The sequence below is a fragment of the Perca flavescens genome, chromosome 21 (genome assembly GCF_004354835.1).
Source record: "Perca flavescens isolate YP-PL-M2 chromosome 21, PFLA_1.0, whole genome shotgun sequence".
Classification (NCBI taxonomy): Eukaryota; Metazoa; Chordata; class Actinopteri; order Perciformes; family Percidae; genus Perca; species Perca flavescens.
The window spans coordinates 12,891,547-12,963,202 of NC_041351.1; the positions used below are offsets into that span (position 1 = coordinate 12,891,547).

The following is a 71,656-nucleotide window of genomic DNA, read 5'->3' on the forward strand; positions in this document are numbered from 1 at the left end:
ACAGAACATGCAGGTGAATGGTTCCAGTAATCCTACTGCTCCGAATAAGTGACAAAATAACGCCAACATGTTCCTATTTACATGTTGTGATTTGTGGAGTGACAGCATGTACAAAAAACAACGTAATATGAGACACGTTGTTTTTTGTACACGTTGAACATGTTGGCGTTTTTTTGTCACTTTTGTCACAATTCGGAGCAGTAGGCTAGTTGGAACCAGTTACCTGCAGGATCTGTGCTAGGCTAAGCTAATGCTGGAACCGTCAGGCAGTGTTACAGCATGCACGGAGATGAGAAGGATATGTATGGACTTGTCTAACTCTGGGGGTTACGGTGAATAAGCTAAAGTCCCAATAAGTCGGCGTGTTCCTTTAACTTTGACTCATTGTCAGTGGCCTGTGTACAGTAAGCACCTTTGACGACTGCCAAGGCACGGTAAAACATTTCACAGGAGCAAAGTTTTTTTTCCCCCATATTGTGCACCTGTCATGCAGTTACTGTAATTGTGGGACACGAATACATCAACAACAAACATCCATGATCAACACACACAGCAAGCTGTGTTGGCCGAAACAGCCTTTGGATTCAGGGACTTTAACCCTTTGAGGATGAAATATGTACCAGCGATGTTTGACAACACTCCTACTCAAAAAGGAATATTCCATAATTTCATTTTAGATGTATTTACTATTTTATTCATAGAATACGCCACTTTTGTGAACCCAAGACTTTTGTAAACTCATTTCAAGCACCAAAACAATTGTGTTTTCACAAGAGATTTGAGAAATATTTCTTAAGTTATATCTTTACACGTTGCTCTGGAATAATTTTTGGCATCACTATACAGAAAGCTGAGTTTGTTCTGAACATTTTGATATGAAACGTATGGAGATCAGTTATATGCAAATACCTTTAAAAGGAGAATTCAAGCAGAAATGTAAAAATGCCCGTAGACCTCAGAGGGTTAAAGTCCCAAAGGTTAAAGAAAACAGTGTAGTGTACACTTCCTGTTTACTGCCTTTAAGTTGGCCTCCCAACACAGTCTCATGGCAGTTCGTGAAATGGTCACTTAATTTTTAATCTATTGATTTGTGTACACGGACACGTTTATTTCGTTTTTTTCATGATGGTCAGCACGTTTTTTAAACTAATGTATTTCAATGGGAAGCATCTTTCGTGATCACAGCACAATTCTAATTCCGTGACGGGACACGGGACAACAACGGGACGGTTGGGTTTAGGAAAAGAACTACTGAATATCCCTACGCAGACATTCAGCCTTTCATACTACTTGCTACCGTAGTTACTCTTAACACATTAGTTTAAAAAATGTGCTGACCATCACGAAAAAAACAAGATAAACATATCCGTGTACACAAATCAATAGATTAAATTACGTGACCATTTCACAAACTGCCGTGATATTCGGTTACTACTTCCTGATGAAATTTTCATTTTGGTCTGCAGGTTCAAAATATTTAACAAAGGAGACGCTAAAGAATTAGTAATTGGGCTTGTTATTAAAGATTTTGTATTGTTTGTATGTTGTGACTTCCATTCGTTCCATCTGTTTTCTGTCACTTATCCAGTGTCGCGGTGGCAGTTGGACGTGGTTGGACGTGGCCGGAGCTCTTCCAAAGGAAGGAATCTAGGAGACATCCTGATCACATGTCCAAAACACCTCAACTGCATTCTTTCAATGCAAAGGAGCAGCGGCTCTACTCCGAGCACCTTCCGTATGTGTGAGCTCCTTACCCTAGCTCTGAGGGTGTGGTAACGAGTTGTTGGGACTTATGGGTCATGAATGTTAGCCTTGACTTTATTTTCTGCTACAGTTTTGCTTCTCTACCAAGGCAATTGATTTTCAGTTGATCAAACTGAGACTAGAGACCATTTTAAGGATTTTAACTGCACTACTCCACATTCAACTTCAATCTCAGACTTTGTCTTGTGATTTCAGCAGAGCTTTTTATTAGTCAATCAAATCTGTGCTTTTCTGCTAAGAAATTTTAATTGTATGCTTCCAAACTGAGAAAAGAGCAGTTTCCTTTTTTTCTAAAACTCGGTAAAGTTCAAATCTTTGGTTTTTCTCCAGTGATTTCAGTCCAGCCGTTCATCTATCGAGTAATTTATTCATACATTTATTTGAAGCATCGCTCAATAGCATCTGACCCTGGTGCCCCATGATCCGATTCTCCCTTCCGAGACAGAGCGCAAGCGGTCCCTCAAGAGTGAGGCGATGCAGGTCAGAGGCAGAGTTTACTTGGGGAGGGGGCGGAGGCAATTTTCACAACGCGGTAGTGTTAAGCGGGTAATCATAATGTGATAGTGCTCTAGCTGCTGGGGTCATATGCTCATGAATGTTAAGGAGGACTGTTTTAAAGGCCTTCAAAATTACCCCTGATATCAAACACTGATCTTTTGGAAAAACTGCAACATGCTACGGCGATTAGAATTACAATGTCTGCAGCTTTTGCCAAATTTCACATCCGTAAACATGCTAACCCCCTCAAATGTCCTTTACACAGGTGCGGGTAAAAGAAATATATATTCTCGCCGTTAAAGGAGGCTGACTTGTCCAAGCGCAAAAACATAAAGAGAGCTTTTATATATATCTATATATATATATATATATATATATATATATATATATATATATATATTGTGTGGGATTTGAAACAATAAGATGTACCAAATTAAATCTACCACTTGTGGTGATAAATATATGCCCTATAAAACACCATCAGACCTAGATATTCACTTTCAACATGGGTGTGTACCAGAAATCACTAAATCATCCATCACTTGACATGGAGAATCAATACTGTAGTGAGGTTACCAATTAAGCTCCATGTCTCTTTAAGTCTGCTCCACAGATCAAAATCATATGCACCTAGGTTGCACTTTAAATTAAAATACAAAAGGTTCATAGATCTATTTATAATGTTCAGCATCAGCTAGTTTTTTTTTTTCCTTCACAATAACCCAACCTTCAATTGCTATGGAACTGGGGCTTGGAAGTTAGAATACACAAGACTTTGTCACCAATGAAAACTTTCAGTTAACTCGACGAAGCACACATCCAAGGAGTTCAGCTGTTATCAGAGAGCAGGATAATTGTTGAAACAGGTGTAACTGTCGAAGTGTCAGCGTGTGTCTCTCTCTGTGTTCTGGTCCCCGAACCAACCTCCGCCTATGACTCCATCTCATGAGTCTTTCAGACAACCTTGGTGTGATTTCTTGACAAAAGCACACACGCTCTCAAGGTGCACTCGAGCGCGATATAAAAAGGGACAAAGACAGAGCCTGAGAGAAGATAGGAGAAGAAATGGATTTTGTCTCTAATTATGCAAGAAACAGAGACTTTGTGAAGATAAAGTTGGGTGACACAAGGGCATATTGAGGGACACATTCACTTTAGGAAGATTTTTCAAAGTGGGAGGCACAAATGGATGTTTGTGCTATGAGCTATGGCTGCTAATTGGTGCAAACTTAATGAATGCAGGGTGCTGTGCGGAGACAGATGCTTTGTGCAATGTGGCAGATTTCAGTGGCTGCGCGTCTCTCTCCATCGCTGGAACATCAAGAAGAGGAGAACATTTGGCAGGTCACAAAATTATGCGAGGAAAAGGGGAAGCCCAAGAAGAAGAAAAAAAATGTAAACAGTTGTTTGTTTATTTTTTCGTTAATTTATGGGTGACTGTGTGTGTATGTGTCCGTTTGTGTGTGTGTTGAGTGTGAGAGTTAGCAGTTCTCAAGCGCTTGTCTATTTGTTTGAGCCATCGCTTTTGTGTTGGCTTTCTTGCCTCGCCAGCTCTGTGGCTCTCAATTAGCGTGCAAGCCTCAGGGACCTAATTAACCAGTTCAATTAATAAATAATTTTCTTAAAAATCCCATACAAGCCATTCTGACATTTGTCAGCCACTCAGGAGCTGTTGTGTGTGCGCTTGTGTGTGTGAGAAAAAGAGAGAGAAAAGCGGAGAGAATGATTAGCTTGTTTGCAAGCTCTGCTTATCCCCCAGGTGGCTGATGCAGGGGACAGAGCTGTGTGTGTGTTGTGTGTGTGTGTGTGTGTGTGTGTGTGTGTGTGTGTGTGTGTGTGTGTGTGAGTGTGTGTGTGGCTGGATGGAGAGGGGCTTACTTGCAGCGCGGGACCCCACAGCAGAGGAGGGCCCCCATGACCTTTTATCGAGTGTCCAATCAATAATGTGCGAGCGTCCATCTCTTTGAGTTGCAGCCCTAGCCGGGGCTTCTGAAGGCCTGTGGCCAGCAGCAAAGCTGGATGGGAACAGGCTACACAGTGGGGCAAAAGAGTCCTTGGGGGGCCCCGGAGTGGAACAGAACCAACAGCCTCATGTCATTTACTCATAATGATGTCTTCCTTTAGTTGAATAGGGAGGGGTGCAGGGGTGATGGTGGTGGTGGGGTGGGCGGGGGGGGATCCACTAGCCACCACAGATTCAGCCTCTGTCTTCCTTTGTCTGACGGTGAAAGCATCTTCTTTGGTCTGTCACCAGGCTCTGTGATTAAGGAGGAGAAACAGACACTGGCTTTTTTCACATTAGAATCCCATTTAGTGTTTCTTATCATAGCTATCTATCTGGTCACATGTTGGGATGGAGCTGTATTTCATTGTTTCGTAAACTGTAACGTATATTCCCTTGTGGGCACAATGGGACAGATGTGCTTGTTTAATTTGTAGCATTATCTCCAAACACCGACATTACAGGATCTGGTTGTCACCGCCAAAGAGCAAGCGCTGATGGATCTGACTGTGTACCAGTGTTCATTAAACACACTCCAAACAGCCTTCAAACTGACTCTATTAGTGGCTGCTTCTAGAACAAGAGGCGCCTGAACGCAATTTTTGACCATGAAATGCTCTTTAAGCAGATGAACGGGACTTGAAAGATGAACGGGACTTGAAGTTTCCTTCCTTTTTTTTTTTTTTTTAAATGCCAGTGAGGAGTTAGTCACTGGATATCAAAGCAGCAGGGACACATAGGAACATCCAGTGATAATACATGGGCTGCCCACACTTACTGAAGACTGTTGGCCATCACAAGTATCAGCGTCGACACAGAGAGCAGACACCGGCCTTTCGGCGAACAGCTGGCTGTCGCTCCATGTTAGCTGCAGGCATACGACAACACTTTGCGTTGAATTGCAGTGCAAAAGGAGGCCAGAGACTTGTCTAAGACACTTGGCTGACCCACACTGCCTACAGAAGTCAACATATGGCTCCCTGGTCTGGCTTCATTGTATACCTATGCTGCAATTTATTTCTACACCGTTCTACTGAGAATACCCACACAAAATGAAGCTGCTTGACTAAAGGAAGAAATATATTCTGGCAGCCAGATGAGAAGAAAAGCGAGTTAAATATACCAGCAGACAAATAACTATTAAAGTCAGCATGTTCATATTAAGCATCATCTGCGGTAGTCATTCCTCATCACAACTGGGCTGGAGAAATTTTAGCACATCGATCGGCAAAGTAAGTGTTTGAAAGAGAGTATGAGTCAAAAGGGGATCTGAAGGTGGGCTGATAGATGGAAGACACATGGAGAACCTAAAGATGGAGAGATCACTTTTGTTCTTTGTCAGGTTTGACCGAGGCCTTCTCTGCTCAGAGGTGACTGTTACACTCTCTGGCGCCCTCTAACTCCCCCCTGAGATCACTCCACTCAACTCTGCTGCCTCCGCTTTGATGCAAAAGTGGGGTTATTGTGTAAATATTTTGCTTGAGCATTTTAGTGTCTTAATCTTCCATAAGGTGATCTTTGGAGTGGAGCAACACGGGGTGCTCATGTTCAGAGGAGCTCCCAGTGGTAGAAAGAAAGAGGGAGCGAAAGAGACAGAGCAGTGAGAGAGGAAAAAGAAGAAGGTCTGTGTACTAGCTAGAGTGCTGGGAGCTAGAGTTCACTACGGGGGCGTAAGTGTGTCAAGAAGAGCGCTTTTCCCCCATCCGCAAGCCCCGGGCCCTCTCCACAACATTAAAAAGCATAAACAGTCAATACTGAATGTAACTCAGAGAAAGAGCAAGAGAGATACCGCGGAGAAAAAAAAAGAAACAAGTACGAGAAAGCAAGGGTTTTTCAAGCGTTACACAACATAGTGAGATCAGAGAAATGGAGGCTGGGCTGTAGTGTATAGTTGCAAAGCTTTCTGATGGAGGAACGGAGCCTCTCCAAGTGAATCATTCATTGCGGGCGGCAGGGGTGTAAATATGAAGGGGAGGGTTGAAGGAGAGCGGGATCAAGGAAATGCACACCTGGTGCAAGACATGGGTCAGATTGGCCCTACTCAAAAGGAAACGAAATGGAAAAAGAGAATGAGTTGTTTGGCATACCTCTGTTTAGACAGCAGCAGCGCTTCTATCAGTATGCTTGTGTGAAGCAGGACAGAATGGAGTAGGTAGAAGGTGCATATGGTGGTAGGCTGTCTGTGCCGATACACATGCGGAAAACACATGCTTTCCACGCCGATGAGAGGGAGGCTCGTCTTAAAAAAAAAAAAAAAAGTTCAAACGTTCAACATTTTAGACTTCCAGTTTGAGATGTGAGGGCTTGTTTATCTGTGGCACATTGTTCTTGCTCATAATCGCTCAAGAGTCTCAATCAGTCACTCCCTCTCTCCGTCTCTTACAAGTTTTTTCAAACGATATCTCCCAAACACTCGACACCTGGCTGGCTGACTTCAGAGCTGAAATCAGTGGTGAAGTCTGTGTGTCTCTCAGTCTTTTTTAATCATCCATTCAGTCACTCCTCACATGTTCAAGCCTATGCATTCGGGGAGATCTTCCTCTATAGACAGATTCTAACGAAGCAGAGCTTACTTTACTGGAGAGCAGGTGTGGGATGGCTGGTAGTGGTTTTGAGGACATGTGCGAGTCATTGTTTATGTATGTGATTAAATACATCACAATGTTCCTTTAATGTATATGACCATAATTGCTTATAATATATAATAATAATAACAATAAGACATTATTGTTTTAAAAAGAAATCTGAACTCTACCTTAGGTAAAAGTTTGTAGTGAAAGCATTGTTTTATATCTATGATAATGATAGAGTCACACTTAAATATAATTTATATTATGGTTAATTACTTTTGCTGTTACTTAATTACATATTTTTCAATCTAATTTCACGTCAATTACTTACTTACATTACAGTATTTTTTTTGCACTATGGCCACCTCACTTTACTTTACTTAAATACTTTTTATATAATGCCACTTTACATTCATTCAGTACTTTTTGCACATTGTCTGTTGTTTGCCTGTTGTTTGTTTGTTGGGTTGTTTGTTAGTTTGTTTTTATTGTGGAAAAACTGCTGCTGTAATAAGTGAATTTCCCCATTTTGGGATGAATAAAGTATTATCTAATCTGAGTGAAAGATTCTGTTTAAAACGTCTACAGTATCCTTGAAATGACAACAAAGAGAAATGTCCAGAAAGGATAAATGCAAAGAAAAATATAAACAAGCATATGGCGCTACCTGTATTTTCAAGGTTCCCCAGTTTATTCATAAGTCATAACCTTGTGTTATTCTCCATTAACAATTCCATCTTAAACCAAGGACATTCTGACCACATACTGTTTTTCTCCTTGAGAGAATGTTCTCCTGTTTTAAGGCCAAACAAAAGTTACTTCAGTGCAAAGTGCTGTTTGAGCCACTTTCCTGCCGGAGCAAGACTCCATATTTTAAACATTTGGAGGAGGGAACAATAGCTATGAAAAGTGTGAAATTTGATTTCTACCCCACGGAATAGGCCGTTTCCTTCTGTTGTCAAACAGAATGACTAAACATGCTCATTCACATGCTCCCATGGTAGGACGTTATTAATTTATCACTTCAGTTATCAGTGCTCTTGCGCACACACACACACACACACACACACATGTTTGCTCCTCCATGATTGACAATGTGATAAATTTTATTTGAATATGGCTGACATGAATTATGTAACCAGAGAGACTGGTGGCTTTGTTGCTTCCCTCTAGCTCTTCGCTTTTCCTCCAAGATAACATACAGTTGATAATTTACAGTAGAACACATTCTGAAACTATAAAGAAAGATATAGCGACAATGCCCCAAAGGAAAAAAACTGAGTGCTTCAGTGCATCCAGCAGAGCTGATTCTGAGAACTGCAGAGAAGTGGAGAGGAGAAGGTTCATGATGTGGCAACGCTGCAGTAAGGTTAGGTGGTTGACACTTTTGACACTGGAAAGTGATTTTTCTTGAGTTCAGCTCTGATGGTAGCAATGAGGTCTCAGCAGACTGGGTTTGGCCAAAAAAAAAAAAGAACAAATAAACACAAATGAAAGAAAAAAATGAGCACAGCACACTGGTATCTGATGTTGATAGCTGTGGCAAAAGACTGGCTTTGAAAGGCTTGAGGAAAGTGACAAAACTGTATGTTTTTTCCTTGTTGCTGCACCTCCAGACGGCCAACATAAAAAATAAAAAAACAACTCATCTGATTGGTCTGAAAAGACTGTCAAATGTCAAGCAGTTATCAAACAGCAGACATGTTTTCCTTTAAAAAGATACCAGCAGAAGGAAAAGCCTAACCTTTCAGCGGGTGAGTAGAAGTCACTCATCCCATCATGTGCGGTACTCCACACAAGAAAAACCCTCACTCTTTACAAGGCTTACACTTTCCCCTCTGATTCAAATCTATAGTTGTTGACACAAGTTGTCTACGGCTGAAATAGATGGATCTTTAAAAATACCTAATTCCAGGGAAATGTTTACTTGGCGGGTTGCAACACAGAGCCAAGAGAACGAACTCCAACACTCACACATTACCTAAAAAAAAACAAAGTCTTCCTGTATACGAACAAGAAAATGCGGGAACTCAAAATTAGGACATTTCATTGAAAGAAACCCTTGCAGAGCTCAGCACAAACAGGACTTTCCTTCAATTCCTGGTCACTTTTTTGATCTAAACTTGCTCCAAGGTCTTTTTTCAGCACCCTTTGCATCGTGTTTACATCTCAATGTGGCCTGCGCAGATTTCATGTCATAATCATCGGCCCGGGCCGGACTGACAGGAACAGCTTGCTCAACACTGGGTGTACAGTTGTGTTTTGGTGTTCCAGTTCCTGTGGTTGATGTTGTTCAACTCCCTTTATACTGAGCGGTACTTGTACGTAAAGGGAGATGGGATGACAATGTCCTTGATTTTCAAAGCGGTGAGACTTGTTAATGCCCTCATTTTCATGTACACCACTGAATCAATCATTACTGCTCTATTGCACGGTTCAAACTAACTTCTGCACAACTTTCACATCAACCGGCATTTCTATTCTCATTATTTTAAAATTGTATTTGAATGTCTTTTGGTGCTCCGTTCTCGCTGCACGGGGAGGTCAGAGATCAGGCTGGAGCTGGCAAGGATTCAGTGTCTTGCTTAAAGACACTTTAGCAGACTGTGTGCTAGCTGCTGTGGGCCTCGAGCCCAGCGATACTGCCCTGCAACCCCATGCTGACAGTTGATAGGAATCTCAAAGACTTTGTGTTACACTGAATATTTTTATCTTGCACTTTTGTTCTTGGATTGTCTAAAGAGGCTGAGAGTAATCAATTACTTTTATCTCCAAATAGGAAAATACAACATCTCTGGCCATTCTTAAGGTGACCTGTAACTGAGGGAAAATAATAGCCACATAAAGTATTCAGGATTGAGTGAATAAGCTACTAAAGAAGTCCAATAGTTAGTATATGTCACAGAAATATATCACAACAAACATTAATACTGCTTTTTCTTTTGTCATGATTTGTTTTTAGCAACAGTACAAGATGGAAGAGAGGTAGAGGATGGAGTTTTTTTGTTGTCACATTCCTCCATCTACGAGTAGCTGAATCCCACCAGGGGGGGCTGGAAGGAGAGTTTCCACAGCCAGATATCTCTGAACCTGGCATTGTCAACTCTTCAGTATTGATCAAAAACACACTATCTAATTTCTCGCATATAGATTTTAATTTTCAGGCACAAAAATTCTTCCAAATCTACCTTTAAGTGGAGTCGTCTCTTAGAGGTAGATGGATTTTTGTGTGTGTCCTGTTTCAAAGTGGTCACCAGTTTTTATTTAAAACACAGCAGCTGACAAGGCCACAAACATCACATCTCCATTTTCAAACGAAGGTGAGGCCAGGACAAATTCTGTACTTTGGAATTTCTCTGCATTGAAGGGAGGTGATAATGAACATTAATATGTACAGCTGGCTCTTTATACACCTCTTGCTGTGCTGCCTTTGGTGTCCTGTTGAGAGGGTGTCGAAGCAGTGCACCATCAATGACAGGGAACAAAGCCAGAGAAAATATCAAGTCTTTTTCCACAACTGCCTGCCTGCCTTGCTCTGCCTTAAGATTAATCTAATTTGGTCTTTATTGAGAAATGGGTAAGAGCAGTTTTGTTTTATTTATGTGTGTTTTTTCCTCCTCTGCTCCTTTCCTTTGTTGCTTCTCCTCGGCTGCCTCTGACAAAAGACAGCCAGCCTGCCAAGCCCGGTGTTGCTCTGGGACGGACCTGTCAATCACTCCTGACGGCACCCTGACAACATGTACGTTAAAATTTCAAACAGGACTCAAAGGCGGCGCGTGACAGCAGCGCCTTTGAAAGTGGCTGTAGCGCTCGGCGACAGCCAGAGGAGTACGGGTGGAAAACAAACTAGAAAACAACAGTGCAGAGGGAAAAGAGAGAGGGAGTCAGAGACAGAGGGGGAAAGAAAAAGAAAAAAAGTTAAAAGCAAAACAGTGAAGAATGTGGGTCTTGATGAAGGGAATTGGCATTAGATTATCCCTTGGTATATCATTGTTTTTTAATTTGGTTGAAACTCCCTTGAGTGGAGCTTTCAGTCTTCCAGGGACTAAGCTGAGGGCCCGCTCTCGCCGCAGTCCAGGGACAGCAGCGCCTCTCTCCTGCATCTCTGAGGCCTCGCTCAGATCAAGTCAAGCCTCTTGTGCATCTCACTACCCTATCTTTCAACACAAAACAACTGTGCACAAATGTTAACATTCTTGATTCCATCTCGCATACCTTCGCCTCATGCCTGCGCAATTGATTCCCAGTAGAAATGGAAACCAGCGCTTGCCACTGGGATAAGCCTTTTCTGTAGAATTCATAAATCTAAGATCTATAGCTTCCAATACCAACAAGAAAATGGACAACTCAATTAAGATTCTGCTGTCCTGAATGCGCCAGGACAAAATCTTTTTTAAACACTGCGTATCCACACACCTTTGCCTACAAGCAAACAAGTGTCATATGACGTACAATGTGCACACACAGACTCGAGGATGTACTTTCAAATGATCACCCGGCGCAACACACAGACACAGACCACCACCACCACCTCTTTAACATGGCTAACTGAACAGTATAAATGGGGTATAACAAAAAGGCCTGGGCTGTGCCAGACCCTATGGGAGAAGTGCCATCTCTGCAGTCCAGCAGTTTGTGCACTGATCCTTCAGTCAACATCCACATCTGCAGTTCAAAAACACACACTGGCTTGAAACTGCTGCAAAGCTAACTGTTCATTGTCTGTCTGAGACTTTGTTTGACCATGCTGTGTTTCTGTGTGTACATAAATGTGTGTCTAGTCTAAGTTTGTTTGAAACGAGATTTCTAAAATTAACTCTTACCCTGTAGTGTGTGTGTGTGTGTGTGTGTGTGTGTGTGTGTGTGTGTGTGTAGCAAAGATGTGCGTCGCTACAAACAAGTGGACAAGCAGCATGTGTGCTGGGACACAGGACATGCCAGCCTGTTAGTAATTTCTCTTAATTTTTTTACTTCTCCCTCGGTAAAATTATGTGTGAGCACTGATAGGCTTCAGTACAGACAGGAGCTGTGGCACTGACACACACACACGCAGAGATGCACCACATGAATTTGTGCCATTGTCTAACTCATGTCTATATGCATGTGTGTCCAAGCTTACTTACAAATGTATACATGTAAGGAAACAAACACACATACAAGCTGCTCAGGGAAATGGATGTGGTATAAAGAACTTAAAACAGCCATCCAGCAAAGAGCCAAAGCTTTAGCTTCTAGTGCCCTCTAGTGCTTGAACTACCTGGCAAATAAGTTGAGATATCTACTAAAACTACTCAACTGTGTGTGATTGCAATGTACTAAAACTATTGAAAAAGATCAATATATATTGACCAATTTATGTCAAAAACATTTTGGAAATTAGTTTTATTTTAACATAAAGGTGGCTATTTCCTTACAAATCCTGAATGATATTAATAAGTGTATAAAAGGAAGCAAATCATTCCAGAGAACAGTAAATAAATCTCATAAAAGATTTAAGGCATTTTAAATAATTAAAAACATTAAAATAGCCATATCTACTCTATGATTGCAAATTCTGCTGTGTGCATTACTGCAGTTCAAAAGCGGCAAAAGTACAATTCCACTGATCTTAATTTTAATACATAACATAGTTGTTATTTTTCATGGCTTTAACTAAATTTATATTAAGATATATGTTACCCTACATATTTTGGATTTGTATAACAACTAACATTTGTTACTAAAATAATGATCCCATATGTAAAAACTGTGAGGGTGAATTCACTTTGTATTTTTAAAATGCAAAAAGTTGCTATTTTAAACAAAATGTTATTTTCACAAAGCTGGCTGGAAAGCAAAATCATATTTTAAATAATATTACAAGCCTATCTTATCTGGGTCCCATCAAATTACTTTATAATAAGATCAGTTAAACAAATTTACATGAATACATAGCTTTTATTTCATATGCAGTCCCCTGAAAAAGGGATATGGTTGCAGGACTAAGTCTAGATCATCACAACATATTCTAAATCATGTTTCTTTATTCTTAAAAACTGAACAAATTCAACACAAAAAAACCCAATTAAAATACATATTCACTTTCTTTGTATAGTTAAGTTTATTAGGCTGACAATAATATATCTTAATCTGATGAAACTTAATCTCTTATGGATTTTAAAAACTTAATTTGGATTTAACTGGTTAATAATTACAATAGTTTATTTTAACTGGGTCTTATGGGAAAGTGATGTAAGACTTACATTGTGTGTATGAGCACTGTGCGCTGATAGGCAAACAAGAGCGTCTGGACAAAAACAAAAAATGCATGCACAGGAAAGGCCTTTGAAAAACTGGAAATCCAAATAAGGTGCCATGCACTACAAACAAAATCTCTGGCATAAAATGTGACTTCTTCTTCTTCTTCTCACACTTTTGTCCACGTCGGTTTCCCCTCAGATGATTAATTCCTTGATCGATCATGTTTATTGTAGATCATTTTGTGCAGAAAACTTTTTTATTTCATGTCACATCGTGGAACATTCATTTTCTACTGTGAGAATACTTTAGATTGTTAGATAAAATGCTTGAACTTTGTTTAATATCTGAGGATATTTATTTATTGGAGAATATATTGTAAGATATAACATACTATTAAAATCAAATAGCAATTCATTCTGAAGTAAAACATTACTCCAATCCAACACATCTTGACATATTTAGCCAAACCTGACATAACTTAAAATTTTAGGGCGGCTAAGGTCCCTTTATTTGAGCAACTGGATATTCCATGTGAGGACATTAATGTCTTATCTACTGCTTAAATTAATATAATAAGGAAGGGTGTTTGTAAATCATATGCGTGTATTTTTTGCGCATGCATGATAAAGCCAGCAGAGGTGGGATTTGAAAGGTACCTCAAAGCTATGATTATCCTGAGTGTCTCTGCCCAATAATGTTACCTGCTGGGACAGCAGCACTGCTCCTCTAAATAAATTGCAAGTGGCCTTGGGCAATAAGAGGAACCCTCCTTTGATCTGCCTGACTGCCAACGAGGAAAATGTGCAGCCAGTCAATCAAGCTCTTAAGGCTTTGCAACAATGGAGCCGACCCCGGTTTATTATTTATTTTTTAAATTGATGTATTTCATTATGACAACGTGTCTACTTGCTGGGGTAGCAGGGGCGGGGAGGGAGGAGAGGGGGGGGCAACATGATCAATAATTGATATGGGGTGTGAAAAAGCAGATTTGCTGCCTCTCCTCTGGTGCACTTGTCACTAGCTGTTGTCAGAACACATTTGCTTTGATGACAAATTTGGAGAAGTGAACAACAGCATCACATCTGATTACAAATTTAGTGAGGAGTGGTGAAAGGCAGGGGCCCCTTCTCGCTGAGGCTCTGTTTGTTCAAGTCGCTCAGGAGGAATGACTACGAGGCTCCGAGGTGAGTTACAGTCTTGTAAGCAGAGAGATGACAAGGGGTTGAACTTTTTTTGTCATGTGTCAGTAAACAGCGTGACTTGTTTGAAAGGCACCTGGATTACAGGGTGAAAAGTTGCTCTTTAAACCTTTAAAGCTTTGGGGGCATCGGAGACATGACATGTCAAAACAGAGTGTGGAGATGAGGAGTGAGAGCAACTAAGAGACATCACTCCCCCTGGTGTATCGGCTAAGAGACGAAGGAGCTGTCCTGCTTTTCACAAAGTTTGGGTCATGCTGTATGGTGGAACATCTCAAACTGATTTAGTCAAATAAAGCAAGATGCTCGAGTGATTTGAACAGTCCAGGTCTCCAGTTGTACCGAAATTTTAAGATGATTTCATTGCTATGAGTAGTTCTTAATTAGCCTAAATGTTGTTGTTTTTTAATTACATGTACGGAGTGGAGATTTACCACAAACTTTAAAACTAAATCCTGATGGGAAAACAGTGCAACACAAAATCTCAAAGAAGGGAAAACAAACAACTAAATATCAACAACTCAACATAATTGACAGCTGCATCCATTTGCCCAGTCCAAGCCCCCTCCTCTTGCTTTTCCAGTCTGTTCTTCCAGCACCATTTCCTCTTTTAATTATCCCCCAGCAAAAAGATGGAGCACATCAGATGCATCGCGGTAAATCCTGGCCCTGGCACAGGCTCATAGTGGCTCCTGCGTCTGGCAATCCCGATAGAGCCTGTGCGCTGGCAGTGACAAGACAGGGAGGATGCCTGGAGATTTTCTGACAGAAAGAATGGAGAGGATGATCTCTCAGCAAAAGAGAGGTCCTCATTCTACTCCCGACGTGGGAGGCTTTTTGGCGAGCGCTTTCCGATCATACCACATTTTCAGCACCAGATTAGCCAGTTCTCAGGAGCAAAACTCACATAGACGCCTTGTTTACACCTCAGTACCAGTGTTTTTGTAATGACTGTTCAGTAAAAGAGCACATTGGAGGCAAGGCTGTTTTCCTATCTCTGCCTACAACATTTTAGGGGTGAGACTTATTCTATATAGCAGGGTCTGAGAGACCATGGTTTGGATTAAGGGAATATGATTTGGTTTATATTGAAAAAAGTCTCCTCTGACCTGAAATGTGTTTTACTGAGAGAATTGTACATTCACATTCTTATTAGGTATCAGCTACACGAATGGGTTTTTCTTTTGGAAGCCGGATAGATGAAAAAGGCTGCAAGTTAACTAGTGCTGGGGCTGCTATCTGTCAAAATTTCTCCCATCTCTGTGGGGTGCACATCAATCATAGAGGTCCCCAACCGACAGTCATTCTGCGGGCTAATAGTGTCGTCATCTCCCACGCGATTACACGGATTGCACAATGAGATCCTCGGACACAATGGAGCTGCAAATCTAGCCCCCCACTCTGTTCCCTTCTCCTTTCCTTTTCTTCCATCATTCTGAGATGAAGAGTGGAATGCTCCACAGCGGGTAGCTTTCTTCTCCTCCGAGGGGAACTGAGAAAGCAGGCAAGGGCCTCTGTGATGTTACTTTCCCTTCAGGGTGGGGAGGAGATGTCTTGTAGCGCAGCTAAAGATGATCATTTAAGAGCCTGTGAAACAATGTTCCCCTCTGGAAGCCACAGAGATGTGGAGAGCGCCAAGGTCCAAACTAATGAGTTAAGGTTAGGTGATCTTTCTCAGTGATGAAAATGAGAACAATGTTGTCATTGTTCTCATTTGGCAGTGGCAGTGGCAGTTTCTTTTCCTGGTTTAGACATTGTATTGCACCTCTGTTACATGCGTCTCTGAATACAAAGGTCAGAGGTCAAGCTGAGCAGCAGCCTTGGAGGTGGTAGAGTTCAGCTCAAAGACTCAGAAAAGTGAGCGCTTGCTACTGTACCACGCAGAGCTATCCAGACAGAGTATGATTTCAGTGTGATTCTGCTGCCCTCCTGCATCAAAACCGAGTACAAAGATTTTACATTTAATAGGCATGATGAAAGAAATCATTAATCTATGAATGAACATATGAGGAAAATCTAAACATTTGTTTCTTATATGTTCTGATAAAACCTTTCCTCCCGGAGTAAATACAGTATTTGCTCAAGAAACTCACAAAACAAAACAACATCCCATCTGATAATCTTCCACAATTACGCTGCACACTGTGATGAAAGGATATCAATGATCTACTTATGTCATAGAAAAAAGTGCAGCTTCAAACATGAAAGCTATTGAAGCCTGAGAGTTTCAAGTCAATGAATGATCAAAGGGGCAAAAGCTTATCAACGCTGTTCCTTAACACTGAAATAATGTCATATGGCTCTGGATTTGCTACCACAGTAGAAGTGTTTTTGCCCAGGAACATAATGACTATTGTGCTTTATTTGCCTTTTTACACAGTTGAAGCTGCAAAAAGCACACAAAGTGGAGAGGGGGCACGAGCCCTTTATCCTGATGAAAGGCTAAAGGATGAGACTGACCTTTCTGGCATCAGCTGGGCTTTGGAAGCACAATACATGGCGGCAACTCTTTCTGGCCTTTTCCCCTTCAGCTCTGGGCTATGCTTACAAGCCAAAGACTCAAGTCCAAACATCTATCATTTTATACAAAGACTCAACACACAGATGCCCCAAACCCCTCCTTTTATATCACACAAACACACAAACACACAAACACAAACACACACACACACACACACACACACACACACACACACACACACACACACACACACACACACACACACACACACACACACACACACACACACACACACACACACACACACACACAGAGCAGTTCTGTCTGTACATCTGCAAACAGACCAGTCTCGTCTGGCATCATAGTACAACTGCAGGCTATGGAAGCAAAAAGAGACAACATATCACTGTAGATTACATCAACACAAAAGCTTGACTCAGTCCACAGTATCAACACCGCTTTCCTTTAACAGGAATTGAATAACAATTACATTGTGACCTGTACCCACTTAGGAAACGCACCAATCCAAACTTGCTTAAACTGGGACTGGATGGAATGTAACTATGTTACAATTTTCCATACAAGCAAGACATGAAATGAAAATCCTGACATGGTTAAGTGCTAGTTTAGAGAGTGCCCCCCATAAATGACCACTTTACACTTTAAAAGCTTTGTTGTAGGGGGGCCACATACGTAAAGGGCCTTTGTGTGATATTTCAAAAGGCTGCATCACAACGTCATGGCAGAACAAGGGTCATACAAACACAGAATAGCACTTTTTTTTTTCTTTAGGGGGGGGTGGGTTGTTAATTCTATAGGTAAACTCTAGCAGACAGTAGATAAGGTACCCGTGGGCTATCAGACAAAGGGGACTGTAGTTGGCATCTAAAAAGGTAAAGAGTAGTAGTCCCTGACGTGTCAGAGGCCTCATCATCAGTGGGAGAGTATAAAAGGACTTGCAAGTGTGTCAAGGGCTATGGTGCGCTAAACATCCACAGCCCTACAACCATGGGAAAGGTATGAGCTCACATGCAATATGGCAATAGCTTTGACAGAGAGGTGAAACATGGCAGGATTGAGGAACATGTGTCAAATATTGTAACAGGGAAAGACAATGCAGCAGAGGGTGAAGAGAGGTACTAATTCCTGAGAACTTATTTTTGAGGGGAAAACCCTATTTATAGGTATTTACAAGGGAAGCGTCTGCGGAGATCAACAATGATACGGTATCCTAATATGACAGAGATTCTTAGTAACTGTATGACAGTAACAACAGTGTTCAGATAGGATGAGCGTACAAAGAGTTCTTTAAATAAAAGTCAGCTGAAACAATAGTTTCAATTGCATGATTTTCACCTGTCAAGCTCTGAAAACAATGTGTACAGCAGACTGCAAAGGCTTGTATATTTGAAGGACTTGTGAAAAAGTAATTGAGTTTGTTCAAGGGAGAGCAGTGTCCCCTACAGTCCATTCATGAGTATTGCAACTAGTGCATTCATATACCTAACATTAACTTGAGTGCTGTATGCTTCTCTCTCCTTTTCAAGATTATCTTTTACGAAGGCCGCAACTTCCAGGGCCGCCACTGGGAGTGCAGCAGTGACTGCATGGACACCTTCAGGCACTTTAACTGCTGCAACTCCATGCGTGTCAGCGGTGGTCACTGGGTGGCCTATGAGAAGCCTCACTACATGGGTTACCAGTACATCATTGGCCCCGGCGAGTACCCTGACTACCACTGCTGGATGGGCTTCAACAACTGCATTCGCTCCTGCCAGATGTACCCCCCTGTAAGTCAATCAAACAGACAGATGGGATTGGTAGTCCCCCCACCCTCCACCATTCACCTTGTACATCAAATGCCGCTTTAGAAATTGATGTCAATCTCTGGCCTTTTGATGTCATTAACAGATACTAAGGCAGGTCATAGCATAAAAGTATCTGTTGCAAGGCCCACAAGGAGACCCAGTCAGCCTTTAAAAGGAATATGATACACACCCCTTAAGACTTGGTGCCTTCATTCTAATTCTGTTAGTCACATTGAGTGTTTCTGGCAGTTTAGGGAGGGGGGAAAGTCAAATTCTGTCATGCTCCAAAAGAGTTGTTGCTCATTCTCATCTGTAGTAAGTAAGCAAGTATGTACTCACTTAAATTCAACGTTAAAGATATCAGCTTAGGGCTGAGAGCACTACCAAAGTGCTCTCTGGAGTTCATGGCTACTGAAATAGCGTAATAATCATGTTGTGATTTCATTCACATACAGTATAGAGGATCCTACAAGATGAGGATCTACAACAGGCCTGACATGATGGGACACACAATGGAGTTCATGGACGACTGCCCCAACCTGTACGAGCGCTTCCGCTACCGTGACATTTACTCCTGCAACATCATGGAGGGTTTCTGGATCTTCTATGAGCACCCTAACTACAGGGGACGCCAGTATTTCCTGCGCCCCGGAGAGTACAAGGCCTGTGGTGACTGGGGCTGCCACAACCCCATGGTGGGCTCATTCAGGAGGATGAGGGCTGTCATGTAAACTGCGCAACTCAAATTAAAAACTTGATTTTCAAATAACTGTGCTTTGTGAGCTTATTTCAACAAAACCATGCAACCACAAGTCTGAAGTACAATACCTCTCTTTGGCCAAGCAGGCCCTTTGCTTCCTGCATAGTGTACATCTTCAAAATAAAGCCTGCTGCTTAATGATTTATATCCCTGTCAAATACCATTTAAAACAAGCCAATCCTTTTCTTTTTGCTGCCCTGTCTATTCTCGCAGTCTGCACATAGGTTTTTGGCATATATGCCAATAAAGGCAGATGTTGCAACTCTTATTGAAGCCCTTTGAGAAAGTGCAGTTGTACAGTATTTTCCATAGACAGACAGAGCTTTGACAGAGACAAAGCGGCTGCTGCAGCTCACCAGTCCTATAGTGTTCTGCAGTCTATACAGCCCACTGTGCTGACACGACAAAGCTTTGTCTCACATTTGCAAAGCCCTGATCCCAGCAGGTTCTATAAAGAGGTCTGGTACAGGCCGACATCTGGTCTGGACTGAACTAAACACAGTTACAATGGGCAAGGTAAGCGTGCAATTTCAAATCTACATAGTAAAAGCAACTAAAATGTTAGATGTATAGTATATTGATAATTTGTATCTAAGGGGTAAAAAATGCTGCAAGGACACACACTCAAAAATAAATTCTTTTTGTCACATAAAATGCTAAAGACCTTCACTGAGTGATAACTCAACCTTGTGTTGTTAGGTGTAATGGTCAGTAGTTCTAAAGGATTTTTTATCCCATTCATATTTGCATAACATGCAGGGATATAATAAAATGCAATAAATTGCAAATAATCACAGTAAAATAAGTAATAAATGAAACTGAATAACATTGAAAATAGAAAATGGAAGACTTTAGACTAAGATGTTAGTTAGTGATACTTTGTCCTTTGTCTTCTGTTGAGGATAGTACAAAATTGCAATTATTCAACTGGGTTTGGAGTCTAAATTGCTGTAATTTAGGCCAGTACTTTATTAAACTTCATGGGGCATTTGATCATACATTCATAAGCTCATTTATTCCAAAATTCTTTACTTAGTTATTCTATACAAGAACTTTGTTGGATAAAGCTTACTTTCAAACCTGGCTCAGAATACATAATGGTATGGTTATGAAACTAAATGAGACTAAAAGTTCAAGTTATTATTGTTTACAAGTCTGAAGAGCTGGAGGACAGCTAACTTATCATGCATATAAGGTGTGTAATAGTTTGTTTTTGGCATAGCCCTGTGGTGATAATGTCCACCCATCCATCACTTGCAGGTTATCTTTTACGAAGACAGGAATTTCCAGGGTCGTCACTATGAGTGCAATAGTGACTGTCCTGAGATGCAAAACCACTTCAGCCGCTGTAACTCAATAAGAGTGGACAGCGGTTGTTGGGTGGCCTATGAGAAGCCCAATTATGGCGGCTACCAGTACATGCTGCACAAGGGAGAATACCCCGACTATCAACGCTGGGCAGGCTTCAATGACTGCATCCGCTCCTGCCGTATGGTGCCACCTGTGAGTTTTTACTGATGCCCTACCCTGTTTGCAGCAATGTTCTCACTAAAGCTTTTCTGTGGAAGTGCCAGTTTAGGATCATGCAGTTCTCAAGCCTAGTCTTAATGTTTTCAACACTCTGTGCCAGTACTTTTGGCTATTTTAAAGCTTCTTTGTTTAGCTTGACCTATAAAAGCAGTAAAAAGTTTGCCTATCAATTTACGTCAAATTGCCAAGTTATACTACTGTACTATTAAGTTGAACAAACATTTTACATGACAGTATCATCTTAGTCTCTCATCGTTTCTTCCCGTAGTATAATGGGAACTACAGGATGAAGATCTTCGAGCGGTCTGACTTTGGAGGCCAGAATATGGAGCTAATGGATGACTGCCCAGATCTGAATGAGCGTTTCCACACCCGTGACATCTCCTCTGTCAATGTCATGGAGGGCTATTGGATGCTGCATGAACACCCCAATTACAGGGGACGCCAGTACTTCTTGCGCCCCGGAGAGTACAGGAGGCACCATGAGTGGGGAAGCAACAGCCCCACCATCGGCTCTCTGAGACGTGTCACTGAGCTCAACTAATTCCCAGCTTTTTTACCCTTATTGAGCCCCACTGTTAAACATCCCACCGTTTTGCTCCCCTAATGCCAGTACTGTTTCAGTGTGGTTTCAACACTGTGGTGTCCAAACCTGAAATCTTACATTTTAACGATGGATGGTTTTCTGGCGTCTGATGTTGGGTTCTGGTTTTGCTGGGTTGCTTTGAATTGTTGGGTAAAGTTCCTCCCCAACTCAGTGCAAGCAATGCTCAATAAATAGTGATGATCTTTTTTGCTTTGGTCGTCCCAGAGCAAAATGGTTTGCCTCGCCGGTCCCCAACCTCCTGTCCTACTGGAATCACAATAAAAGAAAACTTGATGGAAGTCAACTAAAGGGATCCTTTGTTAATTTTCTATTGACTACTACAGCTGTCACTATTAAAAGATCAGGGGGATATGGCTTTTCATAAATCTGAGGAATATTTTTCTCTTTAGTATGGTGATTGAACTTTTCATCAGGCCACAGAGTTAGATAGAAGTGTAACCACCGAGGTCCTAGACCAAGACCAAGAGTTTCCACAGTTTTCCATGATATTGTCATTCCACATACACAAAGAAAAATTATAAAGGAAACAGAAGCTTATTCTTTGAAGTTCAATATTAAAGACCAAAAAAAAGGGTATCTGAGGATGAGCTTGTAGGAGTCTTTATGAGATCACATGGTACAGAGCAAGTGCGTTGGGTCCATGAAAGATGCCCATATTAGATCCACATCACAGGGCCAGTGCCAACTCAAAGAGTTGAAGTCAAAGTGGCCTGGTATTAGCCCCGAGCATCAAGCTCTCTCAGAACAAAAAACAAAACCCAGTCCACATCCCCGCTCATGCATTTTTCATCAGCCCAAGATACTGAACCCTTTCAGAAATAAATATCAATTATTGAAATTGTTAATTAGACGCTGCGTAATTGGCAAAGATACACATGAATAAATAACTTTGACCATTAATTATTGACTCAAAAAAATTTGAAGTCCAGTGGGGAGTGCATTTGAGAGTCTCTTAAGATCAAGCACAACAAGAAATATGAGTTTTGGCCTTGAGTAATGTCCAATTAAAGGATTGTCGGCTTTGCTGTACAAGTCCAGTGATTTACCCTCATCATCCTTTTTATATCTGTGGACAACAATACCCAGCAGACAACATAACATCAACAGGGTGCAACATGGGATCTGATCAACTGGGCTCTGGGGGCAATGGTAGATAAGAGATGAGAGGAAATGTACAGGCTGCCAGACCTCAACCATAAATGGAAGTTAATCTAAGGTCATGAAGGGGCATTGTCTTCAAATATTAAATTCAATTCAGGCAGTAAACCCTTTAGAGTTACATAGAACTACTGAAAACAAGTCTATGGTCATTTGTGTTTAAAGTTTATGGGTATAACCCTGAAAACTTCACATAAAATGAACAGTAAAGGCAAATAGCCTGATAATTCTGCAAACAGCCTTTCTTAAATATTCAGTACAGTCATGTTGCAAAATCTACTAGTTCTACTGCATTTTCTACTTGTAACATCATTGAAATCTGCTCTTAGTTCAGTTAGTTTTTGGGAGCCATAAGGTTGGTACATCAGCAGAGGACAGAACTGGAGTGCCCAAAAACTTGACAATATGGCATAGCAATATAAAATAAATCGTTGACTTGGATTCAAATACTGAGCATGAGGAACTTTGACAATGATTTAGCTAGGAATTTTGAGAATCTGACTTACTGTACAGGGTCACAGTTTTTTGCCAATATATGATTATTTCAATGCAAAATGCACTACTCAACTTTACTAAAAAATAAAACTGCGAAATTTCAGTCAGTAACCTAAGAATGGAAGCCTTCCATATCACAACAAAACACTCTGTGTCCTGTTATTAAGTAGAAAACTGGTTTTAATGCAGAAACTGGGTATACACACTTACTGCACACCTGAATAGGTACCGTTACGGTAGCAAACAACTTTGATGCACGTGCTATTGTAAAATACACTTCTATAAAACACTATGCATCAAACAGGCGATACTTAATGTCCCTCGATTGTTCCTCCTCTACCTCAAGTCATTTAGATGATATTTTCAATCGCTTCGCACATGAAAAGGACAAAAGAGTGAAATCCGAGTTTTGTCTCCCTCTTCATCTTTGAACCCTTTGGACTTGGTGATGGGAAGCTGATTGAAGGGTAAGTAGTGCGTTCTAGAGAATGAATTCTTTAGATGCTGGAAAAGAAAACGAAAGAAACAGAGAAACCGAGAACACAAGCCTGTGATTCCATTATTAGTCTCAGTTCTCCTTCTCCCTCTTTTCATTTCTGATGGCTGGATAATTAAACCTCTACAGTATTGTCTTCCATCTTCCTTGCCCCACTTCCAGCAATGCGAATTCCCCTATGGGCAACTTATAAAAAGGCCCTTTTTAGACATCTGTTTTTCAGATCGGCACCATTTTTTCCCCCTATTAATTTGTGTTCTTTGTGAAAGTAGAAAGACTAGTGCCAGGACAGAAATGAACACACGTGCTAATTCTCAGTCCTCTACACTTTAACTGCAAAAATCAAAGAAAGTAAGAAAAAATATCCAAATATTCTTTTTCAACATTTTTTTTATTCTACAGTTACTGCTATTATACAACCCAAACCAATCCTTAAGTGTGCATTGCAAGACATCAGATAGGAGCTCAGAGGCTGGAATGGTACAAAGCTTAATTTAAAAGCAGTCGTGTTCTCCCCTCCAGCTTGAAGGAGGCAGCTCGTCAATTACGGTTCCGGCTCTGACAGAGGCTTTGGGCGCCGCAATGAACAAGCAGGAAAGCAGCAAAGCATGGAAAAATGAGCACAAGTTGTAACAATGATCAAATAAAAAAAAAAAAAAAGTAAATAAAATGCATACATGGCAATAAAACAAAACTGGTAAAATTCTGATACTTTGGTAAAATAATAAATTCTTATTTAAGTTTTAATACAGGAAATCTTAATCTGTAACTCACGCGGTTTATTTCAACAGAGAAAGAAAAATGCTCTACTACCATCAAATGCCAACTTGTGTTATTAGTTCCATTACAGAAATGACCTAGACCCTCACCTAATCAAAATACCTGTACATTCAGAAACATACAGAAAATTCAACCTGGAATTACAGCAAGAAAAGAAAACACCATAACATGAATAAAGAAATCACTTAATCAGTCTGAACCTTGTGAGTAATTATGAGCAAATGCAACCAGCTAAAATAAAAAGATTATGGACAGTTATAGCAGGAACTTGATGTTTCTGTGAGAATAGACTATGATATACAACATCAAATAAATTAAATATGTTTTAGATAAAGATACAACATGTCCATTGTCATAATACTGGGTTTTTATTGGCTAGTGAGTTACCATCTGGGCTGACCCTTGACCACAGACACACTAACGTTTGCGAGGCTTTACACATGTTGGTACTAATGATTAAGAATATTTTGACATTCTTCTTCCTTTTTCGTACACATTTTATCTGTAAATTAAATAATGTCTCTGTGAATAAGTCACTTTCAAAATCATCTCCTGAGATTGTATTATTAAAAAAATAATTTCAAGCACTTCAGTTTTCTTTGACATTGTGTATTTTCTTTGTCTAAATAAAACTCATCTTAGTTTACTCCCTTCTTATTCACATAGTGTTGTGATTGCCATATAATACCTCTTGCAGGAGCCTATTAGTGTAACTAGAGTTGGGTACTGATATGCGATGCCAATAGGGCACCGGTTCTGATGTAAACAGTCGTAACGAGACTGAATAAGAACGGAATTTTTTTTTTTTTTAACTTTTTTTTCCCCCAGAAGCATCGCTGCACGGGACGCTACGTTACCGTTAGCTAGTAGCTGGATTAAATACTATGGTTAAAATGCTGACAGCTTACGTTAAGCGGTGTAATATTTGATACTTGATTATATTTCCCTGTAGAGGATTCCAACACCGGGACGTAACAGTCTGACTGTAGCTGCCGTTGTCGGAAAAACAACACCGACGGTGCGTTTACTTGAAACTCGCTAGCCTTGTGGTGCATTCAAAGTTATTGTAAAATACCCTTTTCCAATCTGGTGCTCGTTTTTGTCATTTACCAGCAATTTACTGGTGAAATAAGTCACTGTTTTAAGTTATTGTTATTACATTATTAATCAATCATTTATTTGTGACCATATGGCCTTAGCAATAAACAAGCCATTCTTTAATGTCGCAAACTGTCGTTTTGTGTTCCTTTTTTATATTTTATACATTATAAATATATTCTATATATTTCGGGTCAGGCACAGGCACTGTTTTAAAATTATCGTTTTAGCACCGGTATTGGAAAAAACCCAAACGATACCCAACCCTAAGTGTAACTTACCTAACTCATATAAAAGAATCATAAGATGAGGTAGAATTCAAAACATTTGTAAACTCTGAGTAACAGTCTGAAGTCTAAAGAGGGGATATCTTTCAGGTTGTGCTGATAAAATGGACCATTGGTGTGTTAAGCTTTTCTCTCCATGCTGTGTGCATTTTGACCAATGTTGATGCCAAGTCAGTGTTGTAAAAAGTCTCTAGTCTAGTTGCTGTCCCTCTGCACAGCGAGAGGCTGCTCGACAGGCAGGTTTTCATGGAGGTACTTCATGGTACCCTGCTCAGAGAAGTCGGCTGCTGTGTGCCCCGCACCTCTCAGGACCCACTTGGTGGTGAGCAGCCCCTCTAGGCCAACAGGGCCCCGGGCATGAATACGAGCTGTGCTAATACCTACCTCTGCTCCTATAGACAGAGACAGAGGAAGAAAGACAGTAAGTGAGAATGGTTAACATCATATCCTATCCGTTGTTAAAAAAAAGTCTGCAGTTGTTTGAGGGAGAGAATAACAAATGAATACAAGTAAGAACACTTAGGCTGTTGAAAAATATTTCACAGGAAAAGAGGCAAGAAAAGACAGATGATATGGTGATGACACACATCCTCCACATACCTAGACCAAAGCGGTAGCCATCAGCGAAACGTGAGCTTGCGTTCCAGAAAACACAGGCGCTGTCCAGCTGCTGAAGGAATTGCTCCGCTGTGTTCTCTGTAAGATAAAGACAGCTTATTGGCGCCACTAGCTCACAACCTTATATCTCTGATCAAACACCCTTTCAGGCATAGACATGAAGTATGTGACGATAACTATTTATTGCTATGCCATAGAAATTGAGTTGAAAAAAATGCATTAAAGTGCTCATATTATGCTCATTTTCAGGTTCATAATTGTATTTAGAGGTTATATCAGAATAGGTTTACATGGTTTAATTTTCAAAAACACCATATTTTTGTTGTACTGTACATTGCTGCAGCAAATTTTTTCACCCTGTGTGTTGAGGTATCTGTTTTAGCTACAGAGTGAGGCTTCTCACTTCTATTCCATCTTTGTTGAGAGTCGCACATGCGCAGTAGCTAGGTAAGGACTACCACCCAGTCAGAAGCAGAGTATGAGGGCGTGCCACGCTAGCAGTTAGGCGAGCATTATAACGTGTTACAAAGTGACGCACGTTCGTCACGGAAGTAAAGGCTGGACTACAATAGAGCTGTTAGGAGCAGTTTGTGAACAGTGTTTTCTGTTGGAGATGGTAAGTCCCTTTGGGGTAGACTTTGGGCTTTTTCACTTTGTAAACATATAACGTGCACAAAAAATATATATAACACAATAAAGGAAAGGGAGAAAGCCAAAAAGCATAATATGAGCACTTTAAAGCACTGAATAAGAGCTTTAAAAAATCCTAAATCTGCAATAAAAACATAATTACAGGTACTCATTGAGGCCACTGCAATCGCAAATATCTCTGTTACCGAATGTTTTTTTAGTACACAACCCAGGCCAGTGCTATAGAAAGGCAAAGTCCCTACCCTTCCGTTGGACCGCCATGGGACCTTAATTCGGAAAAAATATGAACAGTAGTGAATTGGGAACGACAAATATTTTTTTTTTATCCCGTTTGAATTGAGCCACGAATTACACATATGATATTAGTCACTTTAAAAGATAATTTTGTAAGTCAAGAAAGTGTCAGTTTATTGTCAAACTGTTGAAGTATAAGAAAAAATGTAATTAGAAAGATAACACACTTCAAAGTTGCATGGATGACATCTTGCTGAAGCTACGATGTCTGTGTGTATCGTACCGGGATGTAATGTTACTCCACATGAGCAGAGGACCTTGCTTGTTCTTTTGCTTAATTCAAACAGGATAAAAAAATTATTTGTCCCCCTTGTTCACTACCATGTATATTTTTTCCCAGATTAAGATCCCATGAGGTCTACTGGAAGGTGAGGGGTTTCGTTTCTCTATAAACTCTTAAATCATGTAAACTGTGACTAAAACCCCCAAAACACAATCACAAATAAACATAATTCTATCATATCGGACAGGATGATTTGGACAACTCAATAGGTCCAAATGTCATCAGGAGAAATCCTTGCGTTGTTATACGGCTTTAAAAATAAATCCAACTCATTTAGATGTAAATACTCAGCAAATTATGTATTAGTAAATTAAATTAGGTTTACATTTTTGTACAAGGAGGCGAGGCAGGTTTTTCTCTTGATGACGTCACAGATTATCTACCAATCCACTGTCCAGTGCGTGTTACTATTGTACTTGTATACCTAGATAATCTATCGACACGTGTATGTCTGTCTCTTTCTATGTATTTATCTATGTATCTATTTATATATTTGTATCTCAGATATTAGCTGACATTGACCCAAATAACTGAGCATGTTAATTCATTGAGGTACCTTATGTGGTCACCAGATGGCAGCAGCACATCCTTCACGTGAGAATAATCCTTCATGTAGAAATGTGTACTTTCTTTCTCTTGAATTTTTTTTAAAATGCTGCTTACTTTTATTCTGATTACCCGAAGAAATGCGTGAAATATTCTGCGTATTTGTATTCCAACCTTCTATGAGGGATTTGCACCTCTGTTTTTCCATGCATTTGTTTTTTAATTATGTACAGGATTTTTCTTAGAATGGTTCCTTTTGATGCAATCTATCCATGCTATGAACGCAGCTATTTATGGGACACCAAGATTTCATGATATTCCCAGAAATTGCCTCGACAAATGAACACGTCATAAAAATGGCAATATGTTAGTCTTCAATACAATATGGCCAGAGCCTTTAAAATCGGGAAATACTCTGGACACTGCACAGAATGGTTTCAATCAACATGAGTCAGGAAGATGCTCACTTGAAAAGATAAAAATGTGTTTAAACATGGCCCAAAGTCTTGAGAGGGACAACTCTTTTAAACTGTGTTTTAGCATCTGCTTTACATTTTAAATGGGCTCTGCCCCCAACATTGGAGTCACACAGGGAGGCTGTGCACTCATCCTGACAACATAGTGTCACTGCTCATTAGCCACTGTGGCAGAAAGTGAGATGAATGGGAAAGGTGAATCGAGAGAGTGAGAAGGAGAACTTGATGAATATCAGACACAAAGAGACATGGAGCAACACACGATTGACCAAGACTAATAAGTGCTGTTTAGATTAGAACAAAATAATGCAAAACTGCATCTTTTGAGACATTTTTAAATGCAAACTGGTCGAGAGACAACAAGAAAATACTAGCACAAACACAGTGGGCCACCTACCATTTTCTGTGATGATAACGTCTGTGTGGGAGCTGCCATACTTGTGAATATGGTCCACAGCCTCCTGCATGCTGTCCACCACCTCTATGCAGCACTCCAGGTCACCATACTCAGTCCGCATAGACTTTACCACCGATGGGCTGAATGTCAGGAAGGAGGCGAACTGAGGGCCTGCATGAATCTTCACCTAGTGACACCACACAGATTAAAAGATAAATAAGATAACAAGTCCTCTTGTAGAAACATATATATTAAAATTACGTTTTTTTATTACTACTGTAAATTAGCTTATGTTGGGATACTAGTAAAGAATTTCAATGCTTTACCCGTTCAGTGCGCAACATGTCAATGATCTGGTCAAACAGTGGGGTCCTGAGGATTTCCCTGTGGATCAGCAGAGTTTCCATGGCATTACATGCAGCTGGGTAGTCACACTTGGAGTCTCTGACTGGAATGGGAAAATATCAGTCAATTACTGAACTGTATTCATAGTTGGTTAAAGTAGGGTTAAGTAAAGTACCCCCTAACATACATGTCTGGCAGAAATAGCCTACCTATTAGGCCTGCACAATTCGGGGAAAAATATTAATCACAATCTTTTTAGCTTAGTATTGATATCATGATTCTCTGTCATGATTGTTTTCTCACCAAGTGTAATGTTTATTGCACACATTAACCATGACAAAACAAAACAAAACAAATTGGCAGTACCAAACATAGATTTCTTTTGGCACCTATAGCACATTGCGCATCACCACAAGCCTGTAAACATAGAGGCTTCAATGAATAAAGAAAATAAAGTACATACTGGCCATTTAAGTACAGTAGGCTACCAAAAACAGCCCTGATACAGGCTCTATCTGAACTCCTTGAACATGTCTTAACATAATTAAAACATGTCAATGTCAAATGCTTTCAATAAATTAATTGAAGGAGGAAAAAAAAAAGTCATTTAAAAATTAAATCGTGAACAGGGGTGAATCGAGATCGCGATTTTATAACAATTTATCATGCAGGCCTACTACCTATTTACTAATATAGTAGAAATGAACTACTAATCCAGTAGAAATGTACACACAAACTTTAATATATTATATATGCTGACCAATTTTGATGACTTTGTCAATGCTGGCTTCTGCATCGACGTAGACGTGGCAGATTCCCTCGCTGTGACCCAGCACCGGGATGCCCTTGGCCGCCCGCTGAATGTTCCTCACCAGCTGGGATGAACCTCGAGGGATAATCAAGTCAATCATCTTGTCCAGTCGGCATAGATCTTCCACATCCTCACGAGTGCTCACCTTGAAACAAATACAGGTTTGTCAAGCACAGCAGCTACATGCTACAGCCTTGCTTGTGCAGATTTCTAATCAACTGACTGAGGTGATGCATTTTCATCCAGACTTCATAGTTCTCCCAGTACATGTAATGTGCAATATAAAAAGTTTATATTGCCTTGTAACAAATCTATAGGAAACATATTTTACCAGCTGCACTGCTTCTCTGACTCCATGCATAGAAAGGGCTTCCTGGGTGAGCTGGTGGAGGACACGGTTGGTGTTGGATGCCTCCTTGCCTCCCTTCAGCAGGAGGGCGTTGCCACTGGCTATGGCCAATGCGGACACCTGGAAACACACAGGGTTTGTGATATTACTGCAGTCGTTTCAAGAAAGTCTGATGAAATGAACGAGAATCTAGATACATTTGTTGCAATGTATATTACATTTCCAAACAAAAGTGTTTTCGTTGTGACATCTTAATAATGCATTTATGTTGTTTGCATTTTCCAAGACAAAAATCAAACTGCCAGATCTGTTTGTGTTACAGCAGCTCTGCCTGGATACCTGTGGCAGGCAGTCAGGTCGGGCCTCAAAGATGACTAGAAGGACTCCAATGGGCACAGCGATCTGCTCCAGCTCCAGGTTGTGAGCCACCCTGGTCCTGCGCAGCACACGACCCACACTGTCCTGGGCGGCCACAGCGATCTGGCGCAGACCTATGGCCAAGCTGTTAAGTTTGGCAGATGACAAGCTCAGACGCTTCAGCATGGCTGGAGGCAAATGGCCTGCAGAAAAGATGAAGAGCAAGGTTACACTTTGCTTTTAGGTGATATGGGATTGAACTCTCATTAACTGAGGCAAACCATAGAGAGCCCTCTGGTGGAGAGAAATTAATTCAACTGCCCAATTGGAAATATTTACAAAATTATATCTCTCTTAGGTAAGTTTCTGTTGCAATATTATGATTATATTTGATTTATTTCCTGCTGGAGAAGAATCTGTTGATTAAAAACCAGTTTGTGGATACAGGAGCTTATATAAAGTAAATTCTATGGACACTGTTGCAAACATTGCCAGGTACACACTACATCCTCTCTAAACCTGACTAATTGACTCAATGGGGGCCTCTGTTACCTGCATTTACAGCCTGGTCTATGTCCATCTTGTTGGCAGCCAGAATCTCTTCTTTCCTTTCGGTCAACAGCTCTGCTAAATGGCAGATGATCTCACTTCTCTGACAAACAAAATAGAGGCAGGATGAGCATGTAGTACATCTATCCACACAAGGTCAGTGTTTCTCTGTATCTGATAACAGGTAAGCTCAGGACTAAGCTTTTAAATTGTACGTGTTTATAACCTATAGTAACATTTTCAAGAATAAAGTGAAATCTTTTAACACAACTAATGATGTTAACTGAAGAAAAGGGGCACCTGGTCTGGGTGCAGAGATGCCAGGGTTCTTCCAGAGTTGCGTGCCATTTCTGTCTGATGCTCCACAGTTGGGCCTGGCGAAGGATCAGGGACAGGACAGATTCACTCAAAATACACTTGGTTGCTAGTTTATTATCTACACATAGCTAAACCTACTACTACAACAGCCCTATAATAAATCCTACAGGTTCTAATGTTCAGTTTTTGTTGAGAAAGTGTTTTATAGAGGTGTTGACTCAACTTTAGTGTGTCGTGCTGTTGAACTGTATCGGTTATAGAGAGGTGTTTCTAATATTAAGTCTACCCTTAATAATATAAAACATAGACAAAATATTAGAAACACACTTCTTAGTATGATGCAAAATAACTCGTCAGCACGACAAACTACAGCCTCCAAAATCATCATAAAATTTAATCAACACCTCTTTCAAACTGTTTCAACAAAGACTGAACATTATAACTATTAGACTGGGTTCATTTTAGCCAAGTGTACAGCTGAAATAATACTACTGTGAGAAGTGGTTGAAAGAGAAAGCATTACGCCCCGGTGAACTCACCAGCAGGTTTGATCTCAGAGAAGAAGGTTCCCACCTTCTTTCCCTCCACAATGTCAGTGATGACATGACCTGTTACTTTGGGGTGGGTGCCATTTGCAATGACCACTGAGGTGCCACCTTGCAGGGCCCAGAGGGCAGCCTTGACCTGCACAAAAACACAGCACACATGTCATCACAGATAGTGTGGATTGGTAGCTGGAGAGATGCCAGTTCACCTCCTGGGCACTGCCAGGTGCTCTTGAGCAAGGCACCGTACCCCCCCAACCGCTTAGGGCGCTGGTCCAGCACTGGCAGCCCACTCACTCTGACATCTCTCCATTTGTGCATGAACAGGTCCTGAGCATGTGTGTGTGTGTATTTCAGGCCTGTGTGTAGTGATTTCTAACAAACAGAGTGTAAATTGTAATTTCCCCACTGGGGATCAATAAACAGTATAAAAAAATACATATGTTACAGAAGCAGGGCAATATTCTATAAATGTTTTGTTGTTTCACTATGAACAAAGGCAACTGTCAAGAAACGGCCACATGAACACTTTACAGCATAGCTGACAATTTAGGAATTGTAAGCAGTGGTGGAAGAATAACTCAGGCTGTTTACTGAACAAAGTACCAGTGGAGTGCAAGTCACGGTGACCGATACATTATTACAATTTATTAACATCTCAATTAGAGGCCTGGGAATATATTTATCTCTAAACATGAGTAGAAGAGTAGTAAATGACTGAAGTGGAGTAAAAATCCATAGTACAAGAAGCTTTGCACTTTGCCCATCTGATAAATACCCACTAAGATGAGGCTTTTAACTTGAATTTAAATACAATCATTTAACAACAGTGATTAAAGGACTTTCATACCTTGGCCTCCATTCCTCCAATACCAACTCTGGACTTTGTACCGTAGGTGATGGACTGCTGGTCTCCAGGGTAGAAGATGTCAATGAGCTTTGCGTCATCTGTTCCAGGGGGGCTGTTGTACAGTCCTAAGAAAATCAACAATTCTTACACAACTTATCTGCTCACGCATGGGTCTAAAATACACAATGCAGAATGACACACAACCTTAAACTTTTGTAACAAGTACTGTATAGGACCTGCGTCATTCAACAAATAAATAAATAAACAAACTGATCATAAATAAATTTGATAACATTAATGATTCTCAGTTAACATTTTAAATCTACTTAATTGATACTGCTATCAATTAAGTAGCTCCCTATTGACATCAGGACGGCCGAAAGCCTACGCATCTTCCACCGAAGGCTAAAAACACATCTCTTCTGACTGGACCTCGGATAAAGAAATAATAATATATATTGTATATATACTGTATATTTATATATTTCTTGAAGCTGCACTTTCATATGGCTCTTTGTAGTTTTGCTCATTTAAAGCTAATGTACTTGTACTTACTAATTGTTCTCTGGAGTTTGCACCTTCAGGGTTGAAAGCACTTAATTGGAAGTTGCTTTGAATAAAAGCGTCAGCTAAATGACATGTAATACTGAAGACCCTGAGCCATCTCACACACACACACACACACACACACACACACACACACACACACACACACACACACACACACACACACACACACACACACACACACACACACACACACACACACACACACACACACACACACACACACACACACACCTCCCTCGTGGCAACCCCATCAGCATCAATTTCAAACATGAAGGCAGAAGGTCTGTGTTTGTCTCTCTCATATAACTCTCAGTTGACCCTGAGAGGGGTGTGTTTTTCCCCGGTGAAGAACGCAGACAGATGGCGTTGTTACCTAACAGCTGACCCAGACTGTTGTTGTGGTAACGTACATACCTTCCACATCTGACAGCGCAATGAGGAGGTCGGCCTTCATCTCTACAGCTAGCCGCGCCGCCAGACTGTCGTTGTCCTTAATGCTGATCACCTACAGGGCCAGAAAATTGCTGATGTAAGCTTCTCAAGACAGAAAGTCCACCATCTGCCATTTACTCATCTGAGCCTTTTCTTAAGGGCTAGAGGCAAGCTGATGAATAGAAACAAATAGCTAAACACGTTTAAACTCTACTCTGCTAGATTATCAAGGCAAATCTTAGGGGCCGTGACAGTGAATAAGTGAAATTATCACCAACTTAATACAAATGCAATTTCTTTCCTAGATGCTCGAATACATATCTCAGACAAACAGCCACAACCAAGTCCACGTAAGTTTTGAAAATTATTATCTATAGCACATAAGTTGAGGTGGCCCAAAATTTGCAAACCGTTTACATTTTCATAATTTTGTTGTTTTTTCCGATAGGCATTTATTTTACCTGTGTAATGACAGAGAGAGATACCAAGAAAAAGAGTGAGGTAGAATTATCTCCAAGAAAAATATGTGTTAATTATTTCTGCAGGAGAACAGGTAAAGGAGGCGTCTACCTACAGAAGTTAGTCCCGGGCCCTTCTGACAGCACCTCCTCCCCAGTGACGGCATGCACTGCCATCCCTCCCCTCTTTGCATGCACATGCCTTCATGATTGAGGGCAGAGCTGGTGAGGTGAATCAGGGTGGCAGAGGTGTTTCAGCGTGTGTGTGTTGTGTGTAGAGGACAGAAAATACTCTAGCTAATGAACAGGGACTGTCTACACTATATGAACACTGTCTCTACCAACCACTTCAGCACCCCTGCTGCCACTGCCATCACTACCAGCGTCGCCCCCATGCTAACTATACCCACATTTACCCCCAGCAGGTCACTGTTGGGCTCCGGCGGGGGCACCACAGCATCATTAGTGTTGATGATGGGCACAATGTTCATACGCAGCAGCTCCTGCAGTGTGCTGTTCAGATTCTGCCTCTTTTGGTCATCGTGGAAATCCAGATTCGTCACCAGGACCTGACAGCAGAGTTAATAGAGAGCAGAGAGTGAGAGAGAAAGATTTAAAAAGGAGAAAAAACATCACTGTGCAATACATATGCTTCTTGAGCATTTCAAAAGGGATTATTTTAAGTATACAAGTACCTGTGCAGTGCAAGTGCTGTACTGGGTGAACATAGCCTCATACAGGGCCATAAGGCCACTCTGTCCAGCCGCAGCACAGGCCCGGGCCTCCAGCACTGGCATAGACTGCAACACAAATGCAGTAAATGTCTGGTCACATTGATTCTCTTAGTGAACAGATTATCTCAGTTTTTTGGCTGCTCAGAGAAACGCTCCAATCAAACCATGCCAGTGCAGGTGTTCTCTCGGTTATCAGTAGGGTCTGACCAGAGGCCTGTACTACGAAGCAAGATTTTTCCCTTTATAGGCAGTGACAGTGGATAGGCATGAAAGGGGGAAAGAGATGGGGATGACACACAGCAAAGGGCAGCAGGTCGGATTCGAACCCACGCCGCTATAGGACTCAGCCAACATGGGGCGAACGCTCTTACTGGATGAGCTAGAGGCCGCCCCGTACAAAGCAAGATGTGGCGTAAACGAGGTAACTTCAGGTTCAACCCAGGGTTTTGTGTATCACAACGGTGGATCACTTGTTACCGGATTAAATCGTCGTGGTAAGCAGGTTATGTTGTAGATTAGAGATCAACCAGTGTAAAAGAACCGCCTACTGACCAATCAATACTCAATTGATAACGGCGTCACCATTCTTAGAAGATCAGGTGGAGCTCGGTGCGCGGAGAGAGAGAGGTGAGCTCATTAAAGTTAAAACATTTAAAGACCGACAACCCCGTTAACATTCCCTGATGGGTATTTTTAATGATAGATAGAGATTTTCAGTGGAGGCAATTACATATAGGTTATTTGTCGGCTTCTTGAGCTGTGTGTTGCCAATGCACACATCGGTTTGAATTATGTTTTTATATGTTTTATTTGCTCTCACGATTGCTTACCACTGCCAGGGTTGCAAGTGGAATAACAGGCTAAAGCAACAAGTTTAATTATGGTCAGATCTTGTGCCTGACTGATAGGGAAGTGATATTGATAAGAGTTGTGATTTATGCATCTATAGCATCGGCTATTTTTTTTGCCAGCTTTCCTCCTGTTTTAAGAAACAGCGACTGTATTGCATTTTGCCTGTTAAACCGTGTCTGTGTTCTTCATATTTAGGTAGAATTATAATTTCCTCTTCTTTAATAAAATATGCTGCTCTGGTAGAGGTTTGCGATTGGTCATGCTGTGCAAACACTGCTTCTTTTATGTGAACGCGCATGTTGCTGGATTGGGAAACCCTGGGTTGATTGAACTAGCTGTTAACCACCGTCGTGACACAGCTCTTGCGGGACCGCGGTTTTTATTTTAGGTGAAGCCGGGTAACTGAAATAAATACAGGGCATGTTGATCTTGATTCGTAATACAGGCCTCAGGTAAGCTGGTGTGTCACAAAACAACATTTATCCACATAACCTGACTGTGGGGGCATCATGTATACACAGGAAATATTGTCTGTAACAGAGTTAAATAGTCTATAACATCTTACAGAACAGCTGTTGTAATCTAAAAGCTGGCCACCATAGGATAAACTACTTACTACAGAGGTGGATCAACAACGATTTGACAGTCAGTCAGTCAGTCTATGGCAACAAATCATTGATGTCATCTCAACTTACTGAAGGTTTCAACCTACAGAGAGCAGCAGCAGCAGCAATTTCTTATTTATTTGAATCAATGTTGATTTACACTTTAACATTGCCTTAAAGGTCCCATGGCATGACAATTTAACTTTATGAGGTATATTTAACATTAATATGGTCCCCCAGCGGCTAGAAATGGCGATAGGTGTAAACCGAGCCCTGGGTATCCTGCTCTGCCTTTGAGAAAATGAAAGCTCAGATGGGCCAATCTCGAATCTTCTCCTTATGAGGTCATAAGGAGCAAGGTTACCTCCCCTTTCTCTGCTTTGCCCACCCAGAGAATGTGGCCCACCCATGAGAGAGAGACATCATGGCTTTCAAACAAGCAAAGTGACAGTTGGTCAAGGCCACACCCCAACCCTACACCTTGCCCCCCTCTCCTCCTCAATAGCTACAGACACAGAAATGGCGCATCCTAAAGAAAGCTCATTGTGGCTGTAATTCTGCACCAAGGCTGAATTTCGGGAAAAAGACTTCAGATACAGTATTAGGGGACCACTAAGGTCTATATAAAAGCACGAAGAGCACAATGTCATGGGACCTTTAAGCCTTAACACATTCCTCCACCTTTTCTTACCATATCTTTGAGCTGATTGTGTCCTGAGTGCAGCGCCTGTCGGACACTCTGGGACAGAAGGATCTCATGTCTTAATCTTTGCTTGCCAAAGGCCACTGCTCCACTGGTGACAATCATCATCTCCCTGCCTTGATTCTGCAGCATGGCCACCTGGACAACAATACACCAAATTAGGACTCATACAACACAGCTGGGCCCATTACAAAAATACATGTTTTCTTACTGACCCATTGTGGTAACTAACCATGACGTTATCTTTTTGTTTAATTGTCTTTAAATGTTTTGAGGTATTTGTCCCTGACATTTCGGCCTCTACTCCAATACAAAGAGGTGAATGGAATTATGCTTGTGGTGCTCAAAGCAGAAAAGTTACACATGCAATGTCTGTATTTCCTTAATTGTACTGTTGTGGAAAGATAAAGCAATACCTGGGAAACTACTGAAACCACCGAAGATAAGTGAGAAAATGTTTTCCGTAATTTGGGTCAACCGTCCTAAATTCTCTTTTCATATAAAGTGCATTTATTCATATAGTCTTGCTGAGATTGAGATCTCTTTTTCAAGAGTTTCTAATAATGAAAGGTTACCACTACATCTCATAGATGGGTATTAAAGGAAAAGTAGAAAGAGAAACATTAATTGAAGATGTAACCACGAACAAATAATAAACAAAAAAATAAAATAAAATAATTAGAATCAGAAGAAAAGCATATTTATGTAGATAAATGAATAAATGTTAGTGAGCTGGTCGACAGATAAACATAAACTGCAGTGGATAAAAAAATCATGAACGCCCACTGATGATTTACATCTCATAGAACTTTAAACAGATGATGTCAAAGCTTGTACTCCCCCCCAATCAAGAATTTTCAATAGGACTTTGAAGTTATTTTATACTTCATTAAAGTACAGTCTGTGCTGGCCTCTCACCTGCTCCACAATGGAGGCCAGCCTCCCCAGAGCCAGGCCACATTCATCCCCACGGGTGACCACAGCACTGCCGAGCTTGACTACGATCCTCTTGGCCCTACGCAGTTCACCACGGTGTGCAAAGGAGCTGCCATGTGCCCTCCCCTGGGGAACTGTAAAGAGGGAGGTGTTATTTTTACATACCTGGTGAAAAAGAACGTGTTTTATCACGTATAGTTGTATTGTATAGTTACTTATTGGAAAACACAAGGAGAAGTAATTTTGAGCAACAATGGAATGATGCCTAAATAGATAAAGATAGACCAGCCAATGACGAGAAATCAGAACTACTTTGTTGTGATTCATTAATCAAAAGTTAATTAGATTTCATGTAATTGACATACAATACCACATACCAATCTACAGACAATTTAATCAGAAAGCAAAATGATAATAAAAAAAAAACAAAGCAGTGGTGTAGGCGCCTTATACAAACATTACATAATTGTGCAAACAAGCATGTTTTGCTGGTTTGATTGGATTACATGACAGAGAGAAACAGAGTGAAGCCTTGCCTACATTCATCTGTAACCTGGGAAACAGATAATCACAGCCTTCAAACTGCCACATCAGCAGGGCAAGCAGAAAAGCCTGTGCTGACATTACACATCTCTCTGGAGCAATGAAGCGCATGAGAGAGAGAGAGAGAGAGGGCGCGCGCGCGCGTGAGAGAGAGAGAGAGAGAGAAAGAGATACGACATCTTGTTCAGACTAGAGTAGGTCAGAAAACAAAGTATCTTAGGTGCACAATGCACATCTGGATTTCACCATATCTGCCTGCAGATACTGTATTGACCATTATGTTGATATTGACTCAATCATCAACAGTAGAAAACCAAGACTCTATCACTCTCTATCAATTTCCCAGTGTCTGAGGTGACCTATGCAAATTTGTTGGTTTTTCAGAGCCACAGTCAAAAACCTTTTTTTTTTATTTTTTATTTTTAAATTTACAATAATATACAACGGAACATTGATGATATATGGCTTAATAAATTATGAAAACTTAATTTTAGGGCTGCAACTAACAATTGTTTTAGTTTTGACTAATCTGTTGATTTTTTCATATGGGTCTATAGAATGTCAGAAAACAGTAAGCATTTTCCATCACAGGTCACTAAAGCCCAAGGTTATGTCTTAAAATTGCTTGTTTGGTCAAAAACATTTCAAAACCCAAACAATTCAGTTGACTGTCCAATTAATAATGAAATGCAGAAACCCTTCAAACCTGAGAAGCTACAACTGGAAAATGTTTCGCATTTTGGCTTGAAAAATGATTTTAATGATTAATATAAAACATATCAGAATACTTTTATTATTCGGTCAATTGACTAATCAAGAAACTGATTCAGCAACAGAGCCTTTATATTACAACAGAATCATCTCATTTTATCTAAAGATCCGGTAACAAGTTTGTTGTTTTACTTTTCTGTAATCCACGCGGCTGCTGGATGCCTGAGAACAGACTACATGATCTATACCCAGGGTGTAATTTCCACTGGGGACAGGGGGGGCATGTCCCCCCCACTTTTCAAAATCCAGTTTGTGTCTACCATATATATATATATATATATATATATATATATATACACACACACACACACACACTTTCAAACTTGTTTGATGTTATTTTATTTATAAGTCTTGGCTATCATCCCCTATTTTAAACAATAAAGAAAGGAAGACGTATTTTTCTTATACTGAGTTTAGTAGCCTACTATTCTTTCTGGCATAATTTATCATTATGATCAACTGGATTTTGTATCATCATAGTCACTAATGTAGAAATGCAGGAAATGGGATTTTTTTTGGCTGAGGACCCCCAGAACCCCTGTTTTGCATCCCCTCCACTTCTCAAACCAAAGTTACACCCTTGATCTAATACTATACTATACTTTACATGGAATAAACTGTATCACAATGTAGCTCTGCAGCGTGGCTTGCCTTGTGTCAGTGGTCTGGTGAGCAACCGGCATACGTGTCCCGGGTAAACCAGTGGGATCCTTGAACACAGGGTCAGCCTTTGTAGCAGCATTGTCACTTTAATGACTTTACTATCACAGAGAGTGAGAAATATATCACCATCAAATGCATTCAACTGTGGTATTACAGAGATAAATTAGATGTGAGTATTATATCTAATTTGGCAACATAAAAAAGTAACCCCTTGTATCCTAATGTGCAGTCAAACTATAATGAACGTTACCCTCCTGGTTCCCTAGATGGTAAAGAGCGTTTGTTCTTACTTAACCTCCTGAAGTCCCAGTTTGGCTTGTCCTCTGCATGTAACGTTACCTGCCCTGTGTAACGTCTTCTATTGAGTTTTGTTCATCTTTAACCTGTTATTCCTTCATTTATCACACAACAGAGGTGGACTCTGCGTGTGCACGACTCCTCCCCTGGCTGATATGAAGCTGTCACTGCACCGGCCGTTTCGCTAATGTTACCACGGCGCCTGTAAATTAATTCCCGCTGCAGTTAAAGGACTAGCGAATCATTTATTACTCTTGGTCGCGTTGACATTAAAACAAAAATATGGCTATTCAACAGAGAAAGCTTCTTATATTAGCGGTGAAGTGGCAGGATGTGGGTTCAGGCCGGCCGGCGAAATGCGGAAAACGAACGGAAGTGACATTAAGTCTCACATTTCAACATAAGAGACAAAATGTACAGTTCATGTGTTTTATGGTTGCCCCATAGGGTTGCATATTGTTGCCCTTTATATTGAGAATTATATATTGTGCAAAGCAACACATTAAATTATTGTTGAAGGTAAAACACGTATATCACTTATTTGGAATGTAATGACATCAGTTTATGTAGCCTTTTTGTCAACTTTTTTTTTTATCTCATTAGGGTCATATTCATAAAGCTAAATTTCATGTGGTGGAGAAATCACAGGACTGCAGTAGAGATGAAAGTTTTCTGTACTTGCACTGTCCTGCTGTGACGAAATGAAAAGTAACCCAAAGCAGATTTGACTGACACTGTGGGACTCCCACTGCCCCTAGGACCATAGATAACTAAATTGGTTTCTGTAGCTCTGGCTTAATTGTGTATTATTCCATTATATATGTCCTGTTCATCTCTCTGTTGTCCGCTCTTGCCCTTTATCTGTTCTTCTGTGTTCCAACTCCTTTTATCTGTCCATCTGACTTAGGGGAAGAAACTGACCCTTACCTTTCTCCTGGCTCCACTAATCCACTAACTACTATCTGTTTGTGTGTGTGTGTGTGTGTGTGTGTGTGTGTGTGTGTGTGTGTGTGTGTGTGTGTGTGTGTGTGTGTGTGTGTGTGTGTTCAACATTTAACTTATTGCAAGTCTGATCATTTTGATCCCTTAGAATTGGTAGAAGTACTAATATTTCCTACTGAAACAAACAGTGTAATGGTTAAACCTAAACCCCATATTAATTTTGTAACATAAAAAAATAACTGACCAAAATTAATAAAACATTGACAGAAGACAGTGACATTTTATCAGAAAGGAACTTATCACATTCCCATTTTGACCATTCTCATCTAGCACCACCTCAGGTTAAAAAAACACTTTGTTTAATACTTTCTCTAATGACATTCCTATCATCTTTGTCTTTATTACTCATTAGCAAATGTTAGCATGCTAACAGGCTAAACTAATGTAAACGGGTACACATTTGCTTAGCATGTTGACTATTCCCAAGTTAAAGGTTGTTGTTGTTGTTGTTGTTGTTGTTGTTGTTGTTGTTGTCAAAGGTCAGGGGGTGTCCAGATTTTAAAGCCCCTTGAGACAAATTTGTGACATTGGGCTGAATAAAAAAATTATTGACTTGACTTGAATGGCAACTGTAATGGTAATGTCTTGGGATTAGTAAAACAGATGTTGTCTCCAAGCAGTTAAATAATGGCATTACAGGAGATATCCAAAAAGAGAATCTCAGACAGTTTGCTTATGACTTTGGCCCAGTGGGCTGAGGCAGAGAGTGTGGATGTAACCTGTTAAAGTGGGACAGGTAAACAACGTGTTGCTTTGGATAAAACCCAGAGTCGAGGTTGAGGGTTCTTTGGAGGTCTTTATGCAGTGATACAGTAATTGGGTTATGTTGTGTGTGTGTGTGTGTGTGTGTGTGTGTGTGTGTGTGTGTGTGTGTGTGTGTGTGTGTGTGTGTGTGTGTGTGTGTGTGTGCGTGTGCGTGCTTCATTCATTGTGCCTCAACTCATTATCTCCATGGTCAAAGTGGCAGCTCGTGGATTGTTTCTAATATCATGTCTCGGTGGTAGCAGAGCCATGTCTAAAATAGCTGCAGATACACAACTATATAACCCCCCTAATACCCAACCCCACATAGTCAAGCTGACCAGTTGTAAAGCAGATCAGAGGAGCTGTACTGTTTCCATTGAAGATCAGAATTTAAATGTGGAATAGTTCTGAAAAAGACTAACTTCAAAGGGAAAGGTTGTCAGAAGGAAACAGAAAAGTAGCAACCTAAAGAGTGAGTGGAGAGAAAAGGATCAGTGGTGAAAGTAAGTTGCATTGCCATTTTACTATTTTACTATTTTTTTTTTCATTTTCATTTTTTGATGATACTGTAATGTTACAATAAACATTGTCAGCAAGATGATTTATAGCCTCTAGACTAGATTTCATATTGTATGAAAATGGACCAAAGGTCACAGAACATGTGTTGGTTTCCTTTAGAAAGTAAGATTTTCAAAGCACAAAACACAAGAACACAGCATGAAAACTGTCTAAAAGGAGACGATTGTGGCAAAAATATGATAAAAAGGATAAAAAGAAATTGCATGGACTTGTTTACTTATGAGCACGATAGTGTCCTGAAAAACTAACATTGCAACAATTCATCCAAATTAACTGGACAGTAATGGTATATATATCACCTTTTAGCTACAGCTCCATATTTTTCAGTTCGTCATGCTTGTCAGTCATGAAAATAATGTGTGGCCAAGGTACGTCTGTATCTGATAAGAACTCCAAATGCTGTGTCCTCAATTTAGAGGCAATACACACTTTGTGAGCGCCTCTCTGTAGATTTAATCTGAGAATTGTGTGACCTCTTTTATCCAGACTGATCCGATCCAGACAGGATTGGTGGTTGGTTTGGTTGGAGCAGGCAGCAGCAGGGATGTGCAGTGTGGATGGTGCAGGTAGAGCTGAGCTGGAGTGTAGCGTCCTGGAGGAGGACTGGCAGACAGGACAGAGCTACATGGCTCACTGGCACAGCCTCACCCTCGTACCGCAGCATCACCACAGGTTAGGGACAATCTCCTCCCAATCAACAGATTCACACACTTTAACTGAACATTATTTTAAAATGAAGCAAGGGTACATGCAGTGATAGGAGCAATCACGTTTGTGATGACACTTAATGAGAAAGAAATACAGTTTGTATGTGAGTTTGGCTTCTGACCGTCTTACAGGCCGACAGTGATGTAGGGAGAGCGCTCAGGAAAACACTGGGAGGCCAGGATGCTCCTGCAGCGATTCCTCTCGGGGGCCATCAGCAAGAATTACCCACATCACAAAACACAATCAACCAGACGACCCCATCAGCCTATGTCCATCCCCTCTGCCATGGGGCCGAAGGTGCAACGAGGCCCAGCTCAAATCCAGAAGAAAGAATGCTGTGAGACCACGACAGCAAAGAGCGGTGTGTTAGAGACGCGTGAGAGGACGACCTTGGTGAAAATGGCAAATTTGCCAAGGTTCCTTGGCTACACCTTTTGCTCTTGATAAAAATATTCAATAATTCAACAAATGCTAATTATTATATTACACAACTGTATTTTTCTTTCCGGCTTAATTAGGCTAATGTTTATTTTTGTAATAAAACTAGATTATTGTTATAATGTAATTTGTTTTCTTGGCTAATATTATGACTTAAAAATAATATGGTTGATTTTTCTTCATGTGAAATGCCTTTTTTAAACTGTCACATTGGGATATAGTCATTACAGATTTTAGATTAATGCTCACAAAGGGTTATGTTGTTGGTCCTTTCAGGTTCTAAGTTTTTTTTATCATGACAGTTGTATTTTCATTATATTTGTGTCGAAATAGATATGGTATAGACATTTGGACACTAAGAGAAGACTGAGGTTAAAATAGAATGTTCATAGAATGTTCATAGAATGTTCATGGATTTTAATTAATCACTTTTCTAATAATCTAAACATAAATTAATACATTTGAGGATTTCTTTCAAGAGCTGATTAATGTATTCTAATAAAATATATAATGATATTATGTCTGTGTTCCTAAATAAGCTTTCATTTCTGGGAACATTCAGCAGCTTTTACAATCCCTTTTCTGTCCAGAGAGCATAAATGCTGTTTGCACACTCTGAAGTCTTGCCAAAGGGAATTCTCCTGGAAAAGAAAACTCTCAACCCCTTTTTGACTCTAGTCTGACTCTAATTGTAATCTCCAAATATTCTATTTTTAACCAGATCACCTGGCAGAATTCCACATCCAAAATACCTTGTCTCCATTGGACACTATTCAACACAATATTTTTGGGTAAGAGGGTCAGCGTGTGTGTGTATATGTGTGTGTATGTATTCTGGTTCAGCTGCCAGGAATGAGCGAGGTGTTAAGAGACTCCTGGGAAGAATACGTTTGATTACTACATGGCCATGTTCCACATTGGTTCAGCTGCTGCTTTGGGATACGCTGGGAATAGACAGAAAATTAATTGAATCAGGGGATGAGGCTCCCTGTTTAGTCAGCTGGCTGCTGTGGCTAGTGGTTTTAAAATTTAGTAAGCTATTTTAATGGAGCAATAAATAAGTCTTTGTCCTATTCCCTGGCACAAAATAACCACAATATTGAAAATCTACAGTGAAGTGAGATAAGTTAGTTTATTGACATTCTTAGTCTGCTAAAACTGAAAATATATGTCATGTGAGCACTAATGCACTAAGGCACTAACACTCCATGTAGGAGAGCAAATGAAACACTGCATCTGTAAACCAACAGTGGACCAAACAGCAGAAGTCTTTATTATTTTTACAAGGTTCTATGATTTAAATCAACAATAAGTCCTTGAAAATGTACTGAGAGAGAAGGTGAATGACATGCAGCAAAGGGCCACAGGTTGGAGTTGAAGCCTTGGCTGCTGTGTCAAGGAGTAAATCTCTGTATACTGACGCACGCTCTATCAGGTGAGCTACCCAGGCACCCCATTGAAAATGTATTTAATCTTCGTCATTCTGAGGAAAAGCACGACAACAGTTACATTTCTGATCAGACATCCAATCCCATAGAATATCAGTATCAATGACTATCAGTTGCTGTATATTGTGGTCACTCTCCATCTGCTTTAATGTTTAAATCTTCTTTGCGTGGACAGGTAAAATACTATTTAAATTCCTAAATCTCTTACAGTTAGTCTTCTGTAAACCTGAACCTTAAAGCGTAACTCTCGCCAAAATGCAACCTAGGGTCTTTTTGTGAATGTACCTGAGTCAAACTTTTGTTTAAAAGCATATTTAGGACGGAATCGCCACTTTTAAGATTTACCGTATTTTCATTTTTCGGTCAAATGGCCTTTTGAATGGGAGTGCTAGGGCACTTTTATGCTAGCCTCAACATAGCTATTTTTAAAACACTAAGAAGGATCGACACAACATGAAACTTTGCTCAAAGTATCACCAGGGGATCTACACCTTAAAGAAAGCATTGACAACATTGTTTGTGTACCCAGATTTTACTAAAAAGAAAGGTTTTGAACAACTCACCATAGCTCTTGTTGTTTCCGAAAATAAGGTAAATCTGGCGTGTGGCGATTCCGTCCTAAATATGCTTTTAAACGAAAGTTTGACTCAGGTACATTCACAAAAAGATCCTAGGTTGCATTTTGGCGAGAGTTACGCTTTAATTTGTCTTCAAAATGCATTTATGCAGTAACTCTAAGAAATAATTACGCATGGCAATGCAACATGACCGGCTCTGTGAAAGAGGACCCACTCTTTACGTAGATATGAAGGGCTTATTCTAAGCTAAAGAAAACCCAACAATTCTTAGTTTCAGGTGATTATACTAGAATGAAAACATAATTATTATATAAATCCTACACACTGGTCCTTTAAAATAAAAAAAAGTGCTGCAACTCTGTGTCCGTTTTAAAGCTTTCAAATTAGCTTTTTACCTACATCTATCTTTGCTCATTCTTTCTCTCGACTATCATCTTGTTCCTTTTTGATGGACTTCTTGAATCCATTTATATTTTAAAATGTACTCAAAATACAGCTTCTCTCTGCGACCTGTACGACAACCTTTGACTTTGTAATCATCTACTATCGCCTGTCAACATAAGAAACTTTTCCTTTCCATTGCTACTACTCACAATTCCCCATCTCTCCGCCACTCAACATCATTAAAGTAAAATGGCGACATGGAGATGGAGACAAACCTCTTTGTGTCTTTCAAACAGGGCTTCCTGAGACAAAACTGGTCTATTGTTTGCGTGTAAAAGGCCCTTTAGAATGATTGTGGAGATATGGCGGGCATCTGAGAGGTGGGTGGAAGACCTGAAAGCCATGTGAGGAGTCCATTAGTGGTTCTAGTGTTGGAGGAAGCCCCCCTGATCTGATGGTATCAGCGCCTCAGGGCAGGGAACATGAACAGAACAAATGCTATCGGAGTGCAACACTGGCCCAAGAACAGGATTGCTATCTCTGCCCATGAAACTCAGAGTAGCCCAAAGCACAGACACACACAAAATGACACAGACACACCCAGATACACACAGGTATATAAGGCGGTTGACGGTGTACCTGAAGGCTGACCACTAAACAGAGGTGTTAGGAAGAGTCACAAAGACAACAGGAGGATGGAAGAAAAGGGAGCAGAGAATGCAGTGGCGGCCATGGCAGCCTGCTACCAGGGATTTGATCCTGCAGCATATCTGCAGTATAACTACACTCCACCACGGGCTGATTTTGAAAGAAAGGACAGCATTGTGCCGTGGAAACTGGCATGCCTGCATAGAGCTTTCACTGAAGGTAAGGAGACGGGGTGATGGGTCATGTAAACTTCATTCCAAAAATTTTAAATTAAATTGAAAATGAAAATTAAAAACTCAATTAAATTGAGTTAAACATATTGCCTGATTACGATGATAATCTCTTATGTTGCTGGTGTTTATCAAAATAGGTCATTGGTTGCAATAATAATATATGTATGTTTAATTCAACACTAATGATTTGATTTCTGTCAGAGGGAAATGTTTCAGATGTTGGGCATTATTGGAGACAAACACTTTCTTCTCCGTTATTTTCACTCTTTTTTCTGAAAACACACAAAAGTCAGTGAATATACCTTTATTCTATTCATTATATAGATTTAAGGTGGGTCCAAACACTGTTCAAACCCAAATATCTTTGTTTTTCTAGAACTCATGATTTCCTAACATACCAAATATGTCAGGCTGAATTAAAGGGACAACTGAATAAAATGTCAAATAAATGTATTCATTTTGAATGTGGTGCCATCAAAAATGTGATCTGGATTTAAGTTCTTCATTCAGAAATTTGATATAATCTAAGCAAAATGGTGCAACAAGTGATTTCAGAATACAGTATGTGACACTGTTATAACAGTCTGAAGGATTATTTATTTATTTTTTAACTTTAAAGGTCCCATGACATGGTGCTCTTTGGATGCTTTTATATATACCTTAGTGGTCCCCTTATACTGTATCATAAGTCTCTTTCCCGAAATTCAGCCTTGGTGCAGAATTACAGCCACTAGAGCCAGTCCCACAATGAGCTTTCCTTAGTATGTGCCATTTCTGTGTCTGTAGCTATTGAGGAGGAGAGGGGGGGGGGGGGGGGGGGGCAAGGTGGAGGGTGGTGGTGTGGCCTTGACCAACTGCCACTTTGCTTGTTTGAAAGCCATGATTTCTCTCTCTCATGGGTGGGCCAAATTCTCTGGGCAGGCAAAGCAGAGAAAGGGGAGGTAACCTTGCTCCTTATGACCTCATAAGGAGAAGATTCCAGATCGGCCCATCTGAGCTTTCATTTTCTCAAAGGCAGAGCAGGATACCCAGGGCTCGGTTTACACCTATTGCCATTTCTAGCCACTGGAGGACTATAGGCAGGCTGGGGGAACTCATATTAATGTTAAAAAAACCTCATAAACTGAAATTTTCATGCCATGGGACCTTTAATAAAATTGTTGAAGAGTTTTCACATAAAACATTTGCTTGTCCTTTCTCTTCCTTTTTGCAATCTTTCTTTATAATCCAAGCACTCTTCCCTAAAATCATTTTCATTTTATTAATATTCGGAAGCTATGATCATACAATAATCTGTTGAGATATCTGAATAGAAGCTGCATATTAATCAAGGCATTTTGGTAAAGAACTCTGAATTAGCTTCTTATTAGAGTCTTACTTCTCTCTCTTACCTTTCCAGGCGATGTGAGTGGTGAGCTGCTGGTGGACATAGGTTCGGGTCCCACCTTGTACCAGGTGATGAGTGGCTGTGAGGTTTTCAACAAGGTGCTCCTCACAGATTTCCTGGAGGTCAACAGGCAGGAGCTGAGGCGCTGGCTCCAGGACGAGGGAGGCTGCAGCCTGGACTGGACACCATACCTGCAGCACGTCTGCAAGCTGGAGGGACAACGGTACGACCGGGTCCCTATAAACTCAGTTTTAAAGACTTGAGATATCTTGAAATATCACTCACTACAAATGACTCAATGTTTAACTAGTATCATCTTCAGGAAATGGTTTATATTTGTAATGTATGCTGTTCTATAGAGAGAAAATAAGAATGCTACTCTTTTCACTTTACATCGATTTATAAATAGCATTCTAGAGTTCCTTTTTCTACTTTCTCCCTCCTTGTGGTAACACCATTTTCATTCATAATTAGTTTCACAATTCTAAAAATAACTCTGTCATCTTCTTTCAAGGGTCACAAGATCTCACATTTTATTCAATTTTATTCTATTTTTGAGCTATGAGTCATCCTTGTACTATGCCTACTGTGACAATAATAAAAGTGCAAAGTACAGCTGAGGTTGATGACAATATCATTAGTTTTGTATTAGTTAAGTATTTGGTCATAAAGCATTAAGTTATGGACACATTTAGATGTTTGACCTGGTGCTACTGTAGATGAAAAGTCAGAGTAGGAAGTCAGTAGGATACATGATTTGGGAACCATGAATGTCTATACCAAATGTTGGACCAATTCATCCAGTAGATGTAGAAATATTTCACAGCAAAAGTGAAAGCTTTGAACTGCTGGTGGCACTGGATGAGAGGTCAGGGGATCATACAGCTCTTATGATTCATCCTCTGGGGACCATGTATGTCTGTACAAAGTTCCATGGCAAATCATGCAAAAGTTGCTAAGATATTTCAATCAGGACCAAAGTGGTGGACCGAGTGACCAACAGACCTTCAATGTCATCCCTAGAACTATGCCCACAGCTAATGAACACCTAAATCACTATCATGCAATGCAGTGTGCTTCCGAGTCAACACACAGTATGAATTACATAACTAGTGCAGATACATGCTGTGTGCATTTACAATAGCTGTTTTATCTAATTTGGTGATTCACTGTCTCTAACAGGCCCTCAGCATGGACAGAGAAGGCTGCCAAGCTACGTCAGGTCATCATGGACATTGTCCCCGTTGACGTGCACTGCCCTCAGCCTCTGGCCCTTGACGCCCTTCCTTCAGCAGGGGCCGACTGTCTCGTCTCCTGCTTCTGTCTGGAGAGTGCTAGCCCTGACCTGGCTGCCTTCACCAGGGCCCTGGGCAACATTGGGAGGCTCCTGCGGCCCGGTGGCCACCTCCTGCTCATCGGAGCTCTGGGAGAGAGCTACTATTTTGGGGGGCCTGGGGTAAAGATCCCCGTGGTCCCACTAAATGAGGCCCAGGTCTGTGCTAGTTTGAAGGAGAGTGGTTACACCCTGATCAGGCTGGAGGTTTACACATTGCCTCAGGACATGAGGGTGGGGGTTGATGACGTGTCTGGGGTGTTTTTTGTAAAGGCAATGAAGGAGTAAGTGTGAGAAAAGAGCATAGATAAAGGCTATTTAATATGAAAGTGAGAAAGTAAGTATCCAGATATAAAATATTATAGATTAGGCCAATGTAAATGCAAGGTTTAGCACATTAGACAATGAGAAAATGGGCTGTAATGCTAATAATAATACTCACGCATATTTGTTTTTTGGGGAGGAGAGGTTGCTTTGATTCTGATCTTCAATCATTTAAATTGTTTTTAAACTGACTCAAAAACACATGAAATATTTCACTTAATTTCCTTGGTCCAGTGAATGTCTTTTCTGAGGGTGAATAAGGAGACGGTTCCTTTTTCTTTGTTAGAAATGTAATTAAACATTACCCCTGCAGTTCAAACACAGCAACTACAGCATCAAGAATGTAACACTTCCATTTTTTGTTAAGCATCATAACATACCATTTTTCAAACTGTTTATAAACAGTATATTTTGATATTAAGAGGCTGATGAGTTTAGTGTTATGTTTTGTAATTTCTGATAATATGAATAAAGATGCTAAAACAATTTGTATTTCATGTTTTCTTATCTCAGACTTAAATTGCATAACAGCATTATATTGATCCAAACTTATTGTTGATATTAAAAAAGATGGGGTCAGAGAATAGTGGAAGCAGTATACATTTGATATTACAGCTAAAAGATTGCTTCTTTTTAAATGATCAAATTTAGATATACATCTGAGAATATGATTGTGTAATTAGAAGTACTGAACACCAGGTGTCATTACTCTGCCATTTTGAGTTGTGTAAATGTTTTCTGATTTCGCTAATACTTGTTGCTAATAGCCGTGGTAAAGAACACATATATAGTCTGTAAACATCTGAGGAACAAAGATCATAAAAGTGCAAAAAGGTTTTCAGGGTCTTCATTTAATCAATATCAATGTGTTCTGTCATTTGCAATATCCAAACACATTTGTCACACGTCCAAATTACATGTTGACTCCATGTGTAAACTAAAATGCCAAATAAAGCCTTTTGTCTTTCTTTTCTTAGAAAAGAAATATGACTGGAGCTTTTTACATTCCTACAGATTCCTTTTACAGACATAAAATCACACAAATACCAACAACAACCCATTATAATTGTTTGATTAGCAACCAAAACAAAACAAAACAAAACAAAACATTCATATACAAGTCAATAATTACACTCATCATATATATTGTTTAAAGAAATAGGTCTTCTTTCAGTCCCCACGATCATCTCTGCCATCACAAACAGATCATGCTTGCTAATCGCCGTGTTACAAAAAAGCCTATTCATAATATGAAACTGTAAAAACTGTGCTGCATTTCCGTGATTAGTTGGATTATTCTGATATGATTTAATCTGGTCTGCTGTGGCTGTGACTGCGATCAAAACGTCTGTAAGCCATACTCTGATTTCCTTGACCTTGGACGTAAATGTCTACAAAGTTGAGGATAGCAAACTGAAAAGTTGTGTTCTAACTTTGGAAGCAGCTCTACAGTTCATTGGTTAAATATCAATAAATAACCTTATAACGGCCCTAAAACTTTTTTTGCACTTTGACCATCACACTATAGATGAAATAGAATCTTAAATGTTTGTAAAATATGCATAAGATGGTTTATATGTTATTTTATCTTATCTTAAACTGTGTGCATCATCCGATCTTTCCAATTGTTCTTGAGATGTGTGTTTTAGGACCAGTATCATTATGTGGCATGCCCTGTACATGATGTGAATGAAGGTGATTCAAAATCAGATTTTTCACAGTTTTCTGGAAAAACTACCCAAAGTCCCAGAATGCTGTTGAATCCTTTGGTTTTATTCAGAATAGATGCAAGTAATAGCTGCATGTTTTTCCACTTCAACGTAACAGGAATTTCAAAACTCCACACCAAAATTATTTATAATTTTTATTCTGGAATTCAACTGTCTGTCATGTAAATCCGAAAATACAAATAAAAAAAGCATTAAAATCATGAACTCAAGTGTCATTATGAAACAAATAAAACAAACACAATGACTGCACTTTAACATCAGCAACATCCAATCCAATCACTCCTTTTCGTGGCTGAGAGCCGTTATAAATGTTAACCATTGTGTCGTCTTTAACCCTTGAGAGAGATTATCTATTGATTGATGGAATAGCTGACAGTATAACGCCTTTGCATCTTGAGCAAAGTCACACTTGGCCATTGGCTGCATCCTTTGGTTTTATTCAGAATAGATGGGTGGGTGGAAGACCTGAAAACCATGTGAGGAGTCCATTATTGGGTCTACTTTTTTACGAAACATGTAGTAACTGCATTTTGGCTTTGTCAGCTCTACTGTCACTATAATTTAAGTCCCATTGTTGCCTGTTAATTATTTTTTCGTTTTTGTCTATCTTTCTCATGTAACGTTTAAATCAAGCAGTTACATGCAAACACCAGAAACCAAAATCAGTTTTACGTAGGCTACAAATGCTAACATGAAAATGGTGAAAGGAGTTGCCTCCCGCGGCCTGGTGGCCACCTCCTGCTCATCGGATCTCTGGGAATGAGTTACTTTTCTGTGGAGCCTGGGGTAAAGATCCCTCAGAACCCAGTGAATGAGGCCCAGGTCTGTGCTAGTTTGAAGGAGAGCGGCTAAACCCTGATCAGGCTGGAGGTTTACACATTGCCTCAGGACATGAGGGGGTTGTTTGATGACACTTATGGGGAGTTTTTTGTAAAGGCAATGAAGGAGTAAGTGTGAGAAAAGAGGATAGATAAAGGCTATTAAAGATGAAAGTGAGAAAGTAAGCAACCAGATGAAAATATTATAGATTAGGCCAATATAAATGCAGGTTTAGCACATTAGACAATGAGAAAATGGGCTACTGGTGATGCTAATAATAATACTCATAAATCTTTGTTTTTTTGGGGTTGAGAGGTTTCTTTGATTCTGATCTTTAATCATTTAAATTGTATTCAAAATGACTCTTAATGCAAAAAAATGCAAAGACAAAAAAACATGTAAATTAAATATTTCACTTCATTTCCTTGGTCCAGTGAATGTCTTTTCTGAGGGTTCCTTTTTTTCTGTTAGAAATGTAATTACACATTGCCCCTGCAGTTCAAACACAATTTCTGATAATATGAATAAAGATGCTAAAACAATTTGTATTTCATGTTTTCTTATCTCAGACTTATATTGCATAACAGCATTATATTGATCCAAACTTATTGTTGATATTAAAAAAGATGACGGCAGAGATAAGTGGAAGCAGTATGAATTTGATAATACAGCTAAGAAATTGCTTTATTTTAAATGATCAAATTTAGATATGCATCTGAGAATATGATTGTGTAATTAGAAGTACTGAACACCAGGTGTCATTACTCTGCCGTCTTGAGTTGCTCCTCAAATATCAAGCCAAAAATGTGTAAATGTTTTCTGATTTTGCTAATATTTTTTGCTAATAGCTGTGGTAAAGAACACATATATAGTCTGTAAACATCTGAGGAACAAAGATCATAAAAGTGCAAAAAGGTTTTCAGGGTCTTCATTTAATCAATCTCAATGTGTTCTGTCATTTGCAATATCCAAACACATTTGTCAAACATCCAAATTACATGTTGACTCCATGTGTAAACTAAAATGCCAAATAAAGACTTTTGTCTTTCTTTTCTTAGAAAAGAAATATGACTGGAGCATTTTACATTCCTACAGATTCCTTTTACAGACATAAAATCACACAAATACCAACAACAACCCATTATAATTGTTTGATTAGCAACCAAAACAAAACAAAACATTTATATACAAGTCAATAATTACACTCATCATATATATTGTTTAAAAAAAAAAATAGGTCTTCTTTCAGTCCCCACCGATCATCTCTGCCGTCACAAACAGATCATGCTTGCTAATCGCCTTGTTACAAAAAAGCCTATTCATAATATGAAACTGTAAAAACTGTGCTGCATTTCCGTGATTAGTTGGATTATTCTGATATGATTTAATCTGGTCTGCTGTGGCTGTGACTGCGATCAAAACGTCTGTAAGCCATACTCTCATTTCCTTGACCTTGGACGTAAATGTCTACAAAGTTGAGGCTAGCAAACTGAAAAGTTGTGTTCTAACTTTGGAAGCAGCTCTACAGTTCCTCGGTTAAATTTCAATAGGGATTGACTCTGCAATATAACTGTGTACTGTATACTTATCACACTGTAGTATATCATGTAATATAGTGTACCATATCTGTGTATCACATACAATAGCCAATGTCTGGTCAAACTGTGTGAGACATAATATAAAATAACCTCTAACTAACTCCTAAAACTTTCTTGCACTTTGACCATCACACTACAGATAAAATAGAATCTTAAATGTTTGTAAAATATGCATAAAATGGTTTATATGTTATTTTATTTTATCTTGAGCTGTGTGCATCATCCGCTTTTTCCAGTTGTTCTTGAGATGTGTGTTTTAGGACCAGTATCATTATGTGGCATCCCCTGTACATGATGTGAATGAAGGTGATTCAAAATCAGATTTTTCACACATGGATATAGTTTTCTGGAAAAACTACCCAAAGTCCCAGAATGCTGTTGAATCCTGAACCTAAAAAAAACAGGTATTTGCTTGAGAAAATGCAGTTCTCATATTTCTTGTGCATTGTCCTTGGCTGACTGGAATTTCAGCCCTGGCCAGACGTGATTTCAGCTTAACATTTCCATATACCTGCTCATTAATATTCTGACCTTCTTCAATGTCTGTCTTTTTTCTCTCTCTCTCTCTCTCTCTCTCTCTCTCTCTCTCTCTCTCTCTCTCTATTCCACATTCAGCTCTTTTATAGCACGCATGCACACACTCACAGACCCAAAAAACACACACCCATGCAGGCACACACATACATGGACCATATGTGTGCAATGCAACACTGTTCCACACTTACACTCTGTCTCCATCGGAGCCCTATTCTTTTGTCATTCTCCTTTTACATCCTCTCTTTCTTTGGCCTCCTCTTTGTCTCCGTGGTGACGGCTGAGATGAGCACTTCCTGTCAAACTGTCCGGTGGAGCACACTGATCCCTGAGAGGTTTGCTTTCTTCCCTTAGATCTGACAAGAAAGGGATTTCAAAAGTGTAAGCAATGTCTATGTGTGGAACAAATGCCAGTATAAGATAGAAAAATGGCATAATGTGAAAGACCGTCCAGTCTGACCCACCTGTAGCTGAGGCTGTCTGCTGGCTCTCCTTCTCACGTTCCTCCTCTTCCTCCCCAGAAGAGGGATCCTCTTTGTCCACAGAAGACATGTCTAGGGAGGCCAGGTGGGCCTGGTACATCCTCTGGACAGCTGAAAATACAAAACCGGATATAGAATAAAGGAGCACTGCGCCGATTTTACACATAAAAATCAGTTAATGGACAGATGATGGATGGATGAATGTATGGAAGAGATAATTTATGTTTTGTTTCGATATTCTTTTTGCTTCAAATCTGCAATAACTGTTTTTTTTGCCCACTTGGGGGCGACACAACATTGACATATCATCACGAACCTTTTAGCAAACACTTGCATATTTACACATCCAGCAGGAAAAATTATCATTCATTTTGAGTGTTTCTGGTGGTGTTTCAAGCTTTCATCACTCTTTCAGACTGAGTAAAATAAAGAGCATTAGATTTAGCATGATTGATTTTGTAACCAGAAAATGTTCCATATAATTTCTGATAATTTAGTAAGTGCAGGAAAGGACCATGATACGTTCTTTGAAAATAGGACAATGTCATCTGCATATTAGGGCTGTTGGTAGGGCTGGGCGATAAATCGATTTTATCAATTAACTCGAATGTGTAGTTAACGTTGATTTGTTTAAATGAAAATTGATTTTCTCCTTAACATCCGCCGACACTCCCCGCTGGGCTTCTGTAGCTCCGAACGGGCTCAGCCCTCCCCTGCGCGTTTGCCATAGAAATACACAAACAACATGGCAGCGACAGGGACTAAATATATATATATATATATATATATATAAAATAACTAGTCGTTTCATTACTTACTTATCCGTAATCTCCGCCGAAATGACCGGCAGTTAGCGGCGCTCTGTCCCCGGCTGAGAGTCACCTATTCTCGGAAAACTGAACCACCAGCTACCGCTGACCTGAAGGAGCACCATGCGGGGCACCAGAGGCGGTGTTGAGGAACTCTGTTGCGGCTCTACTAAATGCTGCTGATACGACCGAGCTGTGACGGAGGTCTGTAGCGGCTTAAACAACTAGCAATCGCCGCTCTGTAGCACGGAGCTCCTCTTCAAGAGACCATATGATGTTAATGTACGTTACTCAGCAACAGGTGAAAATAGGGGCAAGGTTGCGCAATAACGTTAACATGATTTGAACTTTTAGCGAGGAACGAGAAGTGAATTACCTGTATGTGTGAAAACAGATTTATCTCACGCATCTGTTTTGTTGTTGTTGAAAATATAGCCCCGTGTGTGTGTGTGTGTGTGTGTGTATGAGTCAAAACAAAATAAAGTAAAAACCTGTTTTGAACAATTTCTTTGTCATCTGCAGCAGATTGATTTTAAGTAGGGGGAGAAAAAATATAATTTTTTTGGAAGAAATCTGGGATTTTATTTTTAGGCCATATCGCCCAGCCCTAGCTGTTGGTACGAGGGGGGAGTGACAGGCTGCGGCTGGAAATCGGAAGAAGGATGGGAACTAGTTTTAACGTGACTTTAAAATCGACATCCACCAAGCCAAAATGCTAGTTAGCTTGTTCTGGTTTCCTAACTGCTTCGCGAGTTATAGGAGCTTAGCTTAGTTTCGACTTAATAGATTACCTTCTAACAGCTGTATTCTCAGTATCGTGACAATCTGCAAGAAACAGGTTGCTTTCTTGTCTTCAGCTGTCCTGTCAAAAATAAAGGCTGAAAATACCCCCCAAAAAAATCATCTTTAATCTTTAAAAAGAAATGCAATGTGGCATGACGTAGATCCCCTTCAAGGCCAGGCTGATGTTGGAAGTCCCTCTAGTGCAGTGTTTCTCAAATGGGGGTACGTGTACCCCTAGGGGTAGTTTGGAGGACTGCAGGGGGTACGTGAGATATTTAACAAAATGTTTAATAGTTACAAGGCTGTTGTCCAGAACATTGTTCCTCTTTATGTATAATTTTTTTTTTTTTCTACCAAAAATGTGACATTTGTGTCGCCTTCTTTGGACCTAATCTTGCCTTCCTTCCTTCTACTGTCCTACTTTTTACAAGTTTCTCGCTTTTTTCTTCTTATGTCACTGTTTTTGAAGTTTTTGATATTATTTTGACCTATTCTTGCCTTCCATCCTTCCTTCTTTCTAACATCTTTTTCCAAGTTTTTGTCTTTTTTTCAGTAAGGCTGTTGTTTAGTAAATCGATCGCTGACAACACTGTACTGTTCCTCTTTATATAGACTTTTTTTTCTACCGAAAATGATTAGCGCTTGGCTTAAAGAAACAATTCAAAAGGGGTACATTATTGAAAAAAGTTTGAGAACCACTGCTCAGGACAGAACTTATAACAACAACCACATAGTGGCATTGACAATGCATACGCCTGAGTAGTGTAGTACATATTTATAACAGGCTGCATATGATCATTAAATATTTGAATATTATTTGAATATTAAAAAAAAATGAAATTTGAATGGTATTATAGAGGAAGACTGACAGCTCTACTGCATAGAGAGATGTTCATAGGTATCATTGTTATACTGTACATATGATTAAAGCATGAGCTATAATGGATTGAGCCAGTGGTTCAATAAAAAATAATAAAAAAGGAGTGGTGATAATGGGCTCTGAACTCTGTTGAAAATATCACTGATGGATGTGGTTGGGTGTGGTCAGAAGTGTGCTTTGTTGCACCTGTAACCACACCCAACAGTGATGTCATGGAGTCGAGTACACTGCTGCAAGGTGAGAAGTTAAAGTTGATAATATGTGGGTGATATCTAATATTCTCACTTCTGAAATGAAGAGATGGTGTTTATATACAAATGTGTATGCATGTTGTTAAAATGCAATTCATCCCACCAATACACTTTCAGTAAAACAATGTAGACATTGATCTTAAGGGTCAAATAATTTTGTTTTTGTGTGTTTATATTTGTGTGACTCTGGTTGTATCCGTGTATGTGTGACACCATGTTGCAGCTGTGTGCCCATCCTATAATCCAGGATGATCCAGAACAGACTCACAGCTGTCTCTGCTCCTAATCTCACATAACACACACACACACACACACACACACACACACACACACACACACACACACACATACACACACACACACACACACACACACACACACACACACACACACACACACACACACACACACACACTGTGTTTTTTTTGGATAAACATATTCTAAACAGATATAAACCACATGGCAGTTGCTACAGCAGAATTAGATCTCACAAATTATTTTATTTTGTGTCATTTGTTACGTGAATTCAAACACACATTTAAATATATTCAAAACAGTGCGTTTACCTTTAAGTGAGGGTGGCTGGTAGGTTGACGTGTGAACCAGGTTGGCTTTCAAGGCTCCATTTTCCCCCAGAACCCACTGCAGAAGTAAAGCATCCAAATCACGGTTTACAGATTATCGGATATATGTACAGTAAATGTTTTAGCCGTATTTCAGTGGAAAATACCCAGGGCTAGACTGGGATAAAAAATTGGCCCTGGCATTTTTGGCCCAGGCGGCCCACACCCTCCATGATTGGTCAGACACATTCCCTGCAGACAGTCCTCTTAAAATATGCGTACATTCTATGATATGAGTTGCCTAGTGTTCTGCGTTCATGTGATAGTTTTGGATCCTTCAAGACTTATCTGTTGATCTTACACTTAAATAATTCATTCATTCTTAGAGTTATGATTTGTATATTTATGGTATTTTTGTTATTGATATTTGATATTTGATATTTGATATTGTATTGCCATTATTGTTATTATTACTATTTTGCTTAATATTGGCTTAGCAACTTTAAAAACAGTTTACTGTTAATTTTAACTATTGTAAGATTCATATTTTGTCGCTTTGGACAAAAGTGGAGAGGGGGTTGAAGCCGATTCTGTGGTCTGTCCAGGGACCATGGTCTCTGGCACGGACCAGTGGTTACTGCCACTAGGGGCACTAGAGACACTGGTCGCGACCAGCTCCTCAGTGGTCTCCCATGTGGCCCCTGTGGTCTGTGAAGCGGCTTTAGTATTTTCTAACCTTTCCTGTTGTTTTGGCAGCACTGTTAGCTGGATAACTGTCAGAGATCATAATCTTTTGTCTATACAATATACTATATCAGATATATTATGATTATTATTGTTATTATTATTGATAATGGAGATCTGTGTGGTCAGGACCAGCTGGTCTCTGGCACGGACCAGCTGGTCTCTGGCACAACCACTAGCTCGTGTCTCAGGGCCAGGGGCGTGGCCATAGTGGATTTGATTGGGTCAGGCCAGTGCCAATAAAGAAAATTAACCAATGGGCCGCTGTGAGTTCTTTATGGGCCGGTGCGGCCAAAACAAATAAATAAATAAAAAATAAAAATAAGTCCTATTTTATCGCGATTCGGCCCAAAAGTGCGTCGGCTCACCGGGAAAATGCCCGGTATGGCAGATGGCCAGTCCAGCCCTGAAAATACTGTGGTAGTGAAAACACTACCCACAGTGCTGTAGCCTCAGATACATCTCGGACTATAGTAAATTGTTATTATTTCATTATTTTTTGAATTGTTAATTATAGTAGAAAGGAAGCAAAGATGAGACATTCATTCAAGATGAAAAACTGCAATACAAAAGAAATAAAACAAAATTAATTTGACTGTTTTGAAGGAAAGAGGAAAAATGTGGTTTTGGAGTCTCAACCAGATTGTCACACAGTAATTTGTGATATTGTGATACTGTCACCATGGCTGCCTCAGCTGTTTTTATTTTGCTCTGTCTTCCCCTTTGTCCCTGTCCCTAGCCACTTCTCACTTCCCCCAGGGCCATGCATTTATGAGGAACTTCCCAGACATGCCATTCTCCACCTGTCCACTACATGCTCTCGTACTTGCCCACCAATCCTGTTCACCTGACTCCCACATCCACCTGTACATCCCCACCTGCTGACACAACTACCTCTCATTATCTCATCAGCCCTTTCCCCTTTGCTAATGTATCATGTTGTCAGTGTTGCCTTTGCATCCAGCAATTTGAACCTGTTTCTGCTTTATTGTTACATGTTCCAATGTATTAACCTGTTGCCTGTCCCATTAGACATGTCTTCTTGGATTTGTTTGACTTTTCAGACCGCCATCTAATGTGTCAGCCTGTTCTGGACCATTGCCTTTAGTAATATTTCCTTCATCCTAAATTTCTTGCCTTGTATATGTGTTTGTCTGCATTTGGGTCCTCAATTCTATTACCTCGTACACACGCACACACACACACACAAGATTGACAGATACAGATCGAATTTACTTTTGGTGTGCACCCACTCTCTCTCTCATCCCACCTAATATACTCTTGCCTCCAATGCAAACATGCAATATTTCCCAGAATGCCTTTCTACAACCTCCACAAAACAAACCTGAGAGTGCTGCATTCACTTTGCGTACATACATTTAGAGCTTGAAAACATAAAGAGTCACTCACACACATTACTCAACAAACAAACTCACATTGTGTTCTGGTGTATTAAGACTACTGAGAGTGAACAGATGAGTGTCTCTGCCTCCTTTTAAAATCATTGGAATTTGATGGAAAATGGTGAGTGACTTTAGCCTTTGGTCTTTAATTCTGGTGGATTTTAAGTCCCAAATAGTGCACACCATCTGGTCTACCTGGTGAGGGCCGATGTCTTCCTCTGGTGATGGTGGTTCTGTCAATCTGAAGAGTGTGGCTGGTGTCGGCCTCCGACGTCGAATCTTAGGAAACAGAGAGTCTATCAAACCATGCTGTGTGAATTTGTGTATATTTGCATATGTTTGTGCTAAGCAAATCCCTAACACAGACAGCCCCATCCATAGGAACAAGGTCAGACTGATACCAACAGTCTTTTATGTAGCCTTGTGGTTCTTGATGTTACATAATGTCTCCAGAGGATTTTTTTCTGTGACAACTATGCAATGAGAAAATACATATCATTGCATAACAACATTTAAAAGATTGTTGTCCAGATTGTTCCTGAATGTGGATTACATCTTGTTATAGATGGCGGCTGCCTGGATTATTTAAATGTGCGCAGTATTACACTGCATGTTCCCATCACTTGGTCGTAATCATTTAGGTTTTTCAATTATTCTGTCCAGTGTGTTATTTCACCATCAAATGCATGTCCACTTCTACTTAAACTGCCTTGAACAATCTTGCATCATATAGCCAAATAATAATAGCCCTCTTACCTTCACTGATTGGTGGTGGGTGGTTCACAGTTTAAATATAGGTGTTCTGTTTTTTTTAGGTTTTATGTCATTCAACATCACTTATTGGTGGAGCGTGTTTTTTTCTTTCCAACTAAAGCAATTTTCAGTTACTATTTAAAGGAACACGCCGACTTATTGGGAATTAAGCTTATTCACCGTAACCCCCGGAGTAAGACAAGTCGATACATACCCTTCTCATCTCCGTGCGTGCTGTAACGCTGCCTGACGGTTCCAGCATTAGCTTAGCCTAGCACAGATCCTGCAGGTAACTGGTTCCAACTAGCCTACTGCTCCGGACCACAAAAGTGACAAAATAACGGCAACATGTTCCTATTTACATGTTGTGATTTGTATAGTCTGGCGTGTACAAAAAAACAACGTAACATGAGACACAGCCATCTTCTTCAACAGTAAACAAACCGGGAACTATATTCTCAGACAGGCTTGCTGTGAGCATATCACTCCGCCCAAGTACTATATTCTTCCGCCTGAGAATATAGTCCCGGTTTGTTTACAGTTAGAAGACGGCTGTGTCTCATGTTACGTTGTTTTTTGTACACGCTGTGACTCTATAAATCACAACGTGTAAATAGGAACATGTTGGCGTTATTTTGTCACTTATTCGGAGCAATAGGATTGCTGGAACCATTCACCTGATGTTCTGTGCTGGCCTGATGCCGCTGGAGCCATCAGACAGCATTACAGCATGCACGGAGATGAGAAGGGTATGTATGGACTTGTCTAACTCTGGGGGTTACGGTGAATAAGCTAAATTCCCAATAAGTCGGCGTGTTCCTTTAAGTAAATTTAACATCAAGCAGGGGTGAAAATATATAATGATCTCCAGCTGTTGTTACTACTGATGTATTATACTACTGCAGTTGTTAGATACAACCTGATATCTCCTCTCAGGTCACAAACTGTGGGCTCAAGAAACAGATATTCTGCATTCCTGTTGCTCCCTCATCTTCATGTATTGTATGTGTGAAGCAGAGTGAGTGATAACCCAGCAGTTATGCAACTGAAATGAAATGTAACTTTAAAATGTCATCAGTTTCAGTCTGATATGAGAAGACAGTTACATAACACAACTTTACAATAATATGTAATATTCCATATTAGGGGGAACTATTGTACTTACTGCACTACATTTATTTTACAGCTATTGTTACTCATAACTTTTCAGGTTGAGATTTTGAATGCAGAAATGATTATCAGTTTATAGAATAGAATGCATTGTTACTGATTAAACTATACAGAAGCACATACAATACTTACATTTAGCTCCACCTTGACCAGCTACAACATTAAAGTACTCCTTATATGTTAATGCATCAATAATATAACAATTCAGGAGACATTCTGCATACTAAGTACTTTTACTTTTAAGTACATTTTGTTGCCAATACTTCAGTTATTTTCTGAACATTTTATTTTCACCTATTGTTATGATTTAAGTCCAAGCGACGCCAACCCTTGATTATTCATAGTACAATGATAAACAATAATAAAACACCTCCTTCTGGCTAACAATAACTAAGTGTTATGAAATATACAATAGATGTATCACCCTCTTTCTATTTTGTAACGTGTTATGGTAATAAGATTGTTGTGAGATACAAGGGGCTGCCAAGCCAATCCCAGCTGAAAGTGTAGGCATAACATGTGTGGGCAGCTTTGGTTGACTCTGGAGTAACGCACTAACTTCCTGCATCTGCCTCATTCTGCGTGCTGAAATCATACATATTCATTATTCAGACACTGGAATTAAATACACTGCCCGTTGTGGGGGAACACATTTAAATATGAATTACAAGGCATCCAATTAGATGTTTAAAATGTGTCAACATAAAAATTCTAATGCAGTACTCTAACAAACACATATAGAGACACTTACACACACACACACACACACACACACACACACACACACACACACACACACACACACATATCTCTCAGGGAAAAAAACATGTGCAGTCAAAGGTAAGCCCCTGTCTGAGAGCCTTTTCAGACACAGTGACCTTTTCTGAGTGTTTTGTTAACATGGTTGCCAGAAGGTCAAGCACCTACAGGGAACACGGTATTTTCATCAGGTTGTCGCCTTGCAGGTCTGAAATGCCTATTACAGTAATACCTGGTACAGCTCAGTGACGCTGCACTGCACGGCCGCCGGCTGCTTTGATTTGTAACTGATTTGTTTCACATTTCTCAGCGCATACTGCTAGCTGGTATAGATTCAATACCCTGGTTTTGTGTTTATTTAGGGCACTCTTTTGCTTGAACAGGCTAAATGTGATGATATAACTCTATCATTTAGCCAAGTGAGCAGTAACCTCCTGCATTGTAGAAATAAGCTACTATTTGGGGATTTGTTTTGTTCAGAGTTGAGTTAAGTTTTCTTTTTATACATGTATTGAACCTGTCATCACAATTTGTTACACAGATATTATTACTGCCCTAATAATGTTTCAATCATTGAGTTTGGTTTAGGATGATGGCTCACAAAATATATGATATAGATGGCTTTACAAGCTATTTTCACAAGTTAAGGCATCACAGAAACTTGTTTTTAAGTATTTGATTTCGCAACGGTCTCTACTCAAATAGCTAACTGTGTACAAAAACATCTATTAACACAGACCTGTTTCAGTGATCTTCCACCACAAAATTGGCAGTGTGGTGCGTTTTAGTCTATATCGACGAGGATTCACTTAGAGGATTGCTCCGGTGCCGCCGGAAGATCCGCCGGATGTCCCTCATTTTTCGGCCGGATGTCCCTCACCTTCTGCCTTCTTTGTGTTGGCATTCTAAACTCCAGTCGATTTATGAGGACTAATGGTTAACTGCTCCTCAGATCTCTGCATGGTAAATCGAGTTTTCTGTTGCATGACTAAAACAACTTCAACAACTTTTGAACAAGCACATGTTCCACCAAAACAAGTTCCTTCCCAAGCCTATTTTGCTGATTTTAGCGCCGCTCTGCAGAGGAAGGTCTGGCTAGTTCACACAGCATTCCATACATCTTTACAGTAAAACACTGAACTTTAAAAACAGCCCTAATGTTTTATACTGTTAGTAGCACAGAGTATATGTGCATTCACTGAAATATCATTCAAGGTTTTACACACCATCATTGTGCTGTTAAAGGCTGTTTAACAATGAACATCTGGTAAATAAAACTTTGATGTAAAGTTAGGCATATCAAGTAATTCATTTTGGTGCAAGCAGTCACACAACACCATGCCGTAGCCAGTGACAGTGAGGACAGCTGGACGAAACACTACTCCAACTGTGTACGTCTGATGTGTTAATGCATTTTCTGTTCTAATTTTTTGCAGTTTTTGAGAACTATCCAGCAAAGGTTAGAAATGTAGCAGCTACAACCTCACTGTCACTTCAATGTGGTGCCCGGCCGCATCGTAAATCATTAATCCCACACCTTATTTTGGGTAGGTAGGATGACCTTCGTGGTTACATAATGTTCAACTTCAATGCATTAATCTGGTAGTTTATAATGCACAATGGCAGCACTGGGTGGGTAGAGTGTCCTGAAGAGCCCTTCATAGAGAAACAACCTATCCACTTAACAATTAAGAAACATAAATCCCTTGCAGTATTTATTTTATACAATGCATTCAATTTATTCTGTGAATAATCCTGTGTAGAGCTTGATTTGATGTTCAAGAAAACATAATGAGATAGACTGTTGCAATTTGATTTGTTTTCCAGTGAGGAATTTCTAAAAAAAAAAAAAAAACAGGCAGAAGGGCTGCATATATACTCTACACCGGGAATTGGAAACTTCCCATTGCAAGTTTCTACATTTAGCTGGAGTTACGGTGTCCTATTCAATGGAAAGAAAATGTGTTATTTCCTGTTTCCAGCTAGCCAGACATTCTCAGCTGGTCTGGCTTCTTGTAAATAGGACTAATGTGTTAACAGGAGCAGAATGAAGTATGCTTGGTTAGGTGGGAAAGACCCTGCTGAACTTTAGAGCTCTTGGTTGTGCTGCAGTGAACATTTGTTCTTATCATTAGCTGTCCTTGCCCTCAGTCATCCACAGCTAATCTCTTTGGTTTTAATCAGTAATTTCCTTGGCTGATGTTTATTCTCTCTTCCCTTTTCTTACGTGCCCTCTGTCAGTTAGATTTCTCTATTTTCCCTCACTCTTGTCCCAAACACTTTGTTTTATTTATTAAGGCTGCTCCTTCTTAGTCGATTAATCGACTAATCGGTCGTTTTGGTCTTAGTCAACTTAGATTTATTTAGTCAATTAGTCATGTTTTATGCTAACTGTATAATATTATGTACAGAGCATGTGTGACGTCACCCATTGGTTTGTGGAGATCTGCTATGAGTCGTCAAGTTTGCCGTTACGGGCGCAGCCATCCTGGTTGTGACGATTTTAGACGAGAGGGAGAAGTGAGGGAGGAGCCCTTACCCTCTACCTTAAGTTACACACTTTCACTGGCAATCACATCATAGCCACGCCCTAAAACACCCCCTGCGTTATTGCCAATTTTAAAATCAACGAGACCTTAATTTAAAAAATGAAGACTTAAAACTAGAGATTGAGACCATAAACTCATTATGAAGGTAATAAATAAAGTGAGAAGTGGGTCACTTTCTCATAGACTTCTATAGAAACCGACCTCCTTTTGCAACCCCACGTGACACCCCCCCTGCTGGAATTCAGATAGAATGCAGGTGTAAGGCACTTCCGCATTTTGCAGCACTTCGCCGAACCGGATGCGTTGTCCACTAATGTTATACAGTCTATGGTCTCTTCCCACATGACATGACCATTAGGTTAGGGTGGCAGCCTGCACTGCAATGGTGAGTGGGGAAATAAGAAAAAGAAACAACGAACTGCAGGCAACCTAAATCATGCATTATCACAATTTGCTATTTCCCTCAGCTGGATTTGTGGTATGTTAAGCATTGACGAAAATCCTCAAATCGGCAGCAGATTTTTCTCCGCTAGCATTTTCAGCAACAAGTGATCCTATAAGGAGAGTTAGGGTCGCTTTGGTGACGATAAGAAGATGTATCCTAAGATGTATAATGACGTAAGAACCTTTTGCGTGTTTTACCACTTTTGCTTTATTGCCTTTATTCCCATTATATCCGTGCCAGAAGATTTGCAATAATCTTCCTGAGACGCCAAATTGCCAGAGCGTCTTATAAGGAAAGAGCTGACTCAGCTCAAATGATGCCATCAATGAGCATTTACGGGTTGAAATGTATGTAGAAAAGGGTCTTAATAATCGAAGACTATGGAAGTAATGAGCAACACTTGTAATGTAAAACCTTCCCGTTTAGTTTGTTTCAGTACGATGACAAATTTCCATTGGATTTATAAATCAACACATTAGTAACAGTTGGTTTAACCTAAATAGTGTTCAGATGTGACACATTTGGGTTGCTTAAAAAAAGCAAATGAAGAAATGAAGGGGTACAGAAAGTAGTCCAAAGCCAGAGAGAATGCAAGTTGAGCTGTAAACAACAGATGTGTGAGAAATATTTGAGTGCCAGCTATTATTGATTTATTAGTTTATTTTTGCATTCCAGCCTGAAATGAGCTCTCCAAGCAGATGCCCCATGAAATCTCAAATTTGGGAGGAAATTAGGATATTGCACCTGTCTCTAATAATATTTCCCTCGGGGCTATCTGTCAATAAGGCAAGAACGGCTTCTGACTCAAAAGCGGAAGAAATAGACAAACCTTTTATTTGCTGGGGGAATTGTATCCAAAGGTTATCTCAGTGTTACAAAAATGTCCTTTATGGGCTGTTATTGCTGGACTAAATGCTAGTCTGCATCCATACTGCACAGGCTAACATTATTACATTATTTCACCAACATAGCTTCTGATGTCAGCATGTTTCACCTGCATTTGCTTTGAAATCGTTCAGCATTTATTGCACTTACCACCTCCTCGTAAAATATGACTAACAACGTGACCTTCTATATTTTGTTTCACAGATGTGGTAGGGGCATTATTGCTCAGGCACATAATCTCATTTTTAATATAACTAACAGTGCTTTATCCCTCACTTCCTGCTCCTCCTCTTCCGCCTCCTCCGCTCCTTTTGAAGGGCAGAGATTCCTCATCACTTTTAAGGGCTCCAAATCTGCACAGCTCACATTAATCCCAGTGCTGCCCACAGACAGAGTAACACCCAGTGTCAGAATACAGAGTTCTGCAAAGTTGTGCTAGACTGGTTATGTAACTGTCTGTCAGTGGCCAGGCCTGATGCTTCACATGCGATACAGAGGAGGGTGACACTCACTTTTGTCTTTTTAAAAGTCAGGATGAAAGTTAGAAGCAGGCATGTTTCAAATTTGTGTCATTACTTGTATCTATTTTTGCCAGGTAGGTTGACCATAACATTCTAAAAGTAGTGTGTATGTGATAAGCTGTTTAGGCTGAACAACAATGACACAAAGCACTGAAACAGGTTTTGGTATATGACCCAAGTTTGACCTCATTCTTCCACGCGCACGCACACACACACACACACACACACACACACACACACACACACACACACACACACACACACACACACACACAATCATCACCACACGCCCTGGCTCTTACCATCTCCACCTGTCGCGGGTCCAGCTGGGTGGGCACGGAGGAAGGCACGGAGAACTGGATCTTCCTCCTCGCATCCTTGTCTTCCTCCGTGTCTGCGGGCAGCATCGGGTCCATGGCATCCAGCCGGTCACCTCCACAGCCAAAGATGTCCAACGAAGAAGTCCCGTTTCGATTGATCTTCCTGTGTAAGCTCTGTATGACTCCCCAAATGACAAAACTGCAACTGAAGTCCCAACAGTCCTCTGGTCTCTTTGGACTCTTGAGTTGCGTTTGACAGCGTTGCCTGCTTCCTACTCTCTCGCGCCTCTGTCTGTCTGTCTGTCCCTCCCTCCCTCACACACGCACACACACACGCACACACACACACACACACACACACACACACACACACACACACACACACACACACACACACACACACACTGTCAGTAAGTCTCTCGCTCCCGCCGTGTATGCACGGACCTGTTTTGTGTGTGATTGTGATGAAGGAGTGTAGCGCGTGCAGCAGAACGTGCTCAGGCTTTGTGATGCTTTCAGTTACCGTCGGAAAGACTCGCAGCAACTGCAATTCAAAAGTGGCCCAAATTAATTTCCCTTGAGATAAGCTGAAAATAAGACGTTTCTAAAAACTGTCGAGATGCCTTCAATGCCAGGTTCAAAACCTCTTCTTTGAAATATGAGGATATAAATAATGACATTTTTGTTGAATGTAGTCTAGCCTCTCTTTTTCTTTTCTTTTTAAATAGTACAGCCTCCACAAGGGTCTGCAATGTAAAATAGCTACATACCTACTTTATTCAGTTATAAAAGACAAGAAACTGCTACTATTGCTGATCTTTAAACACAGTATTTGTGTGTTCTCAAGGTAGGCCTAGACTAAAAATATGAACTGCTCTTTCTCCAAGGCTATATTACATGTAGTCAGTTGAAAAAATCCATTGCCATGGCAACAGCTTCTCTTCGCAGTGTGGAGTGTTGGCAATCAGTAAGTGTAGGCCAGTGTGTCTGTATGTGTTGGTGACTGAGTTATTAAGAGTAAGTTTAAGGAGAGACAGTTGAGGTAAGAGAGTACACATTCATATGCTAATGAATAACAAAAAGAGAGAAAGGGAAACATTATGTTTGCTGCAGGTTTACAGACTTGCTCTGACTATCAAATGATGTCTGCTTTTCATGTAGGCTAATGTCAATAACGGTAAACAGTTCCTGACCATTTACACACAAGTACATGCTTCATAGTGTTGTAAATTCATTGGGCCTTTAAAGATGAGAGAGGAGGGAGAATAGGCTACATATAGAACAGATACCTCGAAATACCTTGGAAATGTTGCAGTGTCACCGTTCTCACTTATTTATTTATATTTTTTTAACTGCAATGTCCACACTGTATATATAGGCCTGTATGTATATATTAGTTCAAATTTACCTGATTTCATTTATATACAATATGTGATTCCAATGCTGCAATGTTACAGAGCTCGGTTTAAACTTTAATCTGGTAGATCCTTACTTATTGTATGTACATTTTTGTTTTTTATTTCACACTTGCTTTGGCAATGTAAACATTTGTTTCCAGTAAAGCCCCTAGAATGGAATTGAATTGAATTAAGAGTATGAAGTAACACAAGGATGGAGAGGTGAAAGGAAGAGAAACATGGAATAACCGGCAAGCAAGAAAAAGACTATTGTCCTCGTGACATACTTCCTCTAAGATCTCATGCAGTTAGATTGGAGAAGCAGCTTACTATCCTGTTACCAGGGTGTCCCATCTTTTAAGCCACCCACAGGTTCAACCTGTACTAAAGGGAACTTGAGAAAGGCTCTGGATCTCTGCCAGCTCCGGGGAGAGTTGCTGCTGACAGCAAACTCAGACTTGCTGTGGAAGGTCTTAGATGAAAAATAAAACTTCCACCTGGGAAATTTAAAAAAAAAACCAAATACACACAACCCATCTGTGGCTCAATTCATTCTCAGTCCAACTGGTGTCCTTGAAAAATAAACAAACATATGGTCTGTTTATGAGCATTTACAACACTATGCGCCTCACTTAAAACAAGGTGTGATATGAAGAGTGAATGAAAGAAGAGGTTTTCATATACTTAAATACACAGCATTCCATGTTACTGTCAATCACTCAGACAGCATTAAACTGTTCAGATCTGCAGCGTTATAATATACAGGATTACATAACCACAAAAGATAACTGTAAAGTGTAATCTATTAGTGTGACTCAGTAATGTGGTGAGCATTGCTGTCTGCCACAGTGTCTTCTTTCATTACACCACTAGGAGGCTCCAACCTACTTACAACGGTCCCTTATGATTTACTGCTGTTAAACAGTGGTGGAAGAAGTATTCAGAAATGTTACCGTAGTCAAAGTACAAAAGTATTTGTATCAACATGTACTAAGAGTAAAAGTGTTCATTGTGCACAATGGCCAATTTCAGAATACTATTTAGGCTAATATATATTTGGATTATCAACACTTCAATGTTACAGCTGGTAAAGTTGGAGCTGAAGTACTTTCTATACTGCTGGGTAGATTCATCCATAAAAATGCATCAGAATGTATTAGTTGATTTATATTTTGTATAAATAATCTAAATCTGCAAAAGTAACTAGTAACTAAAATTCTCAAATAAATGGAGTAAAAAGTGCAATATTAGCCTCCATAATGTAAAGTAGAATTATTATTAGTAGTAATAGTAGCATAAAATAGTAAAGTACCAGTACCTTCATTTTAAAAGGTATTACTGAATATGAAATTACTTGGTTTCTATATGAACTTTGCAAACGTTCATGATCAAAATACAGTACAGCACAGGATCTGAATATTCTGGAGGATATTATGTAATAAGACATGTTTCTTATTGTTTTCAAAAGTTTAGAATAGTATATCAGACAACTTTGAAAAAAACAGTGGCATTTATTTCTAAATTAAACAGGCTGGAATAATGTTTTGTATTTAATTGAGATACCTAACATTTCAAATAACAATATCATATTCTTTGTAAAAGCTCCTCAAAATACAGGAAATAGAACCCTTTCCTAGAACTCCTTGACTCCCTCAGCTTATCTCCTGACTTGGAGGACTGAGCTCCTTTTGGACCGCTCCAATTGATGCCAGCGGATGTTGTTGTTGTTTTGTCTCCTCTCTTCCTGTA

At 40.0% G+C, this 71,656-nt stretch overlaps 5 protein-coding genes across 10 annotated transcripts; 3 read left to right on the forward strand and 2 right to left on the reverse strand.

Moving 5' to 3' along the window:
* The first annotated feature begins 14,414 nt into the window (after positions 1–14,414).
* Positions 14,415–19,273, forward strand: crygmxl2 (crystallin, gamma MX, like 2). Its single transcript, XM_028568555.1, has 3 exons — positions 14,415–14,429; positions 18,282–18,524; positions 18,998–19,273. Exons 1-3 carry the CDS (start codon positions 14,415–14,417, stop codon positions 19,271–19,273), a joined length of 534 nt encoding a protein of 177 aa, XP_028424356.1.
* Positions 19,274–19,809: 536 nt separating this feature from the next.
* On the forward strand, positions 19,810–21,376 carry crygmx (crystallin, gamma MX). The gene is made up of 3 exons (XM_028568556.1): positions 19,810–19,818; positions 20,539–20,805; positions 21,101–21,376. Exons 1-3 carry the CDS (start codon positions 19,810–19,812, stop codon positions 21,374–21,376), a joined length of 552 nt encoding a protein of 183 aa, XP_028424357.1.
* Positions 21,377–25,589: 4,213 nt separating this feature from the next.
* aldh18a1 (aldehyde dehydrogenase 18 family, member A1) lies at positions 25,590–41,060 on the reverse strand. 3 transcript variants are annotated; one of them, XM_028567867.1, is made up of 18 exons: positions 40,700–41,060; positions 40,398–40,502; positions 38,415–38,566; positions 37,485–37,634; positions 35,298–35,402; positions 35,013–35,171; positions 34,127–34,217; positions 33,143–33,267; positions 32,287–32,431; positions 31,730–31,803; positions 31,433–31,532; positions 30,863–31,083; positions 30,506–30,643; positions 30,124–30,319; positions 29,345–29,466; positions 29,019–29,205; positions 26,354–26,449; positions 25,590–26,145 (listed from the first exon to the last, which is right to left on the reverse strand). In XM_028567867.1, the coding sequence occupies exons 2-18, from the start codon at positions 40,486–40,488 to the stop codon at positions 25,949–25,951; spliced, it is 2,349 nt and encodes a 782-aa protein (XP_028423668.1). In that variant the 5' UTR covers positions 40,489–40,502; positions 40,700–41,060; the 3' UTR covers positions 25,590–25,948. The 3 variants fall into 3 exon arrangements, with proteins under 3 accessions (XP_028423668.1, XP_028423669.1, XP_028423667.1); XM_028567868.1 differs by having other exon boundaries at positions 35,019–35,171; positions 40,398–40,507; XM_028567866.1 differs by having other exon boundaries at positions 40,398–40,507.
* A 6,222-nt stretch (positions 41,061–47,282) lies between these two features.
* On the forward strand, positions 47,283–50,476 carry LOC114547626 (phenylethanolamine N-methyltransferase). The gene is made up of 3 exons (XM_028566894.1): positions 47,283–47,454; positions 48,868–49,078; positions 50,038–50,476. The coding sequence occupies exons 1-3, from the start codon at positions 47,283–47,285 to the stop codon at positions 50,474–50,476; spliced, it is 822 nt and encodes a 273-aa protein (XP_028422695.1).
* A 2,897-nt stretch (positions 50,477–53,373) lies between these two features.
* LOC114548322 (protein phosphatase 1 regulatory subunit 1B) lies at positions 53,374–68,863 on the reverse strand. Of its 4 annotated transcripts, none has more exons than XM_028568206.1 (6): positions 68,493–68,863; positions 61,292–61,387; positions 58,965–59,040; positions 55,658–55,786; positions 55,385–55,549; positions 53,374–54,944 (listed from the first exon to the last, which is right to left on the reverse strand). In XM_028568206.1, exons 1-5 carry the CDS (start codon positions 68,604–68,606, stop codon positions 55,416–55,418), a joined length of 549 nt encoding a protein of 182 aa, XP_028424007.1. In that variant the 5' UTR covers positions 68,607–68,863; the 3' UTR covers positions 53,374–54,944; positions 55,385–55,415. The 4 variants fall into 4 exon arrangements, with proteins under 4 accessions (XP_028424007.1, XP_028424006.1, XP_028424008.1 ...); XM_028568205.1 differs by having other exon boundaries at positions 53,374–55,050; XM_028568207.1 differs by having other exon boundaries at positions 53,374–55,549; positions 61,304–61,387.
* Between the last annotated feature and the right edge of the window lie 2,793 nt (positions 68,864–71,656).

Coding starts and splice junctions, on each gene's coding strand:
- LOC114548322 (XM_028568206.1), bottom strand. CDS start 68,606: ATGGACCCGATGCTGCCCGCAGACACGGAGGAAGACAAGGATGCGAGG. Junction 59,041..61,291: donor CTCACCAGGTAGACCAGATG/GTGTGCACTATT, acceptor TTACTTCTGCAG/TGGGTTCTGGGGGAAAATGG. Junction 55,550..55,657: donor GCAGACAGCCTCAGCTACAG/GTGGGTCAGACT, acceptor CTTTCTTGTCAG/ATCTAAGGGAAGAAAGCAAA.
- crygmxl2 (XM_028568555.1), top strand. Junction 18,525..18,997: donor CCTGCCAGATGTACCCCCCT/GTAAGTCAATCA, acceptor ATTCACATACAG/TATAGAGGATCCTACAAGAT.
- LOC114547626 (XM_028566894.1), top strand. CDS start 47,283: ATGGAAGAAAAGGGAGCAGAGAATGCAGTGGCGGCCATGGCAGCCTGC. Junction 47,455..48,867: donor GCATAGAGCTTTCACTGAAG/GTAAGGAGACGG, acceptor TTACCTTTCCAG/GCGATGTGAGTGGTGAGCTG. Junction 49,079..50,037: donor TGCAAGCTGGAGGGACAACG/GTACGACCGGGT, acceptor TGTCTCTAACAG/GCCCTCAGCATGGACAGAGA.
- aldh18a1 (XM_028567867.1), bottom strand. CDS start 40,488: ATGCTGCTACAAAGGCTGACCCTGTGTTCAAGGATCCCACTGGTTTAC. Junction 29,467..30,123: donor TGACAAAGTCATCAAAATTG/GTCAGCATATAT, acceptor TTCCCATTCCAG/TCAGAGACTCCAAGTGTGAC. Junction 26,146..26,353: donor TGGCTACCGCTTTGGTCTAG/GTATGTGGAGGA, acceptor CTCTGTCTATAG/GAGCAGAGGTAGGTATTAGC.
- crygmx (XM_028568556.1), top strand. Junction 20,806..21,100: donor CCTGCCGTATGGTGCCACCT/GTGAGTTTTTAC, acceptor TTCTTCCCGTAG/TATAATGGGAACTACAGGAT.